The sequence below is a fragment of the Acomys russatus genome, chromosome 27 (genome assembly GCF_903995435.1).
Source record: "Acomys russatus chromosome 27, mAcoRus1.1, whole genome shotgun sequence".
Lineage (NCBI taxonomy): Eukaryota > Metazoa > Chordata > Mammalia > Rodentia > Muridae > Acomys > Acomys russatus.
Genome location: NC_067163.1, coordinates 39,618,555 through 39,690,643, shown reverse-complemented (window position 1 = coordinate 39,690,643; position 72,089 = coordinate 39,618,555). Strand labels below are relative to the sequence as shown.

At 35.8% G+C, this 72,089-nt stretch overlaps 1 protein-coding gene and 2 pseudogenes across 1 annotated transcript; 2 read left to right on the top strand and 1 right to left on the bottom strand.

Annotated features, from left to right (window-relative positions):
- Positions 1 to 12,176: 12,176 nt before the first annotated feature.
- On the top strand, positions 12,177 to 13,289 carry LOC127210102 (NEDD4-binding protein 1-like; annotated as a pseudogene).
- A 6,785-nt stretch (positions 13,290 to 20,074) lies between these two features.
- LOC127210101 (39S ribosomal protein L42, mitochondrial-like) lies at positions 20,075 to 20,460 on the top strand (annotated as a pseudogene).
- Positions 20,461 to 29,350: 8,890 nt separating this feature from the next.
- On the bottom strand, positions 29,351 to 29,710 carry LOC127210166 (60S ribosomal protein L7a-like). The gene has a single exon (XM_051169837.1). It carries the CDS (start codon positions 29,659 to 29,661, stop codon positions 29,389 to 29,391), a length of 273 nt encoding a protein of 90 aa, XP_051025794.1. The 5' UTR covers positions 29,662 to 29,710; the 3' UTR covers positions 29,351 to 29,388.
- Between the last annotated feature and the right edge of the window lie 42,379 nt (positions 29,711 to 72,089).

Here is a 72,089-nt window from a genome sequence, read left to right as displayed (position 1 = left end):
TCCCGAGTGCTGGGATTAAAGGCGTGCGCCACCATGCCTGGCTCATGATGGACATTTTTCAAAGAAAGTGCTTCTCCCAAGTGAGGATTTCAGGATGCAGGAGTGCCTGTCAGGGTCTCCACAATCTTATCACTATCACTTTTCTACTTGAAAACATTCAATAATCAAGCCCTGCGAGATGATGGATTTATAAAACAAAGAGGCCTGGATCACTGAAAGAGCACTTGGAATAGAGCCATCCTCTTAAAGCGAATACTCTCCCAAAGCTGTTATGTAACCATAAAAATAAATTTCTATGGCATTGTGTCATAACTTATTTGAGTCTATCTGTTACGGCATAGGAAACAGTCTATGCCAGTTAATAGAAAACACAACAAAGAGAAAGAAGACATCAAACAAAAACTTCTTTTTAACAGATAAATTCATTTGTGCTTGTAGGAAAAGTATATGACCCAATTTACTATCGAACAATCTAAATTTGGGTAAAGTTATAAAGTACACAGGGACCCACAATTACATAGCCCAAAGGAAACATAGAAAGAGAGAGCTTATGTCCCAAGGAGGAAAGGATTCTGTGAAACTAACCGTACTATACAGACACTCTGATTTTCCAAAACATTAGTTAGTAACAATGTCTAATGATGAGATAATACAGCTAATTTCAATATTAGGTGTACTTGAATATGTGTGCTATTAGAAGTCACCAGCTCATTAGTTCTCAGTAATGCATGAGGTTTTAAAATCTTGAATTAGTGTGTAGTTGATAATAGAAGATTTCTTCCTTTCTCTTCCTCTCCCTTTCTCTCAGTCGACTACATGCTGATTAGATGTTCAATATTATTTATGAAATATTTGCAACAACAAGTACATCTGCATCTTGGGTTCTCAGTTATTTAATTGGTAAGATATCTCAGGATATTTCTCCGTCTGTCCCTTCTCCAGACTTATATCACCTCTACAATTCCTTTAAATTATGTTTATTTTTTCCCTTTGCTGATTGACATCAGTTTGCTATGGCTGTCAAAGACCACACCTCTGACATTGCTACTACACTCTAAAATTTCTTCTATAGAGTCATGGATGCCTACTATTTACAATATCTTTCTGGCCTCACTGTTTCTGAGCCAGGTGGGCCAGGTTGCTGGGAGTAAGCAGAAAGATTTCTGAGCAAAGAGCTGCTCCTGTGTCTCACCAGTCTTCTTGGGATGGGGGACAATGGGGCTTTAGCAAATACTTCTTACATATAAAAAAAAAATCAGATTAGATGTCTACATAATGTTATCAATCTTAATCAAAATTATTAAGTATAACTTATAATCATTTAACAAATTATAACAAAGAAAATGAACTGTACCGTTCAAAACAACAGTGAAGAAGCTAACAAAGTAGCTGTGAGTTAGCAGCTAGTGTAAAAGATCAGCCTTATGGTAAAACTATTGATTTGACTAATAAACGTGTATTAGGTAAAACAATAAATGTTTGCAGGCAAAAGCATTAACATAGAAAGGTTTAGGAAAGTATATGGCGATTTTATAGGAAATAGGATTAGACTTATATGCTGTCTGATTAGAAATGGCTCATCTAGGGGCAACATAGCTTCCAGCACTTTACTGTTACCTGTTTACCATTAATAATAATATAGCTATTTACTACATAAATCATTCATTTAAGTCTTGTTCAATGTTTTATTAAATTAGGCATGATTTTATATCAAACTATTTCCAATGGGTGTTTAGTAAAATAAACTAACAAGCAGTGATGCACAGTAGATGTGTGTGATCTATCATTTCTAGCTCAAGAAATCTGGGTTTGCAATACAAATTTGTCCTCATTAAAGCAGCCAGGAGTTCAAAGTGGCCAAACCACCTTATATTTATTATTTGTTTAAAAAGACCAGACAAAAGAGGTGAAACATTCTACTTCTTTTTACTTTTTTTTTTTTTTCTAAAATTAAATTTGAACCTCAACATCCCGGACTACTCCTCAGAGGTAAACAACCTATGTTTGACAACATGAAATAGCTTGGGATAGGCATTTTCTCCCAGTCTGCTTTGAACTACACCTTTCTTCCCTAGCTGTTCCAAACAGGTTGACAACCTACTGAAGATTACTTCTCTGATACCTGTAACATCAGCTCATTGGCACACTCTCCTCAGAGTAAATCGTTACTTATTTTCACTGTATTCCTTTGAAACATGTTACCATTTCTTTTAAAGTAGATTGGAACACCTTTCCTGTTTGGATGCCTTTGATGTCTACTAATGGATGTTATTTTTCTGTCAAATTCAGCACAACAATTTTAGGGAATATCTATGAATTTTTCATATGACAACAACCTAGGGAGTTAAGTTTATAACTTTTATTCTGAAATGTTGACATGTAAAGAGAAAAATTAACTTTGATCTCATTTTTAAGATTACGGAATTAATGGAACAACAATGACAGTTTAAACTTTATATATAAGCTCATTCACTTTTACCTGTTACAAAGGTGGATATTTGCACAGTGTAGAAAAATAAAAGACTGAAAACGCAGTGATAAAATTGGTGTGCATACAGTCTTTCAATTATTACAAAGGAAATAAGACAAAAGACTCTCTGCCAAATTGAAGAATTTCACCCATTTTTCTGATAATCAAAGTTCATTATTATTATGAGCATTTTTCAAGAAATCCCTCTGAACACTCATAGTTCTGTTGTGTGTAAATGTGTATGTGAGGTCCTGTATGTGCATTTTCTTGAGGAGAGAGATTGAGAAAGAGGGAAGGAGGGAAGGAGGAAGAGAGAGAGAGAGAGAGAGAGAGAGAGAGAGAGAGAGAGAGAGAGAGAGAGTATCTGCATGTACATGTGGAACTTAGATAAGAGACGGTAGATCCAACATTTTTATGCTGAATCTGGTTTTTCACTAACCTGATGCAAAACTACTTGGATAGGCTATGCTGGCTAGTGAGCTAATGACATGTCTTCCTCCCCCCTCCCTACTCAGAGATTGTAAGCAACTGTATGCACATCTAAGTTTTTATTTCCTTTTCTGGGACTTAAAATCCATGCCCCAATGAACGGAGGCAAAAATGTTACCATCTCATCTATATTTATAGTCCTATAATTAAACATTTAAATAAAATGCTAAAATAAGTTTAAACTGTTACACATTAGCCAGTCTACAACATATTATTTTTATCATCTTTTTATCCAATATGATGTATGTCACAGTATCTGTTATTGACTAAAATTCTCTGGCTTATTCATGGTTCTATGGATTATTCTAAAATCCCTTGTTCTTTAATATTGTCTGAGTACCTGCTTTCCAACCTTTATCTTCCATTGGGCTAACATATTGAAGTTTAACTATACTTATTTTATTTATTCACTTTAATCCAAAAACTAGTGAATCTTTAAAATAGTGTCTTGTGGATGCAAGGATTCCATTTTCAGAATTTCTAAAAATTATTTATTCACTTTATAACCTGGTGATAGGCCCTTCTCTCCTCCCCACCCTGTCGCACCCTACCACCCTCTTTCCCCCATCTCCTTCCTCACCCCAACTCCCCAAATAAGAGGAAACCCTACCTACCTCAGCATATCAAGTCCTATCAGGACTGAAAGTATCCCATTCCCCTGTGGCTCAGTGAGGCAGCCCTGCCAGGGGAAAACTACAAAAAGGCAAGCAGCAGAGTCCATGTCAGAGACAGCCCCCCGCCCCCCCCCCCCGACTTCCCTCAGTAGGGTGCCTGGCCTGAGTGGGGGCCAGAGAGCAGAGGGCTTGCATAGAGAAAGAAACTTTGGCTAGTGGCTTCTCTGTGACAAGCTACAAACCTAGGACATGGTAGGCTCCAAGGAGGATATGAAGGTGACTCTAGCTGAGATTCCTAGTAGCAGGGGTCATGAAGACTATATTAAATTTGGGAATCAATCAACTCCATACCTGATAAAGCAGAACCCTTCTATTATGCTAGATAAACTCTTGAATTTATACTTTAATCATTTACTTTCCTTTGAAAATAATTAAAATATATCACCTCTAATGAGGACACTTGCAATATTTTATAATTTATTATTTTATACCATTTTCTTGCTTCTTTTATGCCTAATTATAAGAAATATTTTTTCTTTTTGATTTTTTTTTTGTTTTTACCAATACTATGAAAACCAAATGCTACTCTTGTTCAATTATTTTTAGAATGTCTCAATTTGACCATTCCATCTCAGTGGGTCTACCTTCTCATTGTTAAGCGTATTGATTAACTTTGGAAACCTTGAAAGAGCAGCATGTATGCTTACATGCTGAGCCACCTCTCAGTTCTCTCAGTTTTATTGTTTGTTTCTGTGCCATTATTACACATGTATATTTGTTATTTAGTTGCATAGTTTTGTTTATAATTTCATTATATTTGAAGCAGAAAAATAGCTTAAAATTGTGTCTTTGCAACTTCATCCAGACCAAGACTATTTTAATTTGCATTTTTCAAGGCAAGGAAATCGTAGTTTTTAAAACAGATTGCCTATTCCTTCAAGTCCTGGACTTTTATTGAAGAGATTCCCCTTTGTAAATTCTGCTCAATAAGTGGGCGAGTTTTCTTTCCTCATCTTTTATTGGTTTTAACTGTCAAATTCACCTTTATCTTTTCATGTAAAGAACATAGGACGATGATAAAACCTATTATTAGAGAATAGGACTATCCTATAGATGTAAAGCTACATTCTCCACTCTGTTTTCATTCTGAACTTAAATTTCTGTAAGGTTTCATAAAGTCTGTGTAGATTATTTAAATTTTGCATACCATTTTTCCAATTCAAATATATTAAAAATAACCTTAAATTTATATCACTTACAACCCCATACAATGTGTTAATGTGAAATAACAATTTGTAACAAATGAGAAAATTTCCCCCTTTACCTGAACATTTTTATTTTATTTTTTATTTAACTAATTTATTCATATTACATCTCAATTGTTATCCTATCTCTTGTATCCTCCCATTTATCCCTCCCTCCTGATTTTACTTTATTCCCCTCCCTTATGTCTGTGACCGAGGCGGAACTCCTCCCATACTATATGGTCACAGGCTATCAAGCCTCATCTTGGTAGCCTGCTTATTCTTTCTCTGAGAGCCGCCTTGCCTTCCCATCATGGGAAAATGGTCAAATATAGAAGCACCAGAGTTAATGTCCTAGTTACTCCTCACTCTCCACTCAACTGTGGCTGAGAAGCTTCTGTAAGGCAGAAGACACTGTCAACAGAACAAAGCGACAGCCCACAGACTGAAAAAAGATCTTCACCAACCCTACATCTGACAAAGGTCTAATATTCAAAATATATAAAGAACTCAAGAAATTAAATACCACCAACTCCAATAACCCAATTAAGAAATGGAGCTCAGAACTAAACAGAGAATTCTCAACAGAGGAATATCAAATGGCTGAGAAACACTTGAGGAAATGGTCAAGTCTTTTGTCATCAGAGAAATGCAAATCAAAATGACTCTGAGATTCCAGCTTACACCCATCATAATGGCTAAGATCAAAAATTCAATTGACAGCACATACTGGCGAGGATGTGGAGAAAGGGGAACATTCCTTCATTGCTGGTGGGAATGCAAACTTGTACAACCACTTTGGAAATCTATCTGGCACTATCTCAGAAAACTGAGAATAGGGCTTCCTTAAGACCCAGCTATTCCACTCCTTGGAATATACCCAGAAGATGCTCCAGCACACAACAAGGGCATATGCTCAACTATGTTCATAGTGGGCTTATCTGCACATTTAATTAGTCAAAATTAAGCCTATATGTAGCAGTGATACTTTCAAAATTCATATATTAGTGTTTTATAATTTGTGATCCGCTAATTTTCTGACTGGAATTAGTTCAGATTACATGTTTTAAATTTGATTTGTGAGCTTTTTTAATTTTAGTATTTTCTCTATGAACTAGTATTTAAATGCAGTAAATGTTATTTGATTTAAAATGCAGACTGATTTAGACTTACACATTTATAAAACATATAATGAGACAGGAGTGGTGGCACACACCTTTAATCACAGCACTGGGGAGGCAGAAGCAAGTGAATCTCTGTGAGTTGAAGGCCAGCCTGGTCTACAAAGCCAGTCCAGGACAGCCAAGGCTACACAGAAAAATCCTGCCTTGAAAAACAAACAAACAAACAAACATATAACAGAAATAAATGATACATTTTATCTTTTTGTTTAAAAATAATTTTAAATAGAATTTCCCTGTATGTTCTTATGGCATACGGGTACATAAACTAATGAATTCACTAATGAATACAAGAAGTCAATCAGATGTCGTCTGCTGAAGAGGACCCCAATATTTTTGAGCTAGTGGAACTCACCAATTGGTTTAGACAAGCTACATGGCCAATACCCCAAGATTCTACTGTCTCCATCATCCACTTACGAAATATTAGGTTTCAAGTCACCCAGCATATTACATAGTTGCAGGAGATATGAGTTCCCATATCCATGCGTATACAGCATTGAACCATATCCATAAGCCCCCTAATATAATGTTGATAATATATGAAGAACAGTAAAAGAATCCATACACCCTTGCTTTCATTTGGAACACCAAATTTGCAACAATGCAGTATTATTTACTGATATGATGTTTGTTGTTATTAAATGCCTCAGTGATTGCTGTATAAAAATAAATATTTCTCCATTCTGTTTAACCACAGTACAATTATAAAGTAATGAAAATGTAAAAACTGTCTTCTTTCCTATAATTGTGGAAATTATTCCTTATACATTCATTCATTGTAAGTAATACAGCAAATGGCATGGTTTTGCTTCATTTGTTTCTTCAGTTTATCTGAGGCTAGAACTCAATATCATATGTCTACATATTAACTTAATCTATATTTCTACTTCTATATTAATGAATTTGACTATTTAAAAACAGAATAATTCTTCTTTACATTGAGTGACCTTTATCACCTTGCTAATACGTCTTCATTATTGCATTATGCACATTTGACAAGAATGCTGTAAATTATTATAGCACTTTCCTTATAACTATAGCACCAAAAATATGTCTTAAATGGTGATATTATAATTTATTATTTGATATTTTAAATTCTGATATTTTAAATTGTTCTCTATTTATTATTTTTAAAGGACTGGGAAGATCTTTTGAAACCATATTTATATTTTAATTGAAGTTTTATTTGAAGCTCCAGATTGTCATAATAAAATTATGTGTGGTGATATACTCCTGTAATCTCAGATCTTGAGAGAGAGAGGCAGGAGTATCAGGAGTTCAGGTTCACTTTGGGCAAATAGAGAGTTTAAGCCACATTGAGCTACATATTTTAGAGGTTTCAGAAAATAAGAATATAATTAGTACTTACAACCATTTTATTGATGAATTCTAGTTTTGAAAATTTTAAAACTTTGCTTTGCAATATGTTGTATGGAAAATGTCTAGCTATTATCTGAAGGTGCTTGCAGCTGGCCTTTCCTAATTCATCAACTTTAAATAAATGAAGCATGGAAGACCCTGTGCCATCATTTTTTCTTTCTCTGTGCTTGATGCATTGTTCTCATGTATATTTTCTATAGCTGTTATACCTATTAAATACTAGAGTTGGTAAATTATAATTCTTTTATTTTGAAGTTTTTTAATTCATAGGTTGAATAGCCATTAATATCTGATCTTTTTTTGTGACTAGAAATTTGTGCCACAATTGAAGAGATAATGAAGTTCAGTTTTTAATTTCAGACAAAATTGAGTTGACTACTAGAGCAATTCCTAATTGCCTCAACTAGAAAGGTTTATTTACCTTGAATATTACCTTATGCATCACATTATACAGCCCACTTACGATCTATACTGATGTAACAAGCCTTTACAGCGACTTTATTTTAATTACTATTAAATTTAAAATGTGAGGGCAGGGGAGAAAGCTCAATGGTTATGAGCACTGGCTGCTCTTCCAGAGGACCTGGGTTCAATTCCCAGCAAACACATGGCAGCTGACAACCATTTATAACTCGGATTCCAGGGAATCCGAGGCCCTGACACAGACAGGCACGCAAGCAGAACACCAAAGCACAGAAAGTAAAAAAGAAATAAAATTTAAAATATATTTAATTTTGAATGAATGTAAAATTTTTATTAATAAAAACTAATTATACAGAAAATGTAAGGTAAGCAATGAAAATGACTGCAATTTATGATATAAAAGATATTCTCATTTGAAAATTTTTTGCTAATATAGAACTGCCAAAATTTAGATCTTAGAACAAATTTTAAATGCTGCTTTTACTAAATCCCTTTATTTTTATGAGTTCAATTCTTTAATTACAATGTTTATTATAGATAATAATGGTGTTTATAATATACTAATATACTTATTTTTATCTCTGTCCACCAGTCAAGCAATCTTTGTTATGCTATTCTCTTAAATATTTTTTTAATTTTTGTTTCATTTTTAATGTGTATGACTATTTTGCTATGTACATGTATGTCTCCACCAGAAAGCCCTGACATCAACAGATATCCTAATACTGCTGAATCTCGTGAAAATGACATCAAAACTATGCTTATACAGTTATTTGAGAATTATAAAGAGGAATCAAATAGATTCTTCCAAGAATTTCAGGAAAATACAAACAGTAGAAACAAGAAACCACAAACAGGTAAAGGAAATGAGAAAAATGGTTCAAGACATGAAAACAATTAGACATCATTAAAACTTTCAAATTGAGAAAACTCTCAAAATGGATCAATTAAAGAACCTGAAAATACTATAGAAGAAATTGCTACACCTCTCACAGAAAATATAAAAACAGAAAAATTTGTGACAAAAAAGCACCCAAAAAATCAGGGACACTATGTGAAGGCATAACCTCAGGATTATAGGAGTAGATGAAAAGGACCAGAAAATATTTTCAAGAAAAACACAAAAGAAAATTACCCCAAGCTAAAGGAAGAGATACCCTTGAACATACAAGAGGCCTACAAAACACCAAATAGGCTAGACCAGAATAGAGATCCCTCCCAACACATAATAATCAAAACACTAAATCTGCAGAACAAAGAAAAAAATATATTAAAATCTGCAAGGGGAAAATGGCCAAGTAACATATAAAGGCAGACCCATCAGAATTACACCTGACTTCTCAACAGAGACCATGAAAGCCAGAAGGGCCTGGGCTGAGGTCTTCCAGACACTAAGAGATCACAGATGCCAACCCAGACTACTATATCCGGCAACACTTTCAATCACCAAAGATGTAAAAATCAAGATACTCCATGACAAAACCAAATTTAAGCAATAGCAAAACACCAACCCAGCTCCACAGAGCAGAGTAGAAGGAAAACTTCATCACAATGAGGTCCACTATAGCAAAGAAAACACAGCATGTAATAAACACATAACAGCAAAAACAATACAGACACTGCCACAGTCACTACCAACTCCACAATAAAAGGATCCAATAACCATTGGTCAATAATATTTCTCAATATCAATGGGCCTCAGCTCCCCAGTAAAATGACACAGGTTAACAAAATAGACACAAAAACAAGATCCATCATTCCTCTGCATTCAAAAAAAAAAAAAAAAAAAAAAAAAAACACATTTCAGCAACAAAGATAGATGTTACATGAGTAAAGGGCTAGAAAAAGATTTTCCCTATGAGCATATACAGGGGGACGTAATCCCCCTCAGGAACAGTCATAGAGGAGGGGAATAAGGGGAAAATGGGAGGGAGGGAAGAATGGGAGGATACAAGGGATGGGATAACCATTGAGATGTAACAAGAATGAATTAATAAAAAATTAAAAAAAAAAAAAAAAAGATTTTCCAAGCAAACAGGCTCAAGAAGCAAGCAGGAGTACTCGTTCTAATATCTGATAAGGTAGACTTTCAATTAAAATCGATCAAGAAAGATAGAGGACACTTTTTTCTCATCAAAGGAAAGATTCACCAAGAGGGCATTACTATCCTGAATATCTATGCCCCAAATACTAGAGGACACAAATTCATAAAAAATCGCTTTTAAAGTTTAAATCACAAATTGATCACAACACAATAATAGTGGGAGACCTCAACATGTCATTCTAAGCAACGGACAGATTTTAAAGGTAGAAACTAAATAGAGAAGTAATCAAGTTAACAGAGTACATGAGACCCATATGTCCTTTCTGCCCTATGCAGGACTGAAGGTGGTGCTGACAGTCCACTCATAATGGGGGCCACATAGAAGTTGCCACATGGCTGTAAAAGGACAGAGGGATAATCAGACTGGGCCATTAGGCCCCTAATTTGCTAGGGGGACAGATGACTAGGACTGCTGTGATGAAGGAGCCTCACATCAAGGCATCTTCATAAGGATGTTCAGACCCCTAGGTTTATGGGATTGATCATAGTTTCCATTGCAGTAATAAACCAGTGTACAATTGTTAGCCGAAACACCAAAGGAGGAGTTGCAGGGTACTTGATCACATTGGGAACCCCAACATTGTGAACTGTAATAAAATGATTCTAGGTACCTAGTGGCTAAGCCCTAGCACCCACCTTGAATCCATAGGCTTTCTGTTTATTGTAAACAGGTGGTTGTGCTGAGGTTCAGCCCTCCCTTGGATGAAACACGTACAAGTTTTGTCCAAAAGCTTCCTGTAAAGGAGTTCAAATAAAGTTTAACCCGAGAGAGAAGGCGGAGCAGACAACCAGTAGACACAGGGAAAAACAAAACAAAACAGGAAGGGCCTACATTGAGTTGAAGGTTCTTTAAGACAGCATGGAGACTGGAGAAAGGCTTTTTTCTCCTGAGTCCTGAGCTCAGTAGGAAGGGGATTTTCACTCCTGGCTCATCAGCTGAATAGTAATGTCAGCTGGCTGCTTGCTCTGCCTTTCTGAGTTAAGAGGCTTGCACTCCAGCATCTTGCTCCTGAGTCTTCATTGGTAAAGTGGAAAGATTGGGATGATTGTTGGTTGATTCGTTGGTTTGTTTAAGACAACAAGGGGAAGTAACGGAGTTTAATCCGGCAACATTATTGCTCTGGAGAGAGGGTCTCCTCCTAAAAATTTCTAAGTCTCTGTGATCCTGCTGGAAGTCAGAAGGTAGGTAGGGCAGCCACCCTGAGGCCCTCTGTTGGAAATGCAGATCCGTCCTTAGGACACTCCCTAATCCCAAACAATGTAGGTCACTTGCATTTGTTGAAAGAAGCAGCCCATGTTTGAAAGTGGACATCTGAATCCCTTAAATCTCATCATTCAGAGAGACGGAGAAAGCAGGATCACTGATTGACAAATTGACCAATCAGAGAGGGATTCTACAGAATGAGTCATTGATATTGATAGGATGTGCTGACCAGGATGGAGAGGATCCCAGAGAGCTAGAGCAGTTCAATTGACCTGAAGCAGTGCAGTGGGGTTTAGTCCCTTGTGACTTTCTGCATCTGGTGAGTGCAGCTCAGTGCCAGTCAGCAGAGGCACTTGGAGCCAGAGAATCAGAAAGTGTCAGAAGTGGTTGGACCCAAAACCCAAAGTGACTGGTGAAGGGGAAAGCCAAGCAGAGTTGCAGGAAGCAGAGGGCATCTGATAGAAACTCTATGGAGGACAGCAGACATCTGACAGAGGAGAAATTTGACTGGGATCCTCTCCAGAGAAGCATCAGGCACGCCCCCATAAAGTTAGATAATTTTAATTTTACAGACAGACTTTTGCTGCTTAAGGAATAAAAATGTGAGGCAGGGATTCCATTTCAGATCCCTGGAGAGCAAGGTTAGGAGTTGAGGAAATAGAGGCACAACTTGAAAAAGCCATGCCAGTACTTGTTGCCAACGTGATCACCAGCGAGTATCTCACCCTATTCTCCATCACAGCCTTTATTATGTGTTATCTCTCAAAAGAGCTGGACAAAAATGACTGTCCAACAAGAGAAAGCCTTGGAAAACCTTGAAAGACTAACTGAAAGACAGGAAAAGACAGTCTTACAATAAGACAATTTGCTATGAGATTACAAAGGCTGGAGGAGAGACAGAAGGCTGACGATGGGAGAGAACTGAAAGCACCCACTGGGGAACCCAGGGTATGTACTGAAAATGAGCGTCAAGTCCACAGCCCATTGAACCTGAGGTGCCACTTCTTAAGGGAACCGAGGAAAGAAAACCAACCCTGCTAGCTTTCCCAGTTACCAGGGAACGAATGCCCGCGAATGGTTTGCAGCAGCCAGCAGGACCTCTGCTTCCAAACACCAGGAAGCCTGCCTCTGAAGGTAGTTCAGGCTCTTCTTGTAGCTCGCCTCAGCATCAGCCAAAATGTCCTCCCCCACTTCCTCCGCTGCTGGGGCCGCCCCAGCTGTTTCCTTCAGTGACTGGTGATGCAGGGTTGGCCAGATCCTCTGGTCAGGCAGATTCCTCAGGTCACGGGGGTTCAAAGATTTCAACGTACCCTACAGGTTGGAATTAAACAATGAACCAGGTAGGGCAGATCTGAAGCATATTGCTATTGACGGAACAACGTCACCAAGAGCCGTGGTCTGAAAAAGTTCTTTAGTTGCCGTGGACTAGCCCTCGCAGTGGAACATTTCTGGAGGCTTGGCAGCTGAAACATCACTGTGTTTGTCACTCAATGGAGAATAAGACAGGACCCTAGTGTCACATAACAGCATTTTTTTTAACCCAGCTCCAGGAGTTTGGGTTTAACTCCTGCCCGGGAGAAAGAATGGCTTCTCATGAGGACAGGTTCCTACTCCACTTAGGGGTCAAGACCGGGGGTATCATTTGTGACAAATGATAATTTGAGAGGGTCTGTGAGAGAGTCAGTGTCCTGGAGAGAAATCATTGCCAAGAGACTGCTTCTGTACACGTTCATTGGGGGACATCTTTATGACTCCCCATGACCCTCTGGGAAGAAATGGCACTAGGCTAGAAGAATTTTTTCAAGAGCAGGCCTTTCTCAGAGACAATCACCTGTTGTCAATCCGCTGCCAAGCATGGGTACCTCTGGGCCTAGCCTCTGGAACCCCAGCATCCAGGTAAAAAGCACCACCTGCCGGCCTCCACGCCAGATCCAGGGAGGCTGCACTCCACAGCCCTGGATAGCCTGGCCCAGACGCAGCAGAAGCATCCCATGCCAGCCCGGAGCCTTCTGCAGAGACCCTTGTGCTGAGGGGCCGGCTGGAGAGCATCTTCCCCGACTCTGAGCACACACTGAAGACCGAACGCATTCTGACAGCACATCCCTGGAGGAAAAGATCCGAACATCTTCTCTGCCTTGGTGTTGGAAGGCACGACTGGGCTGACAGTACACTCATAATGGGGCCCAATATTGTGCTTTTTAAAACTATGTTCTTTTTATTTTTAATAATTATGTGTGTCTGTCTGTACTCATATGCTTATGAGTGCAGTGCCTATGAAGAAAAGAACTGAGAATTTCATCAGATCCTCTGGGGCTGGAACCACAGAAAGTCGTGAACTTCCTCAGTTGAGTTCTGGAATTTGAACTCAGACCCGCCAACACAGAACAGGAATTTGTCTGCTATGCAGTATCTTGAGTCCTTATTTATTGCTTTCTCTTCCAGGTTATGTTCACTACTATCTCACTTGTCAGCATGTTGTGTTTTTCTTGTCATCTTACTACATTCATCTTCGTCCTAAAAATAAAAGGCAAAATATTAATTTGACTTAAATGGGGAACCTTAAATAACTCAGTTGTGCCTCACTGTCAGCATCATTATTACTCTATTTACTCTCCATATTTTAAGTTCTTAGGCATATTATAGTCTTCTTAGATTCAGCTTTATAAGATGTGTAATTTATAAAGGAATTTTAATCCATCAACGTGGCCATCTGGCAAGTAATCACATCCAAATCTTTTCTAGGTCTGTATGATCCAGCTTGAGAGCAGACTCTCCACGTGCCTTTAATCCCCACTGGCTGGAAGATAGATACATCGTTAGTACACACCTTTAATCTCAAATAATGAAATCTCAGTGAGGGACATATAAAGTGAAGAATCAGAGAAAGACTTGGAAGAATGAGTCAGAGATAGGTTACTCCCAACTCTCAGGAGAACAGACAGGAAAGATAAGCAACTTAAAAGTATTCAGGGAGAGAGAAGGGTGTGGAGTTTTGAGCAGTTCTGTTGAGTTCAGTTGAGTTTAGCCGGGTTCTTCAAGTTCTGTGGACTTCATACAGTCAGGGTGGTGAGAGCAGTTCAGTTTGTGGAGTTCGGAGGCAGTTGTTCCAAGCAAAGCAATTCTATGAGAAACCAAGAGAAGTCAGTATGATTCAGTCAGCTTAGAGAGGATTTTGATCCAGAACAGCTGAGTTGACCAGCCTGCCAGAGCTCAGAAGAAACCAGAAGAAACCAGAAGAAACCAGCTTATTCAGCAGTAAGTCTCTGAGGCTGAAACATTCTAGGCCTAGCATAGCAGGCTGGAAGCTAAAGCCCTCCGAGTCAGGGCTTGTATATTGGACTAAATGGAGGCTAGAAGCTTCCAGGCCCAAACATAAGGATAGTTAGATAGAAATACTATGGGTTCAGCCCAAGCCACATATTAACAAAAGCTTGGGTACAGCTCTTATCTCATCCTCTTATGTGAGAAAATAAAAATATTTACAGTGATATGAAATATCTTATTTCATAGTGTAAATAGTTATTCAAAATGGAAGCCAGGTAAACATTTCAAAAACAGAAAAATATCAAATCCACGTAAAATATATAAAAAATGTTTCATTACCAGGTTGATACTCAATTGTAAAACTCAATGTCATTGTAAATAATTTTGATTGTCTCTTTTACATTATAATTTAATAGATACGTACAGAAAAAACAGAAAGTATTTTAATTTATTCTTCAGTTTTAATCGAATCACATATAAGATTTGAGATACATAAATAATCTAGATTTATTCACAAATATAATTCATTATTATCAGTTTTACGTCTCAAAAGAAGAAAACAAAGATATTTGTACAAGCAAACATGATGAATTCCATCATGCCATACCCATTAAAGATTCATGTACCATTTAAAATACATATGTGGCCTTAGCCTACGTATATCTGATGTGAGACAATTGTTCCATTGAGTCTACTTTTAATTTTATGTACTTAATGATAAGAAGCATTGGCTACACAGATTTTATACTTCAGATTTCAAACATAGCTTCTCCTTGGAGCTCAAGTGGTAGCTGGGTACTGTAGTGAATCAGTTGCACAAACAAGGGTCCCAGTTTTACAAATTTGTTTCCTTCCACTTCCCCAAACCCTTTATTCTTTATTGTTTGATAGCAAATGCATAGAGAGAATTTATGCTTTTTATGTTAAAATGTGTTTTCTGTACATTGCCTATAGATTTTCCTTCTGTCCTAACTTTTTTTTTTTCTTTCTCCTTTTTTTTTTTTGTTATAATTTATTCAGATTTCATCCTGATTGTTATGTGGTTCATTCATTTGTAAGAATGCAACACACCTGTTTACATGACCTCTTACCATTATAAATTGCCAAATCACACTCTGTTGCGGATTGTGGACTATGAGTATACCTTCAATGATATAAAGTGAAAGATATTTCTGTAGTCAGGTCAGGGATTGCAGAGAGGACTTGACGAATGCAAAGACACTTTTATGGGGAATGGAGGGATGGAGAGTTGAGTGACAAAATGCATGAGGACTTTTCACTGTTGTAGCTGAGTATCACTCCTGTAGCTGTGTCTGTAGACACTGTTGTGTTTCAGATATTGCCATTAGAATAACAGTCCAAGATCATAGTACTTGCCACTGGACACTTTTATCTTTTCATTGATTTCACGGTTATTCTTAGAACTGTCATGTAGGTTTTCATGAATGATATCAATATCTAACTTTATACTCTCATAATAATGCTGCCATTTTTCCTCAGTTGAGTGTTTTCTAATTCTGCATAGCAATGTAGAAAATGCATCTTACTGGTCTACTGGGGAAACATATATGTGATGAGTGATTGCCAGTAGTTACTAGAAGAGGAATGAAGAATACAAAGGACAGTTCTATCTTTTTGACATCATGCACTACATTCTACTGAATTCTTTGTGTGCCTACAAATAAACATAAAATTATAAAATAAGGAAACTTGTATTTTCAAACACCACATATATTTTATGTCTTGTCATGAAGGCATATAACTAGACAAATGTAAAGAAACATAGTTGTTATAAAAAAAAACCCCACTACTTTCTGAAAAGCTTTTTCTTTTAATATTTTCTTGGAAGAAATGTTTAAAAGAATTTCAGATAAACACAGTTTAAGAAGTGTTTATACTGTTGGCTACTTATCAATAAGTACACATTTGTTTAAAAGCTGGTTACATGCTGTTTGTGATGCCTTGATTTTATATTAGAGTAATATAACGTATTAACTTTACTATAGATTGTATAATTCTTTTTGGATTTCTTATTCATAATAGCACTGTCTAATGAGCACTACATGCACACATTTGAAGGAGATGAATAATGCCAAACATAGTTTTCATGTGCTGGTAGCATTAAATTGCACTTAAAATTTTGACCTACAGCTTCTAATCAACTAAAACCTTCCTGACACTGAAAAGATTAGAATGTAATGCTCAGCATCAGTTTGAAATGAAACACCTTGTTTGCAAATAATTTCTTGGAAAGGACTATGTAATAAAAATGAATAAGATAAAATTTTATTTTTGTAAGTGAATACAGATATATCAAAATACATAGTAGGATCTTAATAAAAACAGGTTGGAGGGTATGTTTTATCACTATTAGACCGCTCATATGTAAAAAGATTTTTACAATCAAGAAAAGAACAGAACGTTTAATCTATTCAACATCCAAAAATCCCTACCATCTTTTGCATTCTTTTCTGGTCCTCTTTCTTCACTGTTTTCTGCCTCTGTTCACTCATGGTCTATTTCTATTTGAGTTCACATTACCTGAATATTTTAGCTGTGTGTGATGCAATTATGCTGCAATTTAGGCATGCTATTACTGTTTTTATATATTCCACCCAGTAACTCCTCTACAGTAATGTTAGTTTTATATTCTAGCTACAATTAATTTATTATGCATAGAAGTTTCTTCTTAAACCTCATTTTAGCTCCATAATCTATGGGATAAAAATAAACCAGCAGCTTTCCTTGCAGAATAAAAACATAGCAGGCTGGTTTATTTCGCTTCAAATTATCATGGCAAGCATCAAGTTCAACATCAGCTTGTCAGTTAAGCTTGTTTTCACCCTTGTGTGAAAGAACCACATGATTTATCTTGGAAGGAGCCTGTTTTGTTATTTCTATGTTACAGGACTTTCATTTCCTAGATATTCTGCCATGGGGTACTACTTTTTAATAAAGTTCCATTTCAAAGATGCCACACATAATGAAAAATAAAAACAACACTCAAACAAGAAACTCCATGACAGACAATGATTCCTGGTTGCAGAGGCCAGGGACTTTCTTGTGATTCAATGAGACTGACAAGCAAAGTCTGCTACTTAATATATATATGCCTTCACAGTATTCAGTGTCACTCTTTAAAAAATACAATCTTATGGGGAATTTCTTGATGAAGATATTTCAATACATTAATATCGTAAAGCAATGTTATCTATGAAGGTCAGTGACCAGGCTATATGTCATTCTTTTTTTTAGAAGAGTTTTCATTTCCTTCTATTGGAAATACATTTTTTTCTCACACAATATATGCTCATTATGGTTTTCCCTTCATCTACATTTCCTGCGTTCCTCTCCATTGCCCCTATTGTACATACGCACTTCCTTCATTTGTCTCATTACAGAACAGGCTTCTAAGGGCTAATAAAGTAATAAAATGAGATAAACCAACAGCTAATGCATTGGAATAAAGCAAAACAAATGATAAGAAGATACCAAAAGAAAACACAAGAAACAAAGACCCACTTTTTCAGAAACCTAGAAATCTCCTAAGACCACTAAAGTGGAAGCCACAATATAGAATAAAAGGAAGTGTGGGGTAAAAAAGATTTTATATATATATATATATGTGTGTGTGTGTGTGTGTATATACATACATATATACATATATAATAACATAAAAAATTTTAATTCCTCACATGACATTATGAGCCATTAAGTTTTATCTCTATTAACCATTTACTTCTGGGTTTGCAGCCCACTCTTAAGAATAATTTGTCTCCCCAATAGAATTTTCTTTTCAAGTAGCCTTAAGTATTCCTTTGAAAGAAGTTATCACTTGGAGATTTCTTCTGCTTTAGAAATAGGAGCATGTGTCACATTCTCCTTTCATGTCTAGGAGCCCACTGCGAATGCTGACTCAGTATTTTTGAGTTCCTGTGGGCACTGATCCTGTTAATTTAGAGGTCTTTATTTTCTTAGTGTCCTCCATGCCTTCTATTTATTGCATTCTTTCTTCTTTGCCTTCCAAAGAGTTCTCTGAGCCCTGAGGAGAGACATTCCATTAAGGGCTGAGTATTCCAACATCTCTCACGTTAGGCATAATGCTAACTGTAGGTCTCTATATTTATTCCTATATCTTACAGGAAAATGATGACTGAGCATGGAAATATAGTACTTACTTGATTTTATCACTAGGTCTCCATGTCTCAGGTTTTTGGTCACACAAGCAGTTTCAAGCAGGGGTTCCAAACTATGAAGTTAGATATAACTGAATTCAGGCATTGGTTGATTACTGTAATAAGCTCTTTGACACCATTGAAATAGTACATCTCTCAAGCAAGATACCATTATAGATCAAAGTTACTGGGTTTACCTCTGTTTTCTGGTAGCTTGCAGAATATCTTGCTATATCAGAGATACTACAAACAGAGGGGTTAAGACTGTGTAGGCAGCAGCTCAACTTCAAATGAGTTGTCTAGGTATTGTCTTCAGCAATGGGGCCCTACCTCTATTTTCTAAGAACGAATTGTGTCCTCAAAACAGTTTCAGTTGTTTGGAGGATCTCATGGGAGCCCATTGGCTAAAAGCTCCATAAGATTTAACTCAGTCATGAAACTCAAACATGAAAAATGCCTCTCCTCCACCATGAAAGCTCCAATGTCTAAAATTAGAAGCTGTGACAGCTATTCTTGGTAGTACACCTTTATTAAATCTAAAACTAGCTAAAACCCAAACAACTGTGACGGATTTCTACTTAAGTTGAGTTGAACAATTCACTTCTTTATCTTTGGGGTATGAAAGCATGCTTTTAATCTAAATCTTTTGAGCTAGAAAAATACATTGTTAATCTGAGCCACACCTTCTTATGAAAGCCTATAGAGGGACATGAAAGAAGGAAGATTTTACTTTTTGTTTGCTTACTCTTGCCTTGCTACCAAGTTCATCCCTCTACAGGCATAAGAGCCTACTTCTTCAGGATTCTGCAATATACTAACGGTCACCGGAGACAAACAAGGTCATGGACTGAGAAACTACTTCATTGATATAGTTAAATATGCATACAATCGTAACCTAATAAAAGCTACTGAGTATAAAGAACACAATGGCAGAAGCAAAATGTTAGCAAAAAGTACCTGGAGCAACATCAGGATACCTAAAATATATATCCAAAGACTCAGTAGTAGAAAAAGATAGAAACATTAGAAAATTAGCATTTGCAATACTGATTTTACAAAATTATAAATAATATTAGAAACCTTCGCCTAAACCGACAGTTTGAATATCAGAGGATACAGAAAAATGTAAATCAACCAATATTGGCAAAATCATAGATAAATGATGAAACATTTTACAGTATTAAGAAATAATTTGTGAGAACTAGTCAGAAATTATAAATCCTTCAAATTCCAGAAGGAAAGGAATAAATATGTTCAAAACAACTGAAATGCTTGTGAGTTAATTAAATCATAATACAATGAGGAGATGAAATAATCTTTTGTTGGAATTAATTGTCTTAAGAAGAAAGAAGAATTTAGAAAAATCCATCTTTTGATACATGTAAGGATACAATAAAAAACAAGCATCTGAGAAACAAGATGGCAGGCCTGCAGCACAAAATTCCGTGTGCCTAGAGACAGATTTTCTAGCCAGTTTCTTTTCACAATCACTTGATAAGGATCCTGAAGGCAGCAGTAAAATAATGAAAACAAACAGAACTGTCTGGAAGCATCTATTTCCAATCCAAAATAGAGGTTTATCTAATTCTTGTCGTAAATCTATATGTTCTTCCCTTCCAGCTGACTATAATTTGACACCTGGTGGTAGGACAAAAGTGTACTACCATAGCCCCTACACCAGCCCTGTCCCTCAACCAGATTTTTTGGATAATAATGAAGAACATATGAGCAAGATCTGAAAACTAAATTAGAAGAAAAAAGCAAACCACTTGAGCAAGGACACATGATAGAGCATCTCAACAGGGTGTTCTTTGCTACCAAGCATCGCTAGTACCTGCAAGGACTGTACCACAGACATCTGAAGAAACTGAATCTTCCCCAAAACTGTTCATTTCTCTCGATTCTATGAGCATCAAGGACATTTTGTTTTGTGTCTTATTTGCCAGTTGTGAAATTGCACATGGTGTATTCATTAAGATGTCATGTAGGAAAATAATAAAATACATTTTTTTTGCATAAAAAAATAGCCATCTGTGATACAGATAGGTATATCTGACAACTTGACTGAGTTCCTTGGGTTTTGAATTCCCATCTTCCAGAACTGTGGGAATAAATCTTTGTTAATTAACTCATCCAGTATTTTGATATTTCAGCCCAGGAAGACTAAGAAAATAGCTACTTCAATTCATGATGTGTAGGTCTTCAATATCAAAAATGTTACTGGGTATTTTCTGGGCTGATGAGAAATAACAGTAGATAAAGCTAATAAGAAATACATTAAGTGGTGTTAAAAGGGCACTAATAAGATGGATAACTATGGCTCTTGAATTTGTGTGAGATAGAATACTGATCTTTTATATATATTTTTATTAATTTATTCATATTACATCTCAAGTGTTATCCTATCCCTTGTATCCTCCCATTCCTCCCTCCCTCCTGCTTTTCACCTTCTCCCCTCCCCTATGACTGTGACTGAGGGGGACCTGCTCCTTCTGTATATGCTCATAGGGTATCAAATCTCTTCTTGATAACAGGCTTCCTAGAATACTGATCTTAAGAAAGCTGAAAGTTTTCATATTTAAAATCTAAGAAGTTAGAGGAAACATAGCTAGAATATCTGTGCATAGTTAAAGGAGGAATGGATTAAAGAACAAAGACAAGCATCACTTGCCTACAGACCCATGAATCTAAATAAAATACCTGATCCCATGCTGAAGAAAGAGGTGAGACTCATGCAAAGGCGTGAGAGGGTTATACTGAATGGGAGAAAGTGATTGGACAGATAACATTCATAAATGTTGAGCATTAACTTGGTAAAGAAAACAGGATTTCTACTTATAGTCTAAATGCCTTACAAAAAAGAGAGATAACCCTGCAAGTAACCAAAAAACAAAGAGTATGTGGAACCAAGCAGCAATAATGGGATAAAGAAAAGAACAAATAATAATCCTACCAGCCTCAAAAATAATGGAATTAGAAACTAACAGTATGAGAAACCGCAGAAACTATACTATATTAGAAATCAAAATATTAGAAAATATGATGTAGAAAATATATAAGAAAATGTAAACTATATTAGAAAATCAACAGTAGAGTCTTGGATGATAGTACATCATTGAAGAACTCCTGCAGGAAACTGATAAATTTATAAATTGTAACAAAGGTGACAAAACAACTTACCAGAAATTTCACTATATAGCAGAGGGGCTTCTGTGTTCATAACCATCTGTTCATATCTATGTGTTCACAAATAAATGAGAGATATCACATGAATGTGTTAGTGCTGTAACTAAAGGTCTTAGAAACAAAGGACAAACTCAAAATGAAAATCAGTAGATAAAAGATAAGAAAGATCAGGAAAACAATCAATCACATGGGGAAGATATAATTACATGGCGATATAATGACATGCATCAAAGACACACAGAGATCCAACTCTGAAAAACACGAAAGCATTGGGAAACATTCCATACAAACTAGAGAAGACAGAAAAGGGTGAAAAAACAACAAAATTAAAGGAAATTAGAATTGTAAAAGGGAACATTACATCAAACTTCAATGAAATGCAGGAAATTGTTACAGACTAATTTTTAAAGTTATTATATTCCAAAATATAGAAATATCTAAACATAGTAGATAAATTGCTATATATATATAGATACACAACTTACTATCAGTAACTAAAAAAAAAAGACATGGACATGTTAAGTAAATCCATAGTCTAAAATAAGACTGTGGTCATAAAATAGTCTCACTGTTAAGCTGCACAAAGGCTTTGAAGAAGAGCCCACTTTCTGCTTAATTTATTATAAATGAGAAAAATGAACACCATTAATCTTATACTATAAATCAAGTATTAACTTGCTACTAATACTAGGTAATGATAACACAAAGAACTCTGTCCCTGTGCTCTGATGAACATTGACCCAGAAACTCTCAGCAGAATATTTGCAAATTGACTACAAGTACATAATAAAGATCATAAAATAAAATACAAATAAAAACAAATAGGTTTCCTTCTGTAGGTAGATCAACATGTTCAAGGCAGATAAACCATATAATGGAAAGTACAGCTTTGTATAATTTGGTATTGGTAACATCGTTGCTGTTTCATTAGTTTGTTTTTTCATTCCACTTCATTGGTTTGAAATGAAATCCTAAGCCTTATGTTTGTCTACAAGGTGTTCTTATTTTCTTTTTCTGCCTTGGAAACCTATTGCTAATATGGTGTCAAGTGCTCAAAACCAGAAAGGGCTTGACATAGTGGTGCATGCCTTTAATCCCAGCACTTGCAAGGCAGAAATGGGCAGATCTCTGAGTTTGAGGCAAGCCTGATCTACAGATCTTCTTGGCCAGTGATGGTTACACGGGACAATCCTGTCTCAAACAAGGAGACAAACATATGAACCAGAGAGGAAAAATGATTCTGAATGAATCATCCATCACTTCTGGCCTGATTAAAAATAATTAATTTAAACTGTATCTCAGACTTTGGAGCTGATAAAGAATGCATTTTCACTTTTGAAATTGTTTGGATGGAATGGAAACATTTGCCACACAAGGACATGAATGTTTGAAGGTAATTGCTATTAAACTGTAGAATGGCAGTTACTCCATGAATTCATAAACCCCAATGTCATAGTCTTTGGTGCTCGGATGTTCTGGAAATAAGACTACATGAAGTTAAAAGATTATGGCTATCAGAGTGGGATTAGTTCATTTTAAGGAGACGTGCCAGCTTGTTTATTAGTTCTTTCTTTACATCATGTGAGTACAGAAAGTGGCCAACTGTAAGTCAGTAGATGGGTCATTAGCAGAGATAGATGCAGAAGGTGCCTTGACTTAAGGATTCTTAGGCTCAAAGCTATACAAAATTTACATTTTTTTATGTCCTGGTGTCTATAGTATTTTGTTTCAGTAATCCAAGTAATTTTGAATAATCCTGTAATAATTGTCAACAGTAAGGTGGGTAATAAAATTTGTTTAATAGTTGTAAAGGATTAAAATGAAATGGAAGTAAACGAAGGACTTTAAATAAAAATGTTTTACCCTGACTTCTAAGTGGATAATACCTACATTGGGATAGAGGAGCTGTATAGTTACAGTATTAAGACAAAATAACCTATTTCAAGCATCAAAAAATAATGGAGAAGGTTGTACTGGAGGCAAACACGTTTTTGTTTTGATCACACGTGTGGAATGTGAAACAGTCTTGTGTGAGGGTGTGCAGTGTTTGTTTGCTGCAAACAGATTTGTGAGAAGACAGGTGCTGTTTGTCAACTAAAGAGGAATTTTCCCTTGCAGGGGCATGGTCCTTGCCAGCTGACCATCATCCTAGTAAGGACTCTGAGAGGATATGCATATGTGCCCAAAACCAGAGGCTTGCTTTCTTGTTTTTGCACAGCTTCCTTCTACTTGGCTGTCCATTGCTCTGCTTAGAGAAACATCTAGAGAGAAATGCTCCCTAGAAAGATTTGAGTTTCTGTGTTCTGGCTGCTGTGGTTCCAGTCATTTTTGCTAGATTGCTGATTTCCTGTTTAAAAGGTCTACTGGAATCCTGATAAAGAAGAGTGGAATCTCTCTAAGGAGCTGAGTGCAAAAAGATCTACATCTCCTGTCCCCATTAACCTCTTTTCACTCCTGTCTAGGGTACTGGTTGGGAGGGAGGTATAAGCATTAAAGAACCCCAAATAAAGTAGATTTGTAGAAGTTCAAAGCCTTCTAGTACCTTCTGTAAAGCTGGATTTGTGGATAGGTACTGTTTGAATTTGTTTTTGTCATGGAATATTTTGTTTTCTCCATCAATGGTTATTGATAGTTTTGCTCGATAAAGTAGTCTGGACTGGCATCTGTGGTCTCTTAGGGTTTGCAGGATCTCTGTCCAGGACCTTCTGGCTTTTTTGGTCTCTGCTGAGAAGTTGGGTATAATTCTGATAGGTTTGCCATTAATTGTTATTTGGCCCTTTTCCCTTGCAGCTTTTAATATTTTTTCTTTGTCATGTATATCTTGTGTTCTGATTATTATGTGACGGGCAGTTTTTCTTTTCTGATCTATTCTATTTGGTGTTCTGTAGGCCTCTTGTATGTTTACAGGCATTTCTTTCTTTAGATTGGGGAAATTTTCTTCTATGATTTTGTTGAGAATATTTTCTGGGCCTTAGAGTCTGGGATCTTCTCTTTCTTCAATGCCTATTATCCTCAGATTTCTCCTTTTCATGGTGTTCTTAATTTCTTGGATATTTTGTGTCAGGATTTTTCCAGATTTAGAGTTTCCTTAATGTTTGCTTTAAGATCTACTATTGTGTCTCCAGACCTGAGATTCATTCCTCCATCTCCTGGATTCTGTTAGATGGGCTCACCTCTGTGTTGCTTGCCTTCTTCTCTGAGCTCTCATATTCCCGTTTTTCTTCTGTGTGTTTATCATTGAATACATTTTCATCTTCTGATCTTGAACTTACATCTGGACACTAGTCCAAGGGGCATGTCCCATGAAAGTCTTCACTTACCAGGAAAGTGGGACAGAGGGGAAGACATTCTATTGGGACTCTAGGTGAGAGAAGCAAGGAAGAATGGGGGAAATAGAAGGATCCAAAGCGTCCTAGAAACCTACAAGCAGAACATTATGATGGGCAGATCTGGGCCCAGGGGTCCTACTCAAACTATGGCACTAGCCAAGGACCATACCCCTACCCATATCTAGCCAATGGACACAACACTCTCCACAGTTGAATGGAGAGTGCGGACTGACTTTCATACAAACTCTGGTGCCCCACTTTTGACCATATCCACTGGATGAGGAGGCCTGGCGGCACTCAGAGGAAATATATCAGGCTACTAAGATGAGACATGATACCCTATGAGCATATACAGGGGGAGGAGGTCCCCCTCAGTCACAGTCATAGGCGAGGGAAGTAAGGGGAAAAATGGTAGGGAGGGAGGAATGAAAGGATACAAAGGATGAGATAACAATTGAGACGCACTATGAATAAATTAATAAAATACAATTTTAAAAGTTCAAAGCCTATAGAAGGTGATGTGTTGTCTGAGGATGAGTCAGTAATACACAGGTAAATTTATTCATTTGCTTTAGTATCTAGTGTTTCATTGACTCACAGTCAGCTATGCATATCACTTTCATTCAAAACACAGAAAAATACAAGATTCAGAAATATAAATTTTATTGTTAAAAATTTATAAATATAGGTTAAAGATTTTTAAAAATATTATTTTTAATTTATGTATTCACTTTACATCCCAACTCTAACATCCTTCCTCCTCTGCTTCAGCTCCTTCCATCCCACCTTCTTCCCCTTATCTTCCCTCCTCTTGTTCTCAGAAAAGGGGAGCTTCTCCAGCCACCCATCCCAGCATATAAAGTCCCATCAGAACTAAATTCCTCCTTATCTACTGAGGCCAGACAAGGCAGCTCCATTTGGGTGAAGTGATCAAAAGTAGGCAATGGAGTCCATGTCATAGACAACACACACTCATCTTACTAGGGTACTCACATGAAAAACAAACTGCCCATGGATTACGTGTATGTAGGTAGCCTAGGTCCAGTCCATGCATGCTCTTTGGTTGGTTCTTCCCTTTCTGTATTCTCTCATGGGTCCAGATTAGTTGACTCTGTTGGTGTTCTTCCAGCATTTTTGTCACCTCCAGGACCTTCTGTCCTTCTCTCCCACTCTTTAGCAGGTCTCTCCAAGGCCCTGTGGCAGTGAATCTCAGCATCTGATTAGATCAGCTGCTGGGTGGGGCCCCTCAGAGGAAGGTTAGAATGCCTCCTGCCTGTAAACATAGCAGACTATCCTTACTGATGTCAGGGTTTGGCTCTCTCCCATGTGGTGGATCTTAGGTTAGATCAGGCATTGGTTGGTAATTCCCTCACTCTCTATTCTCTCTATGTCTCTACACATCTTATAGATAGGGTAAAATTTAGGTCAAAGGTTTTGTAGGTGGATTGGTATTCCCCTCTCAGCACTATAGGTCCTGCCTGGCTAGAATGTGGCCTCTTCAATTCCATGTCCTCCTGTTGCTGAAAGAATGAAACATATATTTCAATTCCTCTTCATCTCACCCACCACAGTACAAAGCTGCTATTTTGTACATGGCAAGCTTAGCACATAGGTCCATTTGTGAGTTATGCTCACAGAGAGATAGATGCTCCAGCACTGCCACACAAGAGTTGTGATCTTTGTGGTTTCTGGCACAAATGCTTAGGCAAGGAAAAGAAATGATCAATTTGGAGCTTAACTCATTAAATTAATAATGAAGGCTAGGGATGTAGGGACCTTAGATTCTGTCATTTCCCCCTTATAAATGGGGAAAACAATAAGAATGCTTACGACTTTAGGAAGAGCAAAAGAAAAAAATTAAAACCGAGACTTGCCTTAAGAAAGTTAACTCATGATGCATCTGGATCTCGATCAATTTTTTAATTCTATTTCTTCTTAATTGACTTCAATTGCCAGTTCTTGTCAACGAGGACAAACAGACCTTGCATTTTAAATGAAGTGATGCAAGCCACATTAAGTAGTACCTGGAATAATGCAATCCAGTTCATTTGCATGTAGCAATAGCTTATAGTGGTCTTTTTTTCTATAATAAAGAGAATCAAACTGCATTTTACACGTTAACTGGAAAAGCATCTATGAATAAGGTGCATGCCATTAAATATTTATATTTTCTTTATAAAATTTCTTATGAAGTTAATGAAAACATTGCAAATTGAATTGATCATTGTATCTAACCACTATTTGCACTGAATATACATTTTATAATATTAAACCAAAATGGAGTCAAGACTTATATCCTTAGGTAAAATTTCTCACAGCCAATCTGACTGAAACAAATATTAGGCTGTTACTGTGATATGAAATTTATGAGAATTTATTCAAAGTGTGAATAATAAGTTTTTCCTATTCATTAGCCATCTAACAGGAATGGACGCCTGCTTGTGACTACAGCTGTTTTAGGTTAAGACAATCTCAGTTGAAGGGTAGAAAGCCTGATGGTCACAAGGTCTTCAGGAAAGACAGATCAATTCTTTACATGTTAATTGCTTACTAATCTGTTCCAAAAAGTCAATCTGAACATGTTAGTCATTGTCATTCCATTTATCTGTTTCTAAAAGTTTTTCCATTTTTCACAGAAAATTATGAAGGGCAGAACCAAATGTGTGACTTCCACTAAAAGGCAGATAATGCAAGCTTACCAAAATTAGCTTCATTAAAGGTTGAGTTTTTAAAAGTTTTGTCTTTAAAAGCTTTTTTTTTTTTTTTTTTTTTTTTTTTTTTTTTTTTTGTGTAACATCAACATGTTGCTGCTGATCATAGTTAAGTCTGATCTGAAACTGCGATAGAAAATACAGGTCAAAATTCTACATTCATGTGTGTAGTATTCTTTCATATATTTTATCTTCTTTCAGATACTTTATTCCTTTCCCTTCTCAATCATGAGGAGAAAATTATTACTCTTAAAAATTGTCTTCATGAAGAGTAGCATTAAAGCGACTGTGTTAATATAGTGAATATCATATCTGTATGCATTTAGTAGCAAAATATCAGCCACTAAGGTTAATTATTTTTCTTAAAATTTTCATACAACATATTTTTTTATCATATATCTCCTCCCTAAACACCTAAAGGATGTTCCACAGCTTTCTACCTGCCCAACATTATGGTCATTGACTCCGCCCATCTCTCTCTCCAAAACCAAAAGTTATATTATTCAGAGCTCTTAGGAAACTTACTATAGTATAACATTAAACTTGAATACAAGGCAGTAACATCATTTCTTCCCCACATGCAAGATATAAAATTTCTTCAATCTGAGTCCAACCTCATTTTCTCTCTGAATAAGACCAATTGTAACTTATAACCAACTCCCAATGCAAGTAAATATCTAGAGCCCAAGAAAGCAACCCTACCAACCACTCTTAAGGGAAATTGGGTGTCCTTCTCTTAAGATTTCTTTCTGCTGATTTGTGATGAATAATACTTTTGTAGGGACCCAAATAAAGTTGGAGGAAACGGTTAAACAAGCTAAGAATGGCATTTATAGTCCAGTTTCTAAATGTTGAGAAATTCCAGGCTTAACAGAAGTACTGTGTGGGACAATCTGAAATCCTGGACCAATTGGAATTGGAAGCTTTCTTCAAAGCTGTCCTGGGAACTATCCTGTTCTGATGACGAACAACAACTGAAGTACTTGGCGCTGGAACATGAAGATTGCTGATGTCAGCATTCAGCATGCTCGAGGAATGAATCTTGTCAGATCTGATCCAGTGTCAGTGTCTGGTTCTTTTGTTCTGAAAAGATATAATTTCTGACAAATGTTACATAGTCCTAACATTATAAATGTGTGAGATATGAGGGATACACAGTTGTTTCTTCTCAAGTCTCTGATGGAGTTGAAGACCAGATAGTTTAGTCCTAAGCTTAATTGTTCAGAGGTTAAGATGTTTCTAGGTCTAGATAGATGTTTTAAGTTGATAGAGATGAGATAGGATAGATATTGATTTATAATCTAAATTTTAGACTCACCAAAATAAAAAAAAGATGTTTTCTTCAAGGTTGACAAATACAAATAGCCAAAACACTATGAATGTAACATTTATATAATTCCTGATTGTTTTGCGGTTCTTTTTGCTGTACATAGTTTATTGTATATATGTATAATAATATAAATGTATATGTTAAAAAAGAATTTATTAAAAAGAAATAAAACAACAATAACAAATAAATTTTTCTTCAGACTGATATTTTATTTTATTTTATTATTTTTTGAAGATAATTGCATAATTATATTTATGTACAGAAAACTTAGCAGTGTACATTTAGCCCAGCTTAGTGGCCAGTTCTTTAGCCTTTGCCTTTTCCAGCTTGGCAATGCGAGCCACAGATTTAGGACCCAGGATGTTGCCTCCCCAGTGGCCACGGATCTCACCATATCTGTCATTGTAATTGGTCCTGATAGCTTCCACCAGCTTAGCCAGAGCACCCTTGTCTTCCGAGTTAACCTGTGTGAAGGCAACAGTGGTGCAAGTCTTCCTGTGGACCAGCCGACCCAGCCTGGCCTTTCCCTTGATGATGCAGTAGGGGACCCCCATCTTTTGACACAGGGCAGGCAGGAAGACCACCAGCTAGAAGCAAGCATGAACTGTAGGTGCTGGAGGCGAAAGCAGTAGCTGCATTGCTACTCTGTGGTAATTCTGATATTTTATATCTTGTATCAGTTTACTATATAATTGATTAGAAATCAAATTAATTTCCTTACTAGAATATATTACAACCAAATGACTCCATTCTTATATGTCATCTACAAGAATTGTATGTTGATACATCCTTGAGATTTTTTAGTGAGACACTTATTATTCCACAGAAAGAAAGGTGTCATATAAATGACCAAATGTATGTCATAGGCTGTTTTATGAGATACGTATCAATGATATGGGATTTTGTGTCATGAAAGGACAACATTCAAAAACAAACTACTTGTATTCAATTTCCCATAGGCAGTCTTCACAATGCAGTTCTTGCTATGAGCTGAACAAAAGGGCTCCAATAATTGCTCCAGGAAAAGGACACTATGTAAGTCCCGTGGCTGCTTTTAAACATGCGTTTCCAGCTAAGGTCAGGATGAGTAATAAGCAATTATACCACTCAGGGTTGAGTTAAAAAGCACTTAGTGTTTATATGACCTTCCATAAATATAGTTTACTATATTTATAAATATTTGCCATTAGTTTGCCTTTTGTCATTGACTAAGGATTGACCTCTGTTACTTGTCACTGACACCTAATACCAAAATGAATTGAAATTCTGTCTTTAGAAATAGATTTCCTTGGTACAGTGACATTTATAAATGGACCTTTAAAGTAGGTACTTTTTCTATACACTTTGTTTCAACTCCCTGTCACTCTCAAGTGGAAGATTTTATAATACTAAATTTATTACATCTTTCCAAGATCATTCCTCTAACTTTAAGGTTCTGGTGTACTTTTTATCTTTACAAGAATCTATATTTATTTCTGTGTTTCCCCTTTGAATTAACTATGAAAGTCCTTTCAGGACAGTATATGGCATTCTTTTTTTTTTTTTTTTTTTTTTTTCCCCCGGATATGACATTCTTAAAAAAGAAAGAAATATAATGAAGATATAATGATTTACTGGTTTCCCAGTGAAGGTAATTGAAAGTCACAATGTTTTAAAAATGAATCATTTATGGTAAGTGTCAATTTCAGTGTCCTTTTCCCCCCGTAGACATTTAGATAGAAAAGAATGTTGAATTGCTTTACTGTGACATGAGCCTCTGCTTTCCCAAAGTTCTTGTTTCCATACACACAGAGTAGCTTACATTCATCTTATTTTCTCTTTTCATTTCATAAAAAAAACTTACACCTCTAAGCTTTATTATGTTAATTACCCGTTTTGCTGCTATTATTTTATCACCTTCCGTTTTTACTTAAGTGTCGATAGACAACTACAGGTTCTCTTGGCACCATTCTGTAAGTTGCAACATATTTTTTACTTTTACATAAAAAAAAAAAAAACCATAGTTGCCTGCCTTAAAAGTAAAACTAATACATTAAAATAAATTTTAAGCATGAAATTGAATTTAGTATGTGGGTGACTGCTTTATTTTTTTAAAATATAATTTAAATACATTGTGTTGTGAACTATATACACATAAATGTTATCACACTATCAGCAGCAAATGACACCAAAAGAACTAAACTAATTCAGCAGCAGGCTACCATCCTACATTTTAATTATACATTTTAGACCATCCTGCAGTTATTAGTTTCCTTTTAATATGTATAGTGCAGCACTGTTGCCACAGGAAGATAACATCTGAAAGCTTCATGTCCATTGGGCCCAAAGATCAGCGTTTTTCCTCTATTTGGGTCATGAACCCAATTAATCCTCATTGTAGAGAGGAAAAGGAAAGACCAGTGATCATGAGCACTAAATGTTATCTGATTCCAATCTGACACTCATTGCTGATTGAACTTGGCATTTCCTGAAGCCTGAGAAATGAGCCTTAACAGACATATAGATTTCCCCATATTTCACTGAAAGCTACTACAAATGCTTGTACAATTCAGCAAAAATGAAATTGTAAAGTTATATGTGGGATTATGTTTTATTACTTAATGATAAATGTGAGAATCTGAATAAAATTCATAGTTTTATGAAAGAATACTTGTCATTATTACTTTATTAAACCAAAAATGCATCTATGTTTCTTCATAAAAATAATATATACATATTATATTTGATTTATTAATTTTCTAAGGTAAGGATTTTAGTAGTATTTTTAAAATTTCTTTATTTGTTAATTCATTCATATTACATCTCAACTGTTATCCCATCCCTCCTATCCTTTCATTCCTCCGTCCCTCTCACTTTCACCCTATTCTCCTCCCCTATGACGGTGACTGAGGGGGACCTCCTCCCCCTGTATATGATCATAGGATCTTGGTAGACTCCTATCCTTCCTCTGAGTGCCACCGGGCCTCCCCATCAAGGGGACATGGTGAAATATGGGGCACCAGAGTTCATGTGAAAGTCAGTCACCACTCTTCACTCATCTGTACAGAATGACCTATCCCTTGGCTAGATCTGGGTAGGGGTTCAATGTTTACTACACATATTGTCCTTGGTTGGTGCCATTGTTTGTGCAGAACCCCTGGGCCCAGAAGCCCATTATACTGTTCTACTTGTAGGTTTCTAGGACCCTCTGGATCCTTCTATTTCCCCATTCTCCCATACTTCTCTCAACTAGAGTCCCAAAAGTATGTCCTCACATCTATCCCACTTTCCTGATAGGTGAAGACTTTCATGGGAACTGCCCCTTGGGCTAGTGTCTAGTTATAAGTGAGTATATACCATTTGAGTCTTTCTGTTTCTGGGTTAACTCATTCATTATGATCATTTCTAGTTCAATCCATTTGTACACAAATTTTGGGAATTCCTTGTTTTTAATAGCTGAGTAGTATTCCATAGTGTATATGTACTACAGTTTCATTATCCATTCTTCTACTGAGGGATACTTAGGCTGTTTCCATGTTCTGGCTATTATGAGCAAGGATGCTAAGAACATGGTTGAGCAAATCTTCTTGTTGTGTGTTGGAGCATCTTCTGGGTATATTCCAAGGAGTGGAATAGCTGGGTCTTGAGGAAACACCATTCCCAGTTTTCTTAGATAGCACCAGATAGATTTCCAAAGCTGTTGTGCTAGTTTGTATTCCCACCAGCAATGAAGGAGTGTTCCTCTTTCTCCACATCCTCACCAGCAAGTGGTGTTGCTTGAATTTTTTATCTTAGCCATTATGATGGGTGTAAGATGGAATCTCAGAGTGGCTTTGATTTGCATTTCTCTGATGACTAAAGATGTTGAGCATTTCTTTAAGTGTTTCTCAGCCATTTGATATTCCTCTGTTGAGAATTCTCTGTTTAATTCTGAGAAACCCATTTCTCAATTGGGTTATTTGGTTTGATGGTGTTTAATTTCTTGAGTTCTTTATATATTTTGGATAATAGACTTTTGTCAGATGTAGGTGAAGATCTTTTCCCAGTCTGTAGTCTGTCACTTGGTTCTGTTGACAATGTCTCCTGCCTTACAGAAGCTTCTCAGCCTCATGAGGTCCCATTTATTAATTGTTGACCTTAAGGCCTGGGCTGTTGCTGTTCTGTTGAGGAAGTTGTCTCGTGTTCCAATGTGTTCCAGTCTTTTCCCCACTTTTTCTTCTAGCTGATTTAGTGTCTCTGATCTTATGTTGTGGTCTTTAATCCACTTGGATTTGAGTTTTGTGCAAGGTGACAAATATGGGTCCAATTGTATTTTTCTACATGTAGACATCCAGTTAGACCAGCACCATTTGTTGAATATGCTATTCTTTTTTCCATTGAATAGATTTGGCTTCTTTGTCAAAAACCAAGTGACCATACGTGTGTGGATTCATTTCTGGGTCTTCGATTCGATTCCATTGATCAAGCAGCCCATGGTTGATTAAAACAGTACTGTGCTATTTTAATTACTGTTGCTCTATAATACAGCTTGAAATTGATGTGCAGATTCCTCTGGAGGATCTTTTATTGTATAGGATTGTTTTTGCTCTTCTGGGTTCTTTGTTTCTCCATACGATGTTGAGAATTGATCTTTCAATGTCTTTAAAATATTTTGTAGGTATTTTGATAGCGATTGCATTGCATTTGTAAATAGCTTTTGGTAATACGGCCATTTTTATTATGTTAATTTTCCCAATCCATGAACAAGGTAGGTTCCTCCATCTTCTGATGTCATCTTCAATCTCTTTCTTCAGAGACTTAAAGTTTTTTCCAAAAAGTCCTTCACTTGCTTGGTTAAAGTTACTCCTAAATATTTTATATTGCTTGTGGCTATCATGAAGGGTGTAGTTTTCCTAATTTTTTCCTCTTCATTCATCATTTGTATGTAGGAAAGCTACTAACTTCTTTGAGTTACTTTTGTATCCAGCCAAATTCCTGAAGGTGTTTATCAGCTGTAGGAGTTCTCTGGTGGAATTTTTGAGTCCACTAATATATACTATAATATCATCTGCAAATAGGGATAATTTGACTTCCTCTTTTCCCATTTGGATCCCTTTGATCTCCCTGTGTTGTCTTATTGCTCTGGCTAGAACTTCAAGAACTATATTGAAGAGATATTGAGAAAGTGGGCAGCCTTGTCTGATCCCCAATTTTAGAGGAATTTCTTTGAGTATCTCTCCATTTATTTTGATGTTGGCTTCTGGCTTGCTGTATATATCCTTTATTATGTTTAGGTATGTGCCTTGAATTCTCTCTCTAGAACTTTAAATATGAACAAGTGTTGGATTTTGTCAAATGCTTTTTCTGCATCTAACGAGATGATGGTGTGCTTTTTTCTTTCAGTTTGTTTATATGGTAGATTACATTGATAGATTTTCATATATTAAACCATCCCTGCATGCCTGGAATGAAGCCTACCTGGTCATTGTGAATGATACCTCTGATGTTCTTATATTCATTTTGTGAGTATTTTATTGAGTATTTTTGCATCAATGTTCATAACAGAAAGTGGTCTGAAATTCTATTTTTTCGTTGGGTCTTTGGGGGTTTAGGTTTCAGTGTGACTATGGACTCATAGAATGAATGTCGTAATGTTCCATCTGTTTCTATCTTTTTGAGTAGCTTGAAGAGTGTTAGCATTAGTTCTTCTTTGAAGGTCTGGTAGAATTCTGCGCTGCCTGGGCTTTCTTTTTTTTTTTTTTTTTTTTTTTTTTTTGGTTGGGAGACTATCAATGATTGCTTATATTTCTTTAAGAGAAACAGGACTATTTAATTTGTTTATCTGCTCTTGATTCAGTTTTGGCAAGTGGAATCTATCAAGAAAATTGTCCATTTCCCTTTTTCAAATTTTGGGGCATATATGCCTTTAAAATAGGATTTTATGATTCTTTGTATTTCTTCAGTGTCTTTTGTTATGTCTCCCTTCTCATTTCTGATTTTGTTGGTTTGGATAGCGTCTCTCTGCCTTTTAGTTAGTTGGCTTAGTCTATCTTGTTGATTTTCTCAAAGAACCAACTCTTGGCTTTGTTGATCATTGAATTATTTTCTTTGTTTCTAATTTATTGATTTCAGCTCTGAGTTTGATTATTTCCAGAAGTCTACTCCTTTTAGGTGTTTCTGCTTCTTTTTTTTTCCAGGGTTTTCAGATGTGTCATTAAGTTGCTTATATGGGATGTTTCCATTTTCTTTATAATGGCACTTAGTGCTATGAATTTTCCTCTTAGCACTGCCTTCATGTGCCCACAAATTTGGGTATGTTGTTTGTTCTTTTTCATTGAATTTCAGGAAGTCCTTAATTTCTTTCTTTATCTCTTCGCTGACCCATGTATCATTAAGTAGAAAGTTATTTAGTTTTCATGTTTGTGTAGGGTTCTTGTTATTTCTGTTGTTTTTGAAGTCCAGCCTTAAGCCATGGTGATCTGATAGGATGCAAGGTATTATTTCAATCTTCTTGTATCAGTTGAGGCTTGCTTTGTGACCTACTATGTTATCAATTTTGGAGAAGGTTCCAACGTGTGCTGAGAAGAAGATATATTCCTTTGTATTTGGGTGAAAAATTCTGTAGATATCTGTTAGATACATTTGATTCATGATGTTGGTTAATGTCATTATTTCTTGGCATAATTTCTGGTTCAATGACTTATCCTTCAGTGAAAGTGCAGTGTTGAAGTCTCCCACTATTACTGTGTGGAGATCAATGTGTGGTTTAAGCTTTGTTAATAGTTCTTTTACAAAAGTGGGTGCCCCTGTGTTGGGAGCATAGAATGTTCAGAATTGTGATGTCATCTTGTTTGACTTTCCCTTTGATGAGTATGAAGTGTCCTTCCTTGTCCCTTTTGATGAATTTTGGTTGAAAGTCTATTTTATTGGATATTAGAATGACTACACCAACTTGCTTCTTGTGATCGTTTACTTGAAATATTTTTTCCAGCCTTTTACTCTGAGGTAATGTCTATCCTTGTGGCTGAGGTGTGTTTCTTGAATGTAGAAGAATGTTGGATCTTGTTTATGCATCCATTCAGTTAGTCTGTGTCTTTTTATTGGAGAATTTAGTCCAATGATTTTGAGAGATATTAATGACCAGTGATTGTTAAGATCCTTAACTTTGATGTTGATTACCATAGGGAGTTTGTATGGTTGTGTTTTGCAGTGGTGTAGTTTCTATTTCCTGGGTAGTTTTGGTTGTAGCTTGTCCCTTTAGGGTGGAGTTTTCCTTCTATTAATTTCTGTTAAGCTGGATTTGTGGATAAGTATTATTTGGATTTGATTTTGTCATGGAATATCTTGTTTTCTCCATCAATGGTTATAGAAAGTTTCGCTGGGTATATTAGTCTGACCTGGCATCTCTGGTCTCTTAGGGATTGCAGGATCTCTGTCCAGGCCCTTCTGGCTTTTATGGTCTCTGCTGAGAAGTCAGGTATAATTCTGATAGGTTTGCCATTAAATGTCACTTGGCCCTTTTCTCTCACTGCTTTTAATTTTTTTCTTTGTTCTATATAGTTTGTGTTTTGATTATTATGTGACAGGAGGTTTTTCTTTTCTGGTCTATTCTATTTAGTGCTCTGTGGGACTTCTGTATGTTTATAGATATTTCCTTCTTTAAATTTGGGAAATTTCTTCTATGATTTTGTTGAAAATATTTTCTTGGCCTTGGAGTCGGGCATCTTCTCTTTCCTCAATGCCTATTATTCTCAGGTTTTGTCTTTTCATGGTGTCCTTGATTTCTTGGCTGTTTTGTGTCAGCAATTTTTCAGATTTAATATTTTCTTTGGTGGTTGCTTCAAAACTTACAATTGTATATTATAGGCCCGAGATTCGTTCCTCCATCTTTTGGATTCTGTTAGAGAAACTTACCTCTGTGTTGTTTGCTTTCTTTTCTAAGCATTCTCTTTCCCGTTTTTCTTCTGTCCAGGTCTTTATCATTGTTTCCATTTTCATCTTCAGATCTTGAACTGTTTTATTGATTTCCTTCAACTGATTAGTTGAATTTTTCTGGACTCCTTCCAGTGACTCTCTATAGGCATCTTTTATGTCTTCTACTTGTTTGGCTGCCTCTTCCTGCATTTGTTCATGGATTTTATTTGTTTCCTCCATTATCACATTCATTACTAGGGATTTGAGGTCTTTTTCTGTATTTCAATTATGCTTGAGTTCTCCAGGTCACTTTCTTTGGAGATGCTACATTGTTTTGGGTTTTGTTCATGTTTCTACACTGGCCTTTAGTCATCTTGATGTGTCTGATGTTGGGTGGTACCTTCTGGGGTCCTTCACTGGTCATTGAGAGCAGTTTGTTGGTGAGTACTTTTAGGTTGAGGTCCTTTGCCCATGGTGGTGAGGAAACTATTCCCTGAGAGAGGCAGGCACCCTGGTTTTGGCTCCTAAAGACTTTACTTCACACCCTGGGTTCCCCCACTGGGTCAGCCAAGGTAGGTGCTCATGATCTGCAGTTCCAATATCAGTTTGGGATAGAGTGTGTAGAACCTGTTTCCTATGTTTGGCTGATCTTTGAATATCCTGCCCTTGGGCCCAGCGCCTTTGGGTCCTAGGCTCAGGTCACCCTAGACTGCTTGAATTTCCGTTGGCTTCTAGAAATTGTTTAGGTTCCTGCCTGCTCCAAGCAGGTAGTGGGGCCTATATTCTGCCTGCCAAAGATAGAGCAACTATTGCCTTTTGATTATTGTTGGTTGGCTAGATATTTGCTCTATCTCCTCTGCCACTCACATGAGTGTGTGAATCCTAACTAGACTGTGGAACCTGCCTAGGCTGGGAAAGTTGTGTCCAGTTGTGCAAGGGTAGTCTTCTGGGGCTGGCTGTTTGGTTTCTGCCCAGCCCTGGTGAGAGGGCTGTTGTGGTCCTTGACTCCTGGCAGTGTCTCTGGTCTCAGATCACACCGCTATGGCTGTATATCCCTGATTTCAGCAGTTGGCAACTTGCAGGCAGGGTTCAGCCTAGGTTCTGGGGGCTGGATTGCTCTCCGTTGAGTTTTTTTCTCAGAAGTTGCAGCAGCTTGTCACTGTACCCACCACTGACTGGGTGCTTGAATGGCACCCAGGCTTTCTGTGGGCTTGCATGTGTCAAGGGGTAGGTCACAGGTCCCAATCCACCCCTGTAGCTTTTCCTAGTCCAGGTGGATTGAGGCACCCTCACCACAGACTCAGTCCCAAAACTGAGTTCGCCTGCCAAGCAAAGTCGCAGAGTTTCTTTCTCAGGGCACAGTGGCTGGGAATATACTCACTGCAGACTGTGGGCCCAACTGGCACCTAAGCTTTCTGGGGCTTGCGTGGGTCAGGGAGGCCATTTCGAGGGCTCAATCCTCCCTTGTAGCTTTTCCTAGTCCAAGAGGTTTCAGGCACCCCTGTTGCAGATTCAGTCCCAAAACTGAATTCACCTGCCAAGCAAGGTTACCGCGTTTCCTTCTCTCGGGACGCGCAATGGCTGAGACCATATCCACTGCAGACTGGGTGCCCAAATGGGCTTGCATGGGCTTCTGTGAGCTTGCATAGGACAGGGGTGGGTCACAGGTCCCAATCCACACTGCAGATCCAGTCCGAAATACTGAGTTCACCAGCCAAGCAAGGCAGTTTCTCAGAGCTTGTCACTTACAATCTGGGTCCTGTTCGTTATCTGGGGGACTAGTCTGTCTTCCTTCCTGGGATGAACTAACCCGTAGTCCGTTGTGTGTGGATCTCTTTCAACCAGTTACCCAACACACCGGCAGTCGATGGGTCTAGTGAGCGTCTGTGGTCCCTTTCCTGCAAATCAGGCAGCGTGAGTCTTCATTGCCGCCGTCTTGCCCCACCCCCCTTAGTAGTGTTTTTAATTCTGGCCTCATTCACGAAATTCTTGCAACAGTTTAACTTTTCTCATATTTTATGGTACTGTATACAACTATGCATATTTCACTGAAAAAACTATTTCCATGTTTCAATAGTGTATATAGTGAACACTAATATTAATAATGATAAATATGTCTATAACCTCAACACCAATTAGGATTAGAAAAAAGAAATTGTATGTGTATGGGGTCAGGCTGTGCTATTTAGTTCCTTCTAGTCTTACCTACACCGTATATAGAGATCTTCTTTCAATAAAGCCAGAGCAGAAAGGTACACTTTATAAGAAACAATAAAACAATGAAGCACTTGATTAATAGATAATGGCACAGAAAATGTGACAAAATGTGACAAAGGTCAAATGAAACAAAACTGCCATTTCATGGCAATTTAAAATTTTGGTAGATGCTTATGAAGAGCCAGAATAAATTATATTTTCTGTTTTGGAGGTGCATAAAGATTCCTGTTTGATTTATCTTTTGTGTCATAATTTCACAGCTTAAATAATATGATTATGGTATTTAAGATCCCTTGCTCCAGATTAACACATGGCCACAATTAATGGGTACTGAACAGTGAAAACCCAAATTAATGGGGCATGCATTTCAGAATGATCCATTTTCAAATGACCTAAAATCATATTAAATCATTTAAATTTTTGAAAAAAAAATTTTATCACTCTTCAAAGTATTTGCCCTACAATGGCATTAAGATTTTGGTTAATTTTAAACTTCTCATGATATTACTTGCAAGGAAAATGGTAACAACAGTTTCAAAACTTGCTTTCTTTTTCAGTTCAGCCATTAGTATCATTGGCTGTGAATAACACTACACAGTCATGTTATTTATTTTCATACTCAGCAAGAAATAGATACCCACTTAATGGTTTTCTAAGAATCTCAATATTTAATTTTTCCTAAAACTGTGACTCATTACGGAAGGCTAGGGATCGCATGGTACCATTAAATACATAATCTATTACAATGTTTCATTAGAGCACCACAGTCCTTAGAAGCCTGGTTTCCTAGTTGCTCTAAAATATGGAGCGTCAGTGAATCATTATGCACTGCTGGGATAAATATTTTACCATGTTTTATGTTTTTTAAAAAGAATTGTGTGTGAATTAAAGACGAATCATATTTTGGTCAAAGAAACATTCTCATTAAGAAAGAAAAAAATTCACATTAAATTTAAACAATGATTTAAAAATAATAGACCCTAGTCTTCTAGCAAGCTAATTGATTGTCCAATGAAGAAATGACTCATAAAGCTTGTTGTAGACAGAAATGATCCGAACATAAGAAAAAAATTGAGAAAGGTAAGCTAACTGTATTAACTGCAAATGATATATTCTTCAAAATGATATCACATAGATTATATATTATATAAGATATATGTGAGTAACTTGGTAGATAAACAAAAGCACTAGTTCAATTATTTTGTTATGAGACAATTCTATGTAATAAAGCAGTTTCAAATGGGCATTTAAGGTTTTAATGAAGCGAGAAGAAAGAGTGACTTGTACAAAGAAGATAAATGAAATAAAAAATAAACATACTCAACATTCTCTTGCCTACCTTAAATTCTTACAATGGAGTAGACGAGCAGGATGAATCAGAGTCAGTGCTGCTAAGTAGAGACACTGGCCCTTGAAAGTCAATTTTATGTTTACACAGGTTCTTAAACTGAGCAATGACTGTCTAACAACATGACTGAAGGGGATACACTAGAGTTGGGTCAATTATCTTCCCACTATGATGGGCTCCATTAATCTATGCACTCTTTCAGACACGCATTTGTGGTGGTAAACATAGCTTCTAATAGAGAGAGCTGTTCTTTGTGTTCATTCATAATCATTTTAAAGTAATCTTGTTTTGTGACCAAGCTTGCACACAGGTTACATGCAGAGGGCTTTTTTTCCCGGATTATTATACTTACACCATAAATGTTATTTTGTTTTTTTCATCTGAAATGAACGGTCTCTGTTCCCCCACTTTGTGCATATCTACCTTCTTAGTCACACACATAGAAACCGCTATACACTGACAGGAAATTTCCAGTGTTTAAGTGGAGAGATTGAAAAGTAGAAAATAAATCTAATATGTTGATGTCCATCCTCTTGAAGCTTTCCTGTTTAGAGTAATAATATATTATCCTTCAGAGACAAAAGGCATTGAGAGTTCATACTTGACTTAAATTTAATTTCAACATGTAAGTTAAAAAAATCTTAAATATTTTTTACCTTTTCATCTTCCCTTTAAGTTTAGCACACACAAGTGCATTAGGGGGAAAAAAAACATTAGTTAACAGTGACTTTAGTCCAAAGTTTAGATGACCAGGTACTGTTGAACACACTTCAGATACTGTTTGTCAAGTTAGGCTGTGAGGATGAGTCAGAGGCAGTCGTAGAGGGGCAATGACACCAGTAGAAAAGAGAGTTGCATGGCTATACGTAAGAGGCACATGGACTTTAGCTTTAATCAACTTTGATGGGCTCTCTTCAGACAATACTAAGTAAAGATTAGGTAGCAGAAATTCATAAGAGATGCAGTTATGTAGCTTCAATCATAGGCAACCTGCCACACCCCCCCCCCAATTCAATGAGGCAGCTCATTAGCCTTAATAGACATTCTCTGGATTGCTAAGCACCTAATTTGCTACTACTAAATGACTTTAAGCACAGAGAAAAATAAATCAGCATAAAAATCATAGCTCCTATGATAATTAAGAAATGTTAGACATATGATTATGTATCTGAAGATTCTTCAATTACAGAATGTGTCATATTTTATAACATATGCTTATACTCACTTCCATTTAATTCAAGATGCCAATCCGTCATTGTAATATTTACTATAACTGGTGTAGTTACATAGTTACAAGTGTTTTGGGGATTATAGTAGATAATAATAAACTAGGACCTCTAGAATTTTCATTAAAGTCAAAAGACTCAGTAATGTAAAACATTAACACATGATATATGACAAATTATAATTCCATGTTCGGGCATACATTGCTGATCAAACTGCTTTCATATTTCATAGAGTATGAAGAAAGTCTTCAAGAATACTTGTTGTCAAGGAAGAAAGGAAACTATCTCTCAATTACAGATTAGTTTTTATAATAAAGGATGTTTTGCTTTGCTGAAGGCATAATGATAACAAATATGATGGTTGGTGTTTCTCTTTAGATAATTTTTATGTTCATATAAATAAATATCACCCCTTTAAATAAAAAAAGAAAGGAAGTTAATTATTCATTAAGGATGAGGACATCTCTGTTTTGTAGCTGGCCCTAAGGTAGTTTCATGTGCAGGTGTTTTACCTCTAACTGTGACATCTGGCTACAGACAGGATGTTACTAAAATCGTTCCATAGGGATGCATGAGTTCTTGGCATTACTGTTCAGTTCTTGGAACTTGAGCTTCATTGTGTATGCAATAAAATATTTCATATGAAATTAATATATACATACAAATCATACCTCATGCTAGTGGATATTTTTATGAATTTATAAAATATCTTTGGAAGTTCATACAAATTTCCAATGTGATTTTAGTCAAATCAAATCTGTTCTCCCTTCTCTCCAAACGCTTCCATGCTTTTCCATATTGTCTTCACAATCACACGTACTCTTTTTTAGCCACTGAGTTTATAGCACTGCTGTGTGCAAACTGTTCTCTAACTACTTCATCCTCTATTCACTTTGCATCTGCTTAGTTTGTTCCAAAACCTTAAACAAGAGTATAAGAATATAAGGAATACTAGAATGTAAAGAGTGATAGGAGAAGGGAAAAGCTAAAATTTACCCACTATTAAAAAGGTCAGAGTATGCTTCATATTATTTTATCTCAATGTCCCTGGAAGATTTTAGTTTTCTCATCTACACTGTTTCCTCAGGATGCACAAACATTAAAACTCTCTCCTAAAGCCTGACATGGTGGTGCACAACTTTAATCCCAGCACTCAGGAGGCAGAGGCAGGTGAATCTCTGGGAGTTTGAGGCCAGCTTGGTCTACAGAGTGAGTTTCAGGACAGCCAGGGCTATTGCACGGAGAAGAAATTCTGTCTCGAAAAACCAAAACCTAAGCAAACCAAACCAAAACAAAATAACTCTGTTCTGAAATGTCAGAAACTATGTCCATGAAATCTCACCAGCATGTTGTTCTAAACACGGCCTAAACAATGACTACACATATAGACAGGATGACATGGAGGTGTGGATAGTTCACATGGCCACATCTTTAAACAAAGAGCTATAGACAAATAAGAAATGAAGAGAGGGTAAGAATTAGTCTTTCCCACAGGAGAGCACAACAATTTCTCTAATACCAAATGCTCACACCTGACAACATTTGTAAGTAACAATATACAGACTGAGCATGTAGCATTTATGTATTTAGAAATGCCTGTGTGTGTGTGCACACCTACATGCACACATGGGTATTTGCATGTGTATGTGTAACAACAGAGAAAAGGAAGCCAAGAATTTGAAAGAGCAGAAGAATTTGGAGAGAAATAGAGGAATGGGAAATTATGTAATTATACTATAATCTCAAAAATTTTTAAAATCATTAAAAGAATCTCCTTTCTCTATGAGTGATGACAGTACAGAATTCAGTATTAAATTTCCATATTCTTATTTACTGTGCTTCTTCTCAATTAGTCACAATGGTTTTAATGTAATCTATAAAAAAAAAATCACATGCTCGGTCTTCTAATTTAAAAAAAAAAAAAACTTTCTACATTGATTTCTATAGTGGATGCACCAGTTTACATTTCTACCAATAGTGAATGAAAGTTATCATTTTCCCACACCCTCAGCATTTGTTGCCAGTCTTTTTTCAAATATGGCATTTAGACAAAATTAAAATGAAATATCAAAGCAGTCTGAATTTTCCTAATTTGTTAGGATATGGAACACAACTATAAATACCCATACAACACACACACACACACACACACACACACAGAGAGAGAGAGAGAGAGAGAGAGAGAGAGAGAGAGAGAGAGAGAGAGAGAGAGAGAGAGAGAGAGAGAGAGAGAGAGGGGGAGAGAGAGAGAGAGAGTCTATATTAGGTGTCTCCACTTTGCCCCCCCCCCCTCAAGAGATCGGGGAACACTGCAGAAGAGAGTCAGGAAATATTGTAAGAGTCAGAGGAGATTGAGGGCACCAGGAGAATATGGTCAACTCAGTCAACAAAGGTGGGCTTATATCAGCTCACAGAGACTGAAGGGGTAAGCACAGAGCCTGCATGGGACTGCATCAGATCCTCTGTGATTATGGCTGTTAGATTCGTGTTTGTGTGCCTTCTGTGAGAACTTGTATATCTCTGACTCTGCCTACTCTTGAGATATTTCCCCTCCTATTCTGTTGCCTTATTCAACACTGATATGTGATGATTTGCCTTATCCAACTCTGTCTTGACTTATCTTATTTGGCTGTCATATCTTTGATACTTGTTCTTTTCTGAAGAAAAAAATGAGGTGAAAATGGATTTGAGGGAAAGGGGATGTGGGGGAAAACTATGGTTGGGATCTATTGTATGAGAGAAGAATTTGCTTTCAATTAAAAAGAAAAAAAGATTTATTTAAATAGGACAGACATAAGGATAAAGGGAGAAATTTCTTTCAGTTACCAAAGTATGGGGTGCTAAGCAAAATCTTAGATTACATCCACATTTCTATTTTGTGGTGGGTATAATCCAGATAGATGCTAGGGTACAAAGCACCTTTGCTTCCTCAAACTTCGTTAAAGCCCATTTGCTCAAAAAGTATGGCGAAAAACAATGATTTTTATAAATATCCCTAAGAAGTGAACTTCAATACATTCTTCATCTTCAGGTTGACATTTCAAAAAGCAATTGAGCACTGACTTTTAAATTTTGTTTCCACTTTAAGATATAGTTAGCAATAATGAAAGTTGTGCTTAAGCAATTTGCCTGAGTAATATTTATCCATTTCACCAACACAAAGATACCTTAAATGATGAATATACCCTTTGACTACATCTTGATGGAGATGAAAATTATGAAATATATATATATATATATATATATATATATATATATATATATATAGTAATTTCACCAATATTTTTTACTCATTTTCAGGTCAGATTTCTTAGGTTTTAACTTAATGATATGTTCATTTTACAGAGGCTTTATCTCTCATTATCATCATATTGAGAATGAACATATCAACACCTGATGACTAGGAGAAAAGCATCAAAGATAAAGGCTTCCATTCTACATAATGTACCTTTAAACATTGTCCATAAGGGTTTGGAGAGATGGCTCAGAGGCTAAGACCGCTGTCAGCTCTTCCAGCTCCTGAGTTTAATTCCCAGCAACCATACAGTAGCTCAGCACCATCTATACTGTGATCTAATGCCCTCTTCTGGCCTACAGGTGTATATGCTAGCAGAGCACTGTATACATAATATGTAAATATTTTTTAAAATTGTGCTTATGTTGGCTTAATAATATTGGTAAGTGTAGTTCACTAATACAACTTGAAATCTGGAATGATGATATGCCATGACTTCTTTTATTTTTCAAGATTATTTTAGCTAACTTGGAATTTTTGTATTTTCATATGAAGTTGAAGGGTTTTTTTTTTTCAATTTCTATGAAGAATATTTTTGAAATTTTGGTTGGGTATTCCATTGAATCTGTGCATTCCTCTTTGTGCGATGAGCATATTCTCAATATTAATCCTATTGATCCACAAGCCTAGGAGATTTTTATTGTAAAATTCTTTCACATTCTTGCTTAGATTTACTTCAGTCTCTCACTTTTGAGTCTTCTGTGAACAGTGTCACTTCCCTGACTCCTTTTCAGTATGTCTGTCATTCGTACATAAGAAGTCTGCTGTTCAGGTGTGGTCACTCACGCCTGTAATTGCAGCACTTGGGGAGGCAGAAACAAGCAGATCTCTGTGAGTTTGAAGCCATCCTAGTCTACAAAGTGAGTCTAGGACAGCCAATGCTAAAAGAAAAGCCCTGTCTCAAGAGAATGCAAAAGAGAAAAAGGAAGTCTCCTAATATTTTATGTGTTAATTTTGTATCCTATATTTCTCTGAGAATGTTTATATGCTGTAAAAGTTTCCTTGTTAGCTCTAATGTTTTAATATATGATGTAATACCATCTGAAAATAAGGATAGTGTAATTTCTTCTATTCCTATTTGAATAATTATGGAGAGAGCTGACACCGCTGTATTGTTCTTAATTTTAGTGTAATTGCTTTGAGTTTATCTCCATTTAAGTAGACACTGGCTATGGCTTGCTCTTAACAGCTTTCATTATGTTTAGGTATCCCCATTCTGTCCAGGAGTTTAATCATAATATGGTTTTGGATTTTCTCAAAGACATTTACTGCATCTAATGAGATTATGTCCTTTTTGTTAATTAGTTTATAGAGTGGATTACAGTTTTTGTTGTTTTATGCATGGTGAAAAATCCCTGAACATCTGAAATGAGGCCTACTTGATTATAGTGGATAATTTTAAAAATGTATTTTTAGATTTAGGTTTCAAGTTTTTTATTGAGAACTTTTTGTAATCATGTTCATGAGGGGATATGGTCTATAATTCTCTTACTATGTTGACTCTTTATGGGGTTTTGGTATCAGGGTGACCACAGCCTCATAAAAAAATTGAGCAATGTTGTTTTGTTTCTATTTTGTGGAATGGTATGAGGAGTATTGGCAATAAATTCCCGTTGAAAATATGGTAGAATTCTATGCTGAAATCATCTGCGGCTGGGCTTTGGTTTCACTAGAGGTTAGAGGATGGTTTCAATTGTCCAACCAATCTTGATATAATTTTGCTAAGTAGTGTATATTGAGAAATTTATGAATTTCATTTAACTTGTTCAATATGGTGGAGTGCAGATGTTTAACATATGTCCTTATGATCCTCTAAGTTTCAACTGTGTTCCTTGTTGTATTCCCTTCTCCTATTTAAATGCGTTAATGTAGCTTTTTTGTATATCATCTTTAAATACCTCGTATCCCTAGTCTCTTCGGGACTTCAATCATAAAGGAACGTTGAATTTTCTAATATTCGTTTTTATATCTGATGAGATAATATTATGGCTTATTTCTATCATTTTAAAATAGAGAATTTATTGGTTTACATACTTTGAATCTTCCCTTCAGCTGTGAGATGATGATAACTTGATCATGGGAGGTAATTTTTGATGTATTCTGGAACTAATTCCCATGTAGTTGAATGAGAAGTGATATATCTATATTTACAAGTGATACTGGTTTGTAGACAACCCTCCCATGTTTCATCCCTGGCTTTCTCTCTCTCTGTTTTTTTGTGATTTTGTTATCAGAGTAATAGTACTTTTTTAAAAATAATTAAATGTTTCTTCAGTTTCTTTTTGTCAGAAGGACTAAACAAGGCTTGCATTAGTTTTTTCTTTGCATGTCTAGTAGAGTTCTGCATTGAGTCCATCTGCCACAGGATTTTTGTTGTTAGGTGATTTTTAATTACTCCTTCAACTTCATTTTCTTCTTAATAATATTAATAAGATTAATTTATTAGTATGAAATTGTTGTTTTGGAAAAATCATATTAAAATAATAAATAGAAATTATACATAAAATAAACTATTATACATCTTATCCAAGTGTATAATTTTTATACAAAGTACAGAATAAAAGACAAATCTTCCTGGAGGATATGATATGCATTACATTTGTACCTTTTCCAATAGCTTAAGTTTAAATAAGTGAAACATTTACATTTGACAGTCTGCAATTCATACTTGCATATTCTATTATTTTAATAAATAAATACCTTATGAAGGTAATATAGAGTTCGGCACCAATACATTCATAACCAATTTATTACTTCTACTATGTGTTTTTCATAAAGTGTCTGAATTCTTTATTTTAATAAGAAACATTTCCTAATAACATGCTCAAAAATTATTTAATTTTATTACTTCATTTATAAGTGTTACGGTCAGAATTTAAAAGTTATTTATTTATAATTTTCTCTTTTAAGCAGTTTAAAATGGTGTTTTTATTAAATGCTATAATTTTTTTTTTAAATAAATTGTGTTATAACAGTACATTGGATGTGTGTGTGTGTATGTGTGTGTGTGTGTGTGTGTGTGGTGTGCTCATCATATCATTTCAGAGTTATTTCTATATTGAGGATATGAGTGCAATTAAATATTATTGCAAAGAAATACAACTATAATATGAATAACACATTTCTACTTTTAATATGGCTTCACTTTGTCAACATGACCTCAGATAGAGTGAAACTGAATATAAGCTCATAACTTATCTTGATAAGATATCAAATAACAGGAAGAAAAGCCATATTGATACTGAAATTAATAAATTTACATAGTCTCCATCTCTGACCCTGTAATGAAAAGAAAATTGAGAGTTGGATTTGACTGTATGTGTGATGGCAATATTAGAATATTTTAGACTGTTATCTTTTGAATATATAGGTGTTTAATATGTGGACCTGTTTTGGGGCTTGGGGATTTTGATGGAAGGGCTTCACTATCTTGCCTTTGGCATTCTGGAAATTCCTACATTGGCCTAATTAGATTTAAATTTCTGCAATCTATTGCCTCTGCCTCCATAAAACTGAAATTCCAAATAGACATCATCATTTCCTGGGAATTGAACTAGAAATGATCATCCTGAGTGAAGTAGTCAGGCCTAGAAAGACACGTATGGTATATACTCACTTATAAGTGGGTAATAGCCCAACACAGTTGTCCTCTGAGAGACACCACCAAATGTGGGATAAGGACAGATGCTGCTACTGCCTGTTGACCTCCGGGAGGGTCAATGAAAGTTGTTTGAAAGAATGAGGGTTCAGGAACCCCACAAGGAGATTATCAAGGCTGACAGGTCTGGACCCAGAGGGGCCTGCACAGTACTGTTGCATCAGCCATGGAAAATGCATGCTACAAACCTAGACCCCCTGTTCATATCTAGCCAATGGGCTGCTCTTTCTCCAAAGGTGTGGGAAGAGTGGGAACGTTTCTGACATAAACTCTTGTGGCCCCATTTAATCACTTCTACTTGGTGGGTAGGCCCAGGGGCACACAGAGGAAGGGGAAACAGGTGATCCAGATGAGACCTAATAGGCTGTGGTCATTTGGTGAGGGATGAGGTCCGCTTCTGCCGGAGGTCTAGGGGAGGAGAATAGGGCAGAAGAGGGAGGAGGTTGGAAATGAACCAGAAGATACAAGCAAGGGGATAACAGTCAGGATGTAATCTGAATAAAGTACATTAAACTATAAGACAAAAACCACTGATGTATAAAATGTCGGCATGTTGAGGAAATTATCAAATCTATAAAATAATTGTTCCTTACATATGAGCCTCTGAGATTGGATCTCAAGAGACTTCCTAGGTAAACAATTACTATGACAAAACAACAGAAGTAACAAGAAGCCTACACACACATGGAAACTAAACACCTCGCTACCTAATGACACCCGGGTCAGGGAAGAAATAAAGAAAGAAATTAAGGACTTTCTGAAATTCAATGAAAGTGAAGAAACAACATACCCAAATTTGTGGGATACATTGAAAACAGTTCTAAGAGGAAAATTCATAGCACTAAGTGCCTTTAAAAAGAAATTGGAAACATTTCACATAAGCAACTTAAGGACACAGCTGGAAGCCCTAGGAAAAAAAAAGAAGCAGAAACACCCAAGAGTAGATGTCTGGAAATAATCAAACTCAGGGCTGAAATTAATAAATTAGAAACTAAGAAAACAGTCCAAAGAATCAAAAAAAAAAAAAAAAAAAAAAAAAAAAAAAAAAAAAAAAACAAGAGCTGGTTCTTTGAGAAAATCAACAAGATAGACAAACAGTTAGCCAAACTAACTAAAAGGCAGAGAGACAGTATCCAAATCAACAAAATCAGAAATGAAAAGGGAGACATAACAACAGACATGTAGTCTATATATTATTATAACTCTTAAAAAATGATGAAGCGCAGAGGAATGGAGCTAGCTTGTAAGCAAGACAACTTGAAATATTTAGTTTCCTGACTCGAAGAGGCTGGTACTCTTTCTACAGGTGGTAAAGATTCTGTTGGGATAATCAAGAGCATTAAGAAATATTAGGATCCTTCACTTGATAGAAATCGTGCATGCAGAATGACAACTTCTAGTATTATGAAATAGAATACACTGGTAAAAAAAAAAGCATTATTTTTAGCTTTTTGAGAATTCTTAAAATTGATTTTCAGAGAGGCAGGACCATTTTAAGGGTCAGTGTTCTCCACGCCCCCTTTAGTTTTGTCTTCAGTAATCTTTGACATTCTGACTCGATTAATATGAAATTTCAAAGTTGATTTATTTACATTTCCATAATGTATAGGGATGGTAACCATTTTTGAGATATATCTTAGGCAATATTTTATCTCAAAAAATAAAGGAAATAATTTGTTAAACAGTATAAATTATATTCTTAAGGACCCCCTAAGGAGAAATCATCCTAAGAATAAATGGAGTACTTTTTAACAGGACAAGTCAAAACTGCAGCATGAAAAGGTATATTTGATAGCAGGAATGAGATTTTGGCACACAAGAAAGAGTGGTGTTTCCAAAACAGAGGGGGAGGGGGAATGTTCAAGATAGTCTCATTTTGGGTCACTTTGCTTTCACACCTTTGTATTGGTTGATGGACAGTAACGTAAAAAAAATTGCCAGGCATTGGTTGTATATTTCCTCTATCTCTGCTCTATCTGCTCTATCTTCATCCCTGCACATCTTGTAGGTAGGGTAAATTGCGTGTCAAAGTTTTTGTGAGTGGGTTTTTGCTCTGCTCCCTCCACTTGAAGACATGTCTAGAGGGTGTCCTGTTCAGTCTCCGTGGACACTGCTACTAGGAGTTCCCCTCAGATAGGATCCCCCTCAGATCCTCCCAGAAGCCTGTCCTACCTTAAGTCTCCAGATTGCTGTTGAAATGACCTGCACACAGTTTCTCTTTTCTCTGCAGGCCTTCTATTCTCCTGCCTCTGCTGTTCAGGCTACATAGGGGTCTCTAGTAAAGGGAAGGGGATCTGTGCCTGACATAAACTCTGTTGTCTTTTTTTTTTTTTTTTAATCACTTCCACCTGATGGGACTGCCTTACCAGGTCACAGAGTAAGTGGATCCACTCAATCCTGATGCCATTTGATTCACTGGAGTGGGTGGATGGGGGGCTGTACTTTTCTGAGGACTAAGGGAGGGGAGGGAGAAGATGGAGGGAGGATGAAAGGTTGGGATAGAAAGGAGAGGCATGAGGGGGCTATGAACAGGATGTAAAGTGAATAAATAAATTAATTTTAAAAAATCTTGTATGATGGGCAGATTCTTTTTATGTTGAGGAATCCACTCAGATACTCAGGCATTCAACTTTGCAGACTGGCACTACGAGGGAAAGAATGGAATCTGTTCAAATATAATATAAGGTCAAGTGAGAAACAGGGATAAAAATGTCTGATAAGTCTGTTTAAAATTTTGTAAAACTATCAATGACATTTAGAGAAATTATTGAATTGTAGTCAGAAAAAAACTAGGAAAAAACGACCTTGTTTTACCTCCCTTCAGTGATCCAAAAGTCAACACAAAATGTAAAAGTGTCTGACAGGGATGTAGAACGCGGAGTGAATATTTTAAAACTTGTAAAAAATTAAATATTTGATCCAATTCTTTGTATTGGTAACTTACTGAGTTCTAAGTTTGTTTTCGGTGCAACCAAAAACCTTTGAAATGTATAAAATGTTTGTAAATGTGTTTGGAATACTCCAAAGAAAAATTTAAAAATCAATTAAAATGTTTAAACCGACTGTAACAACTTTTTAAAAATCTACTTTTGTAGAACTTGGACATTGTGCTGTATGTTGACCTACCAAATTTATCCAACTTTAGAATTTTGATTATTTATTTATTTTTTAATAATTTATTCAGCTTACATCTCCATAGTTATCCTTTCATTCATCTCTTCCCATTCCTCTCTCACTCCCTCTTTCACCTTATTCCCCTCCCATAGGCCTGTGACAGAAGGGGACCTCCTCACACACCATATGATCACAGCCTATCCGATCTCATCCAGATAGCCTGCTTCTCCTTCTTCTGAGTGCTACTAGGCCTCCCTACCAAGGGGAAGTGGTCATATAGGGGCCACTAAAGTTCATGTCAGAGTCAGTCGCCACACTCCACACAACTGTGGATAATGCACTGTCCATTGCTAGATCTGACTAGTGGGTCTAGGTTTACTGCATACATTGTCCTTGATTGGTACAGCAGTTTGTTTAGGTCCCCCTAGGACCAGGTCCTCTACCCCTGATGGTCTTCCTGTAGTATTCCAGGACACTGTGGATCCTTCTAGCTCCCCATTTTCCCACAACTCTCTTATCTGGAGTCCAAGTAGCAAGTCCCAGCATCTGTCCCAATCCCCTGTTGAGTGAAGACTCTCAGAGGACATCCATATTGGACTAGTGTTCAATTATAAATGAGTATGTACCATGCATGTTTTTCTGGGTCTGGGTTATCTCACTCAGGATGATTGTTCTAGTTTCATCCATTTGCTTGCATTTTTCAAGATTTCCTTGTTTTTAATAGCTCAGTAGTATTTCACAGTTTAAATGTACCACAGTTTCTTTATCCATTCTTAGACTGAGGGACATCTAGGTTGTTTCCCCATTTACCTATCACTTTCTATTAGCAGCAGGCAGGAGAGATTAAAATTTTGTTTGAAATTCCAAAGTTCGTTCATAGCAGCCTTTATCATAATAGAAAATGGTAGTTTCCCTCACTCCACTCTACTTCCCCCTTGTACCCTTCAGAAAAAAAGAAGACCACCCAGGGATAGCAAATGAGCCTAGCCTAACAAGTTCCAATAACACTAGACAGAACTCTGACATTAATTTTGGATGAGGCCTCCAGTAGGAGGGAAAGGTTCTCAAGAGTAGGCAAGACATCCTATCTCCCGTTGTTAGGAGTCCTACAAGAACACTAAGTTACACACATAGAATAAATGCAGAGGCCCTAGTACAGTTCCTAGTACACATCAGGTTCTGTGATTGCCACTTCAGTCTCTCTGAGTTGCCATGAACCTTGCTTAGTTGGCTCGTGGGTTGTGTTTTCTTGGAGTCCTTGATCCATCTGGCTCCTCTAATCCTTCCTATGGTATTTTTTCCTCAGCTTTGTCTAATGTTTATCTATGGATCTCTGCTTCTGTTCCCATCAGTTTCTGGATGAAGCCTCTCTGACAATTGGGCTAGATATCAATCTATAAATACAGATGAATGTCATTAGGATTCTGTGTATGTGTGTGTTTTGTTGTTTGTTTTTTAAAGTCATATTTGGATATATCCTGGGTCTTTAAGCCATCCAGCCTTTTATTCCAGGTCATCCAAGCAGTGTGAGGCATGGTGTCTCCTAGGCTGGACTAGTCATTGGATGCCACTCTCACAAGGGATGATCCACCATTGCCCCAGCACATTTAGCAGGCAAAGCAAATTGTAGGTGGCAGGTTTTGTGACTGCATTGATGTCCTAGTCTCATCACTGGAAGCTTTGCCAGGTTACATAAAATGGTAATTTCAGGCTCTGTTTCCCCCATTAGTAGCTAGGTACACTCTTCTAGATTCCAGCAGTTTTCATTACACTGTTTCTACACTGATGCCAAATGGCCCCTAATTATAATTGTCTCCCCGTACTTCATCCCTACCTCCACCCCCAAATCTCTCTTGTTCTTATCCTAACCTGCCGCAGTCCACTTTCAAAGTCTACCATGGTTCCTCAGAAACCTGGGGATCAATCTACTTCAATACATAGTTATGCCACTCCTAGGCACATACTCAAGGAATGCTCCATCTGACAAGGAAACTTGCTCCACTATATTTATAACAGCTTTATTCATAATATACTAAACACCTTAGGTGTTCTTCAAAGAATGGATAAAGAAAATGTGATACATTCACACAATTGAGTATTACTCAGCTTTAAAAAAAACAACATCATGAAAACTGCAGGCAAATGGATGAAACAACAACAACAAAAAATTATCCTGAATGAGGTAGCCCAGACCCAAATGATAAACATGGTATGCACTCAATTAATTAGATATTACTGTTAAAAAAAGTTATGCTACAACCTACAGATGCAGAGAGGGTGTGCATGGACCTCCCTCTGAAGGGTAAATATAAGGATTCAGTCATAAATGAGATATGTTCATTAGTCCCCTCCCCTAAAAGCTCAGGGAGGCAGGTGCAGGTGGAGAAGAAATATTCTAAGCCCAGAAATTGCTCTATGACTCCAAGGAAATACCGTCTTCCAAGCACAACAGGATTGATACACATATGAACTCACAGAGACTTTGTTAGCATGCAAAAAGACTGAGTTATTGCTCAAAAAATTGAGCCTGTCACTATTATTATTATTATCAATTATTAACACATTACTATTTATTAATATGTTTAACTGGTTTTGTTTATTTGATTTTTTTCCATAGAGAAGGATAGAGAAAGTGCATAAAATTGGGTTGGTAGAGATGTGGGGAGGATTTGGGAGAACTGGAGGATTATAAACATGATCAAGATATTTTTATGAAATATAATTTATATAAAAATTAATAGATTAGTTTTCATTGGAATTTTTAAAATCCCAAAAAGTCTGGATCAATACATTCTAAATTCTAAAGATTTCATATAATAACTAAGGATATTTAACCAGAAAAATTATCTGCAAGAAGAAAATAAGAAAGAAAACTTAAACAAATTAGGCTAAAAACTCATTTCAAACAAATTAGCCTACAGAAGATACTGGAAACAATACTTCAGAACTATGGAACCAGAAACATGTCCCAGAGAGTACAATCAGGAAATGATTGAGTTGGAATTTGTTAAAATACAAAGAACTAAGAATACAAATAGAAAATAATCGATAGCATGACTTTAATTAACATATATTTCAATAATAACTTTAAATATCAGTGCCCTCAACACTCAAACTCAAAACAATCCAGACAGTGTGAATGTATAAAACAAAAACAAAAACAAAAACAAAAGCAAAAACATTACCCAAACTGTTGGTGTCTAAATGCATTTAAGGCCTTCTTAACATGAGAGTCTTCACAACTGATGGCATAATCTAGCCTGATAGTCATGCCTGGGGATGTCATAGACCCTAAGGGAGAATCTACTATTGCCATTTCCTGGAAATAATATAAATTTCAATTACATGCAATATATACTTATGCACACAGAGGTTCAGGTCTCACCAGCTATAAAATGAGCTATTAGAATGATTTGCAACAGGTTATAATGTAGACAATAAGTGATCCTGGAGTGTCCAACCACAATAGAGACAGCTACAGCACAACTGCTACACCTGCAGCTCAGGAAACATTACTGAAGAGAGGAACATTTTCTTGAAGTACATTCCTCATTATATGTATGTATACTTTATATGATTTACATATATATATATATATATATATATATATATATATATATAGTGTGTGTGTGTTATCCATTTGTGGATAGTTGTAGAAATGTCCACAGGCACTTGGACAACTTCTTAGTGGGTATAGTGATAAAGTGTGTCCACCTCCCAGAATAGCCAGTGACTGTCATTAATCCCTCAGTTAAGAGTGAACTTCAGGAATCCTTTCTTCTAATTTGCCATGTTTGTTGGACAATGGAACTCATAGCATTTATGGTTCCCTGTACAAATGTACAAGATCAAATCACTGAAAATGACAAGATGGACATATTTTTGGTGGAGTTTTAATAGTACATTTTTATGTCACAATAGTGAGTGTACATATAACTTAAGGGTCAATCTAAAACTCAATAGCCATGAAAAGTAATTGCTAGTTTACATAAAATAATTAAATTATCAGAAAAACACAAATAGCCTGTTTGTTCTTATTGCATTAGTCATGACAAATGTTTTAAGTTATTAATTATGCTATGCTCTTTAAATTGTTTCACAGTTTTTAAAGATAAATAATACTATTAGTGTGTATAAATTATAACATTAATCATTCAACTTCTTTATAAGAATTGAACTCTCAACTGTTGGCAGAAATAAAATAGCTAATAACAATTTAATAATGAATGAGACTTTGAATAATCCATTCTTTCCTAGTTTAAAATTTCCCATTACAAACAAATATTTTTCTAGAATTTTACATGTGTAGAAGTGGAAATCAGAAAAAAAAATACTGCTGGAAAATTGGTGACATTTTTGTTAGCATTTTGCTTTATACTTAGTGAGAATTTTGTTTTTGCAATTACACACACACACACACATATATGTATATATATATATTTAATCTTTGTCTTTTAATTGTGAATCAATTATATAAATTGAAAGTCAATCATTAAACTTTAGGTTATGCTTTCCTTTATTTCTTTGGTTCCTCCCTCCATGCCTCATTTTGTTCAGGTGAGAAAAATGCAAAGATGATCCCGGTTCAGAATTATTATGTCATGCTAAATCTACCAGATTTTCTGGAAACTGAATCACTAAAGAATAGAGAGCCAACACCTTTAATTTTGCCTTCACCCTTTTCCTAAATATTCAATTTTCTTATGCACAACTCTCTTTTTTCTTTTCATTGTAATATGAATAGCTATGATGTATTTTTTCTGTATTCTGTATGAAAAGCTGACTAGACGATATCCATTCCCTGTTATGTTTTATTATTGTCACTATCTTGACATAAACCACTTAAATATGAGTGTCTACTTATCAAAAATTATGAGCATAGATAGCAGGGAAAACATGGAAGCAGGGATTTGAGTCATACTTTCACATTACATCCAATATCAGCAAGAAGAGTTCTATGATACTTGTATTTACTTTAATTACAGTTTCAAATTTATATAATTTTCAGAAACCCAGCCTACGGAGTGGTGTCACTCATAGTGGGCAAGTCTTTCAATATTGAATTAATCTTAACAAAACAATATCCTACATATGTGTCCAGAAATTTATCCCTCCAATGATTATAGATTTCACCAAGTTGAGAGTTGAAATCAAATATCAGAATTCCACTGCTTGTAAACCTGAAACCTAAACATATCACTTTAAAATTTTTACTTTCCACCTTTGTTCCCATCATTTTCAACAGTTCCTATAGTCATATTGCAGTTGCAATAAGCATATAAAATTCAGATGTTTCTTATTTCTTTCTTTCTGAAAAATTACACATTGCATTCAGAGCTCAAATGAAGTATGTATTTTTCTGAAGCTATATGGATGCATTTTAAGCATACTTAGCATTTTGTCCTATAAGAAAAGATTTTTCTCATATGTATTGACTGCAATTCTAACAGTTATTGAAGCAGAAGACTTTAGAATTTAAAAGATATATTTTGAAACCAACTGTTTTAGGGAACTTCAAACAATATGAATTAACTTCTTTTATTTTACAAAAATTAAAGATGACTAAGTTTTTCTATATTAGAATATTAAAATCAGATTCTGCTTTTAAATTAGTATGTAATTTAAAATGTTTTATGATGCTTAAAAGAAAACTATTTAATTTGCACTTAAGATTTGTCTATTTAACTTGTATTTATTAAAGATAACAAATAAACTAATATTAAGCAGCATATTCATTAGCACGTACTATACAAATGTAAGTCAATATCAGAACTAATGTAAGCTATAAGAAGAAATCTTTTTGTTACCATATATAGAATCTTTTCAAATATAATTTATTTTACTCTTTGAAGAAATATTAAGTTTAGGAGATGGAGAAATGGTTCAGTGGTAAAGACTTCCACTCTGTCTGCTTTTCCAAAGGACCCAGGTTCAAGTCCCAGCATGCACATGGCACCTCACAGCTGTCTGTAACTCCAGTTCCAGGTGATCCGGCACCTTCACACCAATGTACATAAAATAAATTTAAATAAATTTTTAAAAAGAAATATTAAGTTTATAATATCTAAACACTAGAGGCTTATACTAAAGTAAATATCAATAATAAACAATTGGAACAACATTTAAAATTATCCTCTAATAATATCTTAAAATACATGTAATATTATACATGTTTTTCATTTTAAAAAGCATGATTGTTTAATGAAAAAATATATTTAAATATAAAATTACATTTCAAGAATAAAGTAGAATGCACAATGAGAACAATAATATATTTTGTCATTTTTACAAAACATTCATAATTACTTTGAAAAGAAGATAGTACCAAGTGTCTATCATATTTCTGTTATAGTGGTTGCACTTGAAGTAATGATGTACAACTTTTAAGCATGAATTTTCAATTTTTCAACCATTACTTGTTTTAAAGTGACACACGCATTATCATAAAAATGTAGAAGTCAGGGGAAACATGAAGAAATAGATTGTGGAGGTACTTTTATCATATAATCAAGACAATCTATCTACTGGTCAGTGAATTATAAAATATTATATGTACACAATTGGGCATGTTTCATTTGTCAGGGCAGAAGCAAGTGATAACATCATACAGAGAGCAGGCAAACTGTAAATATTCATGTCCAAAATTATATTTCAACATTAGAAATAGAAGAGATTCTGGCTAAGCCAAGGACATCTTATTTCAATTTGTTGCAGAATAATTAAGTGGAAAAGACACAGAAGCAAATGAGTCAGCATTTAAAAAGATTTTTAAAGTGCCACACAATTCCCCTGACTGAGGGCTCATATTAAAACATATCTGAATAAAGTGATAATGTTCTAAGTTTCTCTTAGATCCACCCTAATACATCCAATTCACTAAACTAGATCATCATAACTCCCAAGTGCATTCTAAAATGTATCCTTAAGACTACAAAAGAATGTATGAACAAAGAAACTTTTCTGTACACCACACAGAGACCATTCAGAACACCATAAGAGGTCATGATGCAGAAATCACTATATCTTGTGTGCCTCCATCCTAATTTAAAATACAGCTTGTGTTCCTAAGGCTAACAGAAGCTCGCTGATAAAGAGGTCTGAAAACCCATCATATCTGCTATGAGATTGTGTGTACTAGAAGTGACAGGGATGCTTCTCCCATGACACTGCAACAGTATAGCTGCCTGAAGGAGATACGAACAATAATAGTATCGATACAGCTGCGGCTAATGTAGAAAGAGAGACTCATAGGGGCGCCAAGACAAGGAAATACAGCCACCTAATGGCTACTGAGAAAGGAAGAATTATCCTTATCTTGGGTATGAGTGCCCTAAGGGGTGATCAAATACTAAGAGTTTGGCCCAGATAGCATATACACACAAGCTACACTAAATGCACTAACAGGTTGAATTTATATATCCAAATATATATAATTTTATATGATTACATATATGTGTGAAATGATAATAATGATAAAAAGTCAATCAGTCTGAAACAGAATGAGGCAGCATGGGAAGGTCTCGAGGGTGGAAACGGACCGGATAGAAAAGGGCAGGGCAAAGAAATCGAGCCAGAGGACACCAGGAGAACAGCCCACAGAATCAATTAAACATGGATCCTGTAGGTCGCAGAGACCTAAGCAGCGATCACAGAATCTGAATGGGTCTGCACTAGGTCCTCTGTCTATACATAGCAGTCCTGTAGCTTGTGGGTTTTGAGACTTCTGACACTGGGAAGAGGGGTTGTCTGTGTCTTTTTGCCTACTTTTGGGACGGCTTTTCTCCTACTGCATTCCCTTGCCTCGCATTGACGTGAGGGTTATGCCTGGGATTAATGGTATCTTGCCTTGATGTTCCTGGGAGGTTTGCTTTTTTTCTGGATGTAAATGTGGGTGGCAGAAAAAGGAACTGGGAAAGAGACATGTCAGGGTGGGGCTAGGAGAAGTGGAGGGAGAGAAAGCTGTAGTCAAGATGAGTTATTGTATGAAAGAAGAAACAAACAAACAAACAAAAAAACCCTAGATTATATTTTGTTCAGTATAAATGAGACAGTGTGGCTTTATTTATTATTAAGGACTGAAATATGGCAGTTTAATCACCTACCACCTTTTAGTCTTGATGAATATTTATTATATTAATGAAATTTCAAAATATTATGAAACTATCCTATCTTTGTTGCTTTATATTGTTGGAACATTTTTTGATCAGTACCCCAATTAAGAATCTTAATTAGGGACTGTTGTCCTAGTACTTGAAAATCTTTGTGGATTTTGCTGATCATCTGTTCATTGGATTAATGCCCAGAAAAAAAATATGGATTATTCATCAGTTCACAAAGCTGAACATTTTTTTCTACAGCCATACAATCCTACACTCCCCATTTTATATGAACATTTTTAATTAGGTAGAAATGGAAAGCATTGAATATGTCAATAGTGAAACAAACATTTGAAACTATATTATTAATTTAAACTTTAAATACTTAAAATGGGAATATAAAATACCTAAGAATATGCATTTGACATTTAATTTGTCATTAAGGTGTCACTACACATTATTATGTGTCCACCAGAAATGACATTGTACCAGTGGCAAGGGTTTCCCATTCGATCTACTATTATTGCTAGAATGGTAGTTACTATCCATAGGAAATTATTTTTAATAAGACAAATATACTAAATATAAGTAAAATATATGTGTGGTTGTCAACTAAGTACCTGCTTAGTTGGAATTTGGAATGCACAGTGCATGTTTGAAAGAGAAATGATCATATTTTATATCCTTAAGGCAACTGTAATTTGAGATTAGCTAAAGACCAAGAAAATATTTATGCTTCAAGTATTTTTAAGGCCATTCTATTTTATGCTGAATACATAACAATAAATAATAGCATTCATCATCAATCTCTGATGATTTATAAAACCAGTTACCCATTCATTTCCTGAAATTAATGTTTCTAGAGATATTCAAAAGCAGTCATAACTAGGCTTATTTACAGTTTCATATAATAAGAGACATTCAATATACTTTATGAAATGTTAAATGATAGCTAATTGCATTAAAGAAGCCAAGGACAATATGGAGTATGCAATGTCTGGTTTATCTATAAATTATACATTGCTTAAACAAGTTTAAAACCTGGATTTTTGACATTTATGAATGGTAAAGACTTTATGAATTGATCTTATAGATTTTTAAAAAATATTTGGTATGCTACTCTTACTATAGTCCCAATACTAAACATTCATCATGCAAAGATCCTTCATCCTGTCTTAAACTTATTATCCATTGATCAACGTTTCTTTTCCTTTTTGTATTGATTCCCAACTCCATATATATGTCTTTGGTGCTTCTTCCCCTAATGTCCCCAAGCACTGGTAATAATCATGCTTATCTCAATTTATGGAAAATCAACTTTTCCATATACAATATATGTGAAATGTCATACAATAATTATCTTTGTATTTTTCACTTGATTCATTCTTACAGTAGTCACAAGTTCCATCTATTTTGTTGCACAAATGACAGAATTTCTTTAATTTTATGGCTGATTCATTTTCCACTGCCTCTATTTTGATTTATGATTGTGATTCTGACTTACATTTTGCTGGTAATTAATGTTGTTGAACACTTTTATTTACTTATTGGCACTTGTATGCCTGCCTTTGAGTAATGTCTATTTAAATTTATTGACAACTTTTAAATCAGATTTTGTTCGTTTGTTTGTTTTTGAGGGTTTTCTGTCCTTACCACTAGATTCAGATATATTTGGATATCTATTTTATTCTCTGATTTAGAGATTTCAAATAATTTTACTCAATCTTGAGTTCTTTTTGAAACTCTCTAGAATATATTCAGATGAATATGCTTTTAAATATGAGCTACTTTTAAATTATATTAATTTGACATGAACAAAAAGATAACAGAAACAAAAGAGCAAGCAAATATTAGAAGTATAATCATTTGCAAACTTCTTGTGTTCTATTGTTTCCCATTTTTATTATATTTTTACAGTTACTCTAAGACAAATGGTGTTTAAAAAATTTATTATTATTGTAATTTATTCACATTACATCCTGATTGTAATCCCTCACTTGCTCTTATCTTCCTGTTCCAAACCTTCCTCCCTTTTCTGTTCTATTCCCCTACCCTAGACCTCTGACAGGGGTTGGGTCCTCCTCTCCCACTATCTGACCACAGCCTATCAGGTCTCATCTGGATAGCCTGCATCCCCTTCCTCTCTGCTTCCAGAGGGCCTCTGCCCTAAGGGGACAATGAACAAATCAAGGATTCCAGAGTTTTTGTCAGAGGCAATCCCCTGCTCCCTCCCCTATGGAAAATGAGTTGTCCATTGGCTATATCTGAATAGTGGGTATGGGTCTTCTGTTTTCAATGTCCTTGGTTGGTGCATCAGTATGTTCAGCCCCCACCCCCGGGTCCAGATCCACCATACTTGATAGTTTCCTTGTATAGCTCCTGACAACCCCTGTCTCCATCTGTCCATCCCCCAAGTTTTCTATACAAATCTTAATTCTTCAACAAGAGTTCTGCTGCATGTCCCAGGATCTGTCCCTATCACCTACTGGATAGAATTCTTCACAGGACATCTATGTTAGGCTAATATACACTTATAAGTGAGTATATATCATGTGTGTAATCCTGGGTTTAGGTTACCTCACTCAGGATGATCATTTCTAGTTCTATCCATCTGCCTGAAAATTTCAAACTTTCCTTTTTTGGAAAGGTAGATAGTATTCCATTGTGTAAAGGTACCAAAGGTACCACAATTTCTTTATTCATTTTTCAGTTGAGGAACATCTAGGTTTCTTCCAGATTCTGACTATTATAAATAGAGCTGCTATGAACATGGTTGAGCAAATGCCCTTGCTGTATGGTGGTACATCTTTTGGGTATATCCCCAGGAGTGGAATAGCTGGATCTTGAGCTATTACCAATTTCCAGAGAAGGCGGCAGATTGATGTCCAAAGTAGTTGTTCAAGTTTGTACTCCCACCAGCAATGGAGGAGTGTTCCCCCTTTTCCACATACTTGTCAGCATGTGCTGTCATTTGAGTTATTGATCTTTGCCATTGTGATAAGTGTAAGATAGAGTCTCAGAGTCATTTTGTTTTGCATTTCCCTGATGACTAGGGATATTGAACATTTCTTTACGTGCTTCTCAGCCATTTACTATTCTTCTGTTGAGAATTCTCTGTTTAGTTCTGTACCCCTTTTTTAAATTGAGTTATTTCATTTGTTGGTATTTAATTTCTTGAGTTCTTTATATATTTTAGATATTAGCTCTTTGCTGAATATAGGACAGTGAAGATCTTTTCCCAGTCTGTAGGCTGTTTTTTTTTTTTTCTTTCTTTCTGTCGACAGTGTCCTTTGTTTTACAGAAGCTTTTTGATTTCATGAGGTTCCATTTATTAAGTGTTGATCATAGAGCCTGAGCTGTTCGTGTTCTGCTGAGGAAGTTGTTTCCTATGACAATAAGTTCCAGACTTTCCCCCACTTTTTCTTTTATAAATTATTTATTTTTTACATATACATTTACATTACTAGATATATATATATAATAAATGACATATGGAAAATTTGCACTACCTCCATCAGTGCACAAGTTTTCTTTCTCCACATCCTCTCCACCTTGTGCTGTCATTGATCTTTGCCATTCAGATAGGTGTAAGAAGTAATCTCAAACTCATTTTGATTTGATTTGCCCTGATGACTAAGGATGTTAAGTATTTCTTTGAGTGTTTCTTAGCCATTCAATATTCCTCTGTTGAGAATTCTTTTTAGTTCTGTACCCTATTTCTAATTTGATTATTTGGCTTGGTGGTGTTTAAATGTCTCAAGTTCTTTATATATATATTTGATATAAGCCCTTTGTCTGATGTTGGGGTTGCAAAGATCTCTTCCCAATCTGTAGGCTGTATGTTCTGTTGACAGTATCTTTTACCTTAGAGAAGCTTTTCAGTCTCATGAGGTCCCATTTATTAACTGTTGATTTTAGAGCCTCAGCTGTTGGAGTTCTGTTTAGGAAGCTGTCTGCTGTGCCAATGAGTTCTAGGCTTTTTCTTCTAACAGATTTAGTGTGTCTGGTTTTATGTTGAGATCTTTAATCCATTTCAACTTTTGTGTTGTATAGGGTGATAAATATAGGTCTATTTGCAATTTTTTAAAAGTAGACATTCAGTTAGGCCAGCACCATTTGTTGAAGATGCTGTTTTTCTTCTATTGTATGGTTTTGCCTTCTTTGTCAAAAATCAAGTGTCGATAGGTGTGTGGATTTATTTCTGGATCTCCAATTTGATTCCATTGGTCAACTGGCCTATTTCTATGGCAGTACCATGCCGCTTTTATTACTGTTGCTCTATAGTGTCACTTGAAATCAGGGATGGAGACTTCTCCCTTAGATTTTTTTTTTTTGTCCAGAATTGTTTTAGCTATCCTGTTTCTGTTTTGTTTTTGTTTTTCCATGTGAATTTGAGAATTGCTCTTTCCAGTTCTGAAAAATATTGTGTTGGTATTTTGATAGGGATTGCATTGAATCTGTAGGTTGCTTTTGGTAGGATGGCCATTTTTATGTTGATTCTCCCAATCCATGAGCATGGGAGATCTTTCGGGAATTTTTTTCTGAATATCATTTTCAGAGAGCTTCTGTTTCCTTCTGCAAAGATTTGAAGCTTTTTCATATAAGTCTTTTACTTGCTTAGTTAGATTTACACCAAGATACTTTATATTATTTGTGGCTGTTGTGAAGGGTGTGGTATCTCTAATTTTTTTCTCAGCCAATTTGTCATTAGTATTCAGGACTGATTTTTTTCGTGTTAATTTTGTATCTTGCCACTTTGCTGAAGTTGTTTATCAGCTATAGGAGTTCCTTGATGGAATTTTGAGAGTCATTGATGTATACTATCATATCATCCTTGAATAATGAAATTTAAACTTCTTCCTTTCCTATTTGTGTCCTGTTGAACTCTTTTAGCTGTCTTATTGCTCTAGCCAGGATGTAGAGTACTATATTGAAGAGAAATGGATTGAGTAGGCAATATTGTCATGTCCCTCATTTCAGTGGAATTGATTTCAGTTTCTCCCACTTAGTTTGATGTTGATTATAGGCTTGCTGTATATTGCCTTTACTATATTTAGGTATATGCATTGTATGCCCAATCTCTCTAAGGCTTTTAAAATTAAAGGATGTTGGATTTTGTCAAATACTTTTTCAGCATCTAAAGAGATGACAACGTGTTTTTTCCTTCAGTTTGTTTATATGGTTGATTACATTAGTAGATTTTCATATATTGAACTATACCGCCTACTTGGTCATGGTGAATGAGATTTTTGATGTGATCTTGGATTCTGTTTGCCATCATTTTATTAAGTATTTTTGCTGTGTTCATAAATGAAATTGGTCTGAAATTCTCTTTCTTTGTTAGGTGTTTGCGTGGCTTAGGTACTAAGGTGACTGTGGCATCTTAGAATGAGTTTGGTATTGATCCTTCTGTTTCTATTTTGTGGAGTCATTTCAGGAGTATTGATATTAGTTCTTCTTTGAAGGTCTTGAAGACTTCTTTGCTGAATCCATCTGGCCCTGGGCTTTTTTGGGTTTGGAGAATTTTGATGACTGATTCTATTTCTTAGTGGATATAGGACTATTTAATTATTTTGGCTGATCTTGATTCAACTTTGGTAAGTTGGAATTTATCAAGGAATTTTTCCATATCACTTAGATTTTCAAATAGATGGCATATAGGTCTTGAAGTAAGACATCATGATTCTTTGAATTTCCTCAGTATCTGTTGTTATGTCTCCCTTTTCATTTCTGATTTTGTTAATTTGGGGATTATCCCTTGCCTTTTAGTTAGTTTGGCAAAGAATTTGTCTATCTTGTTGACTTTCTCAAAGAACCAGCTCTTGATTTCATTGATTCTTTGAATTGTTTTCTTTCTTTCTAATTTATTGATTTATATCCTGAGTTTATTTCCAGCCATCTACTCCTCTTGAGTTTGTCTGCTTCTTTTTTTTTCTAGAGTTTTTAGGTATTCCATTAAGTTGCTTGTATGTGGTGTGTCCAATTTCTTTGTGAAGCCACCTAGTACTATGAACCTTCCTCTAAGCTATGCTTTCATTGTGTCCTAAAGGTTTGTATATGTTGTGCCTTCATTTCCGTTTGATTCTAGTAAGTGTTTAATTTCTTTATTTCATGCCTAACACAGATGTCATTGAGTAAAACCTTGTGTTTTACTCATGTGTTTATAGGCTTTTTGTTAATTCTATTATAATCTATAGACCATAGTAGTCTGATAAGATGCAGAGGATTATTTCAATTTCTTTGTATCTGTTGAACCTTTATTTTGTGACCATGTATAGTCAATTTTGGAGAAAGTTCTGTGTGGGGCAGAGAAGAATATATATTCTTATCTGTTTGGTTGAAAAGTTCTGTGGATTTCCCTTATGTCCATTTGATTCATGACCTCTGTTAGTTTGACTATTTCTGTATTTAATTTCTGCCCTGAAGATCTGTCTGTTGGTGAGAGTGGGGTATTGAGGTTGCCGACTATTATTGTGTTGGGATCAATAGGTGATTTAAGCTTTAAAAATTTCTCTTACGTATGTGGGTGCCCTAGTATTTGAGACATAGATATTCAGGATAGTAATGTCTTCTTGGTGGATTTTTCCTTTGATGAGAATGAAGTGCCCTTCTCTATCTTCCTTGATCAATTTTAAGTCCAGCTTGTTTGTTAGGTCTGTTTGCTTGGTAAGTCTTTTTCCAGCCCTTTACTCTCAGGTAATGTCTACCTTTGTTTTTGAGATGGGTTTCTTGAATGCAACAAAATAATGGATCTTGTTTTTGCATCCATTTTGTTAGCCCATGTCTTTTTACTGGGGAGATGAGGCCATTGGTGTTGAGAGATAATAGTGACCAATGGTTGTTGGATCCTTTTATTGTGTAGTTGATGGTGACTGTGTGTGTCTGTGCCTATTTTCAGTTTTGCTGTTGTGGCATTATCTATATACTGTGTTTTCTTTGGTGTGGTTGACCTCATTGTGATGGAGTTTTCTTTCTACTATCTTCTGTAGAGCTGGGTTGGTGTTTAGGTGTTGTTTAAATTTGTTTTTATCATGGAATATCTTGTTTTCTCCATCTATGGTGATTGAAAGTTTTGCTAGATATAGTAGTATAGGAAGGCATCTGTGGTCTCTTAGTTTCTGGATGATGTCTGCCCATGCCTTTCTGGCTTTCATAGTCTATTTAGAAGTCAGGTGTAATTCTAATGGGTCTGCCTTTATATGTTACTTGGCCTTTTCCCCTTGCTGCTTTTTATATCTTTTCTTTGTTCTACAGATTTAGTGTTTTAATTATTATGTGTTGGAAGGAATTTTTTTCTGGTCTAGCCTATTTGGTGTTTTGTAGGCCTCTTATAAGGTTAATGGTATATCTTTCTTTAGGTTGGGGAAATTTTCTTGTATGATTTTATTGAAAACATTTTCTGCTCCTTGGGACTTTGCATCCTCTTTTTCATCTACTCCTATAATCCTGAGGTTGTGCCTTCTCATGACGTCTTTGATTTCTTGGATGTTTTATGTCACAATTTTTTCTGTTTTAATATTTTTTGAGAGATGTTCCAGCTTCCTCTAATGTATCATCAGCCCTGAGATTCTCTTCTCCATTTGTTGGATTCGGTTGGTTATACTTGTCTGTTGGATTCCTGCTTTCTTCTCTAATTGTCCCATTTACAGGGTTTTCTCAATTTGTGCTTTTTAAATTATGTCTAATTCCATTTTTATGTCTTGGACCATTTCACTTACTTCCTTTGCCTGTTTAATTGTGGTTTCTTGTTTCTGTTCAATGGCCTCTATTCGTTTGTTTGTATTTTCCTGAAAATTTTGAAAGATCTATTCATTTCCTATTTATAATTCTATGTCTCTCTGCCTCTCATTCTCTCTCCCTCTTTCCCTCCCTTCCTCCCTCCCTCCCCCTCTCTTTCTCTCTCTCTCTCTCTCTCTCTCTGACACACACTCCTTCTCTTTTCAGAGGATGTTTGTTTGTTGGAATTATTAAATGGATTGGAGCAGAAGTTTTCTCTTTTTTGCTTAGTTCTATGGAATTGAAGCATTTTTGTACGAAAGGTTGACTTTGTAGTGGGTGTTATATCCCATTGCCCAGTACTGTGGTTCACCACATTGAACCTGGAACATGATTTTAGGACCAAGGTACACAGGTTTTTTTCTCTTTATTTCCCTCAGAGGGAAAGTACCTCTTTCTGAACTTTGCTACTTGGAGACATTAAACCCCGTGGAGCAACCCGGAGAATCTTTTGCATTCCTTCTTTATTTTTATCATTTTCATGGTAAAATCCTAAGTTTAGTTCTGTAGTTTGAACTCAAGTCCTGCTGCATTCTTTACCTTTGAAATATCCACTTTTCTCCTTACTTTTTGATTTGTTATCTTGAAGGCAAGTACTGTGACCACATTCATTTAAGCTATTTCATTGGTGGTTCCAGACTTACTTGGTGTTTCTGCAAAATTGCCAGAGGAATCTCACTCAATAGCCATATTATTTTACCACGACTATATTTTCTTTATTGAAAACTTTAATTTTTTGTGTAAATTCATTTCTATAGTACAAGAAACAATTCTGAAGCTATTGCTCTAGTTCACATTGCATTTTCTTCAGAGACACTTTGACCTAAGAATTATGCTTATGTTTGTGACAAGTAGTTCTTAAGTTAGCTGAAGGTCATGATCTACCCTGAACCCCAGAAATATGTCCAGGACAAAACTGTCTTTACTTTGACAATGTGAAAGTCTCATGCATTCCTAAGTGAGTGCCAAAGGCATTGAGAAAAATAAGTGTTAAGTTAACTATTTATAAATTCAAGACTTGTTTCTCATATTTTATGAGTAGGAAATTTCATTCTTTTTAATGTAAAAAGATAACCTTTTAATAATGATTAAATATTAGATTAGATCACATTCAAACACCATTAATTTTCAACTTAAATACTGAAAACTTTACTAAAGTACTTTCTCTAGTGTGAAACGTATATAAAGAAAATACTAGCCCCCATAATTTATCTATAAATATAATACTTTGAAGAAGACTCTCCATTGTGACACAAGTGTGCTTGTGATTAAACATGGCATAATTTCCCAGTAGCATGAGACCTTCATCAGTAACACCAGCAGCTTAATATTCATTCATTATTACTGTTTTCTACAGCCAGTTGTTACATCCTTCTACAAAAAAACCCACAAGTTTATTTTGGGTTTCTTTGCCCCTTATAAAATTATTCTTCTCTTGCTTGAGTTACTGTTCAACTAGATTTATTAATCAAAAGACTACTCAGTACCTTTTAAAATCAAATAGTCAAAGCAAACATTAAAATTAACCCCATGTGATATATTAATAGTAAAAAGGTAAATGTTGAATTCTCCTTTGAATTCTGCATGTATAGGTATTGCTACAGGTACTTTATTAGGACACTGAGAAAAAAATTGTAAAGAAATATACCTGAACTATACCATGGTTAATATTTCAAATTAGTTTTTCTCTTATCAACAATGCATTTTATCTAATCTTAATTTTACTTATCGATTTATTTCACATACATTTGTGTGTTGGCCTTTGTGTGAGTCTCTGTGTGAGTTTGTGTTTCTGTGTGTGTTTGAGTGAAGGGACATGTACATGTCACAACAGTCATGTGATGGTTAAAGTATACATTTTTATAGTTATTGCTCTCCTTCCCTTTGTGTCTAAATACAGGTTTTCAGGCTGCATGGGAAGAGCTTTGTCAAGGGCACATCATGCTGGCCCAAGTACGTACTTTTAAGTTATTTTTTAAAAAATTAGTGACACATGGTATCACATTCTAATATTCATATTTATATACAAGCATGTTGACTTGATTGGTACATTTCTTAGACATCCAAGTATATGTGAAATTATGGAGGTAAGAAACTGGGAAAGCAGTGGCATTCAAATTTCAGTTTGAAGAATTTCAGTGCTTAGCAAGTGGTAGCTGGGTATCAGTTCCTATGCCGATGAAGATGCAGCCTTGATACAACGAAGATAGCTGGACAGAAGCACATTTTTATTGTTAGTAAACACATCACTTCTCCATTAGTAGTACATGAGATAGAAACTTTACCTCTAGAAAAATTAATAAAGTGTATCCCTGGCTTTGATATTTCTACTGATTGTTTTAAATGACGATGTCCCTTATTGATGTCCTTTTTCTTGATTCCACTTTTTCACTCTATGAAGGAAAACATATAACTATTGTTCTTTTCCTCTTTGTTAGGAAAAGTATTAATCAAGGTTGTTTGCATAGTTCTCATTTTATTCAGGATGAGTCTCTATTTCTATTCTTTATTTTTCTGTGATAGTTTCATACTTGTATATATTGAAATATATTACATATATTCTGCCCTTGTTCCTTTTTATATATCCCACATATTTTCCTTTCCTAGATTCTATCTTCCCCTTCTATGCCTCTTCCTCATCAATCTCCTCTTCTTTCTCAAACCCACTAGTACAACTTTCTGTACCTTTGTGTATATAGGTGTAGGCTCATCCACTGGAATCTAGGGAAACTAACAGTAAGCAGACCTTATGAGAAGAATGTTTCTTGCACCACAAATAGCTACAAACTGCCAATAGAGCCTCAGTTAATGGTTGAAGATGGAAATCATTACCACATTGTATGCTAAAAAAGTGACCAGTTTGATTTTAAACGTGACTACTGTATCCACATTGTGCATTCTAAATCCTTCTATGTGAGTTGAACCCCTCTCAAATTTATTACCTCTTGTTTATATTATTTTATGTATACACACATATGCACAAATACATAGGTATGTATGTACACATGTATGTGCTCACACATGTTTGTGTGTGCCCATTTACATCTGGTAACTTGGAATTTAAAAAAATATCAGAATTATGCCTAAAAGAAAGTTGATTCTACCTCTCAGTGACCATTGATTGCTTGAAGTTCTTCACCTAGTATTGGGGCCAATTGAAATTTCCACCTTATATTAAATCAGTTTTGGCTAGTGTAGTCATTAATTAGGTCTTGGTTAGGAAACCAATCTCATGTTTATGAGATTCCATGAATGCAACTTCCTTGCCATATCCGGAAGACGCTATCCCACAGATGCGACAGCAGGTATAATAGTCCTGTAGCTCTTACAATCTTTCTGTTCCCTCTTTCCCAGTGTTCCCTGAGCCTTAGGTGTATGGGTTACATTTTTACAAACTTCCATTTCCAATCATAAGAAATATCTTTTTGAGCTTTTTATGAGGAGCAAGTACAAGAAGCTATCCACCACTCTAATATAGTTTATTGATATTGTCCCTGACTAAATCCCAGAATTTGAAAGTAAAACCTTATTTATAAAGATGCAATACTTGGAAGAAATTGGCCTAGAGTTTCTTTCTGAGGAGTAGGTCTCTTCATATATGAAGGTGTTACGCAAGCTGCCAAGACAGAACCAGAATCACTAGTCCCATGTAGCTACAAGTGGGATAATGATAAGAGTGACCTGCCTGAGATTATATCCTGATGATGGAAAAGTGATATGTTTATCTGTAGAGCAGTCAACAGCTAGTTAATTGTATCTAAGGGCCACTCAATGGTAGGAAATTCATATCTAGTACTTTAAACTTAACCAGTTACCTATGGCTGGACAGATTCTACTACCTATACTCTGATAAACTAGTATAATTGTAATTGTATTCTAAATACTTATCTTTATATAAACAGATAAGTATGGCTCTCTCTTACTATCAGAAGAGCTACTTTTTTTAAGCATGTGCAAATTATTACAGAGATATACAACATTTCAAAGTGTAGAGTGACCTGCCCTACTTCAACCGAATTTTAAGCAAAACATATTAATTTTTAAATTGACACTTGATTATTACATTTTGATAACAACATTAAGTTTCACTCTTATGTGTACGTTTAGTTTTCTAAGTTGTAGAAACCTGAATGCTACAGAAATTCAGAACCACATTACTAACTCTAATGCCCTCTTAGTTTTCACCATTAACATGCAATGTAACGATGTTCCATGGTTTATAACAGAGCAATCTATTATTTCTGATATAATTAAAAATTTCCCTTGTTGCAAAATGAAGCTCAAGGATAGTGGCTTCTTTTAGGGGGGGCACTAATGTAAATCTCAGGTGTGAATAAAGGAATAATTCCATAATTCTATAAGTTGGCAAAAGGGACCTCA

What these genes read in the sequence shown, in the direction of transcription:
- LOC127210166 (XM_051169837.1), bottom strand. Translation starts at nt 29,661, where the DNA reads ATGGGGGTCCCCTACTGCATCATCAAGGGAAAGGCCAGGCTGGGTCGG.